At 33.6% G+C, this 72,089-nt stretch overlaps 5 protein-coding genes across 5 annotated transcripts; all 5 read right to left on the reverse strand.

The window, feature by feature from the left end:
* Positions 1-2,889: 2,889 nt before the first annotated feature.
* LOC124941073 lies at positions 2,890-8,911 on the reverse strand. The gene is made up of 3 exons (XM_047481336.1): positions 8,792-8,911; positions 8,597-8,702; positions 2,890-3,219 (listed from the first exon to the last, which is right to left on the reverse strand). The coding sequence occupies exons 1-3, from the start codon at positions 8,822-8,824 to the stop codon at positions 3,074-3,076; spliced, it is 285 nt and encodes a 94-aa protein (XP_047337292.1). The 5' UTR covers positions 8,825-8,911; the 3' UTR covers positions 2,890-3,073.
* Positions 8,912-29,996: 21,085 nt separating this feature from the next.
* Positions 29,997-32,338, reverse strand: LOC124941090. Its single transcript, XM_047481357.1, has 3 exons — positions 32,165-32,338; positions 31,978-32,083; positions 29,997-30,689 (listed from the first exon to the last, which is right to left on the reverse strand). The coding sequence occupies exons 1-3, from the start codon at positions 32,195-32,197 to the stop codon at positions 30,544-30,546; spliced, it is 285 nt and encodes a 94-aa protein (XP_047337313.1). The 5' UTR covers positions 32,198-32,338; the 3' UTR covers positions 29,997-30,543.
* A 26,708-nt stretch (positions 32,339-59,046) lies between these two features.
* Positions 59,047-65,687, reverse strand: LOC124919895 (probable sulfate transporter 4.2). Its single transcript, XM_047460262.1, has 17 exons — positions 65,215-65,687; positions 65,085-65,133; positions 64,790-64,991; positions 64,531-64,699; positions 63,269-63,334; positions 63,081-63,188; positions 62,678-62,785; positions 62,531-62,596; positions 62,139-62,199; positions 61,866-61,993; positions 61,640-61,681; positions 61,272-61,388; positions 60,392-60,443; positions 60,071-60,209; positions 59,834-59,928; positions 59,657-59,733; positions 59,047-59,579 (listed from the first exon to the last, which is right to left on the reverse strand). Exons 1-17 carry the CDS (start codon positions 65,536-65,538, stop codon positions 59,247-59,249), a joined length of 2,136 nt encoding a protein of 711 aa, XP_047316218.1. The 5' UTR covers positions 65,539-65,687; the 3' UTR covers positions 59,047-59,246.
* Positions 65,688-69,891: 4,204 nt separating this feature from the next.
* LOC124944932 (protein SOSEKI 5-like) lies at positions 69,892-70,479 on the reverse strand. Its single transcript, XM_047485283.1, has one exon. It carries the CDS (start codon positions 70,477-70,479, stop codon positions 69,892-69,894), a length of 588 nt encoding a protein of 195 aa, XP_047341239.1.
* Positions 70,434-71,090, reverse strand: LOC124941096 (protein SOSEKI 5-like). The gene is made up of 3 exons (XM_047481370.1): positions 70,861-71,090; positions 70,710-70,779; positions 70,434-70,634 (listed from the first exon to the last, which is right to left on the reverse strand). The coding sequence occupies exons 1-3, from the start codon at positions 71,063-71,065 to the stop codon at positions 70,511-70,513; spliced, it is 399 nt and encodes a 132-aa protein (XP_047337326.1). The 5' UTR covers positions 71,066-71,090; the 3' UTR covers positions 70,434-70,510.
* Positions 71,091-72,089: the final 999 nt, after the last annotated feature.

A 72,089-nucleotide genomic window follows, 5' to 3' on the forward strand; every position in this document is an offset into this window, starting at 1 on the left:
ATCTTTTTAATGTTCATACGTTCCGATACTCCATTCTACTGTGATGTTTTTTTACTAGTTAAGTGTCGAACTATGCCACACTTCTGGCATAACTTCTAGAATGGATCATTCTTATAATATTCACCATTCTCAGTTTAGAGCATTTTGATCTTTCTTCTTGTCTCATTTTCAACTTCAATTTTCCATTTAAGAAAAATCTCAAATACTTTATCTTTGTTCTTCAAAGTAAACACCCATACTCTTCTAGAAAAATCATCAATAAAAATAACAAAATAATGTCTACCTCCATGAGATGGGGTCTTGGCAGGTCCCTAGACATCTTAGTGCACATAGTCCAAAATATCTTTGGTGTTATGGATAGTAGTGCCAAATTTTACCCGCTTTGGTTTTCCCAGAAAACAATGTTTACAAAAATATAATGTACAAACTTTTGTACCATTTAGCAATCCTTGCTTAACAATAGTTTGCATAGATTTCTCACAAACATGTCCCAATCGCATATGCCATAGCGTTCTTGTATCTAATTCCTTACTATTGTCGTAAGTTGATACAACTACAAATGTCCCATTAACTGTACCACCTTGATAGTAATACAAATTATTACTTTTTCTAATTGTTCTCAACATCACTAGTGCTCTAGAGATTACTTTAAGATTTTCATTCTCCATTCTCACATGTAGGGCTTTTGACTCTCAGGCCCCCAAAGAAAATATTTTTTATATTCAGTATGTACTGAACATCTCTGATAATTATGGTGGATCCAACATAATTTTTTATCTTGATTGAACATATCCCTTTTATTTTACATATAATAACATCTCTCATGTAAACAACTTTGCCATCTAGTTCTTTAAAGCTAAATAACCACTCTCTAATTGGTGTCATATGACAAATGAATGATGAGCCCAATATCCACGCGTTATGAAGTTATGTTGTGTGTGACATTGACAAAGAGAATTATTAATATGCATCACCTTTGTTTTCTATAATATTTGCATCTTCAGAATCTCTCTTTCCTCTTCAACTTTGGGCAATTAATATTCTAATGTCCTTTCTCACGACAAAAAGCACATTAATCTTTGGCAAATCTGTTTTTGGATCTTCTTCCTCCCCCATTTGATTTTCTTTGTTGACAGCCCTTGACCACCAATGTTTCACCTGTTTTAGTTATTTTATTTTTTTTTTGTCCTACTTTCTCGATTCGTGACTATATAAAGCAAAACTTACATCATCAAGAGATACATTTCTCTTCCCATAAAGTAAGGTTGTTTATAAATGTTCAAATTCATCGGGAAGGGACGATAACAATATCAAGGCTAGATCTCCATCCTCAAATTTCACATCAAGATTTAAAAGATCTGCTACTAATTGATTAAACTTGGTGATGTTCATTCATAGTGGTACCTTAATAGTAATCAAACCGGAATAAAAGCTTTTTCATTAGGAGCTTATTCTGACCACTCTTCTTCAGAAAATTGTCATTCAATATTTGCCATAGTTTCTGTGTAGAAGTTTCGTTCTTCGTGGCATACTTCTACTCTCTGGAAAGACACAATCGAATTGTCCCGCACACCATACGATTCATGATACTCCATTATTTTTCTTCTATATCATCTAGCTTTTTGACCTCAATAACAACATCTAGATCCTATTATTGAAAAAGAAAATCTAGAACCTCACATTGTCACATGACAAAATGCTTAGTTCCATCAAATATTTCTACTGCAATCTTTAAATTCGACAGAGGGGTCCTCATCCAAGATGACGAAGGAGTTGATGCCCCATTTGAAGACTCAACTGTCATGCCAAGGACGACCATTTGGCTCTGATACCACTTGTATGGAAAAGTGAAATAATAAAAGAAGAAATGAAAGAAAATTATACACTAAGAATTTGATAACGAAGTTCGGTCAAATGTTGCCTACGTCTCTGAGCACTAAGGCTATCAATTAATAAGGAATAAGATATACAATTATTGAGTACAATATACCAAAGGGAGAATGATTTTTTTATAGACTAAGAAACTTTCTCCACTCCCATTATCTTTCAATGTGAAATTCTAATTGTGAGGAGAGTTTTTTTATATATTAAGAAACTTCTCCGACTCCCATCTTTATCCATGTGGGATTCTAATTGTGCCAAATAAAACAACAATTATCGGCTCATGAAGCAGTCGTCTTGTCATTGATCGCTAACCATGTCATTTATCCTTTCACATCAAATTCTTTGTTGAAAATTGACTTATATCACATTTTCTCTCTTATCTCTTGAACTCATATACAACTATTAACTATTTTATTATATTATTTTATTAATAACTATTTCAAATATTTAAAATAAATAACTAATTAGTTTTGTTATGGTTTATAAGAATAAAAAAAAAATACCCTTTCAAAAAAAAGTAAATCAAAAAAACACATAAAGATCATACCACTTATTTATACAAAAGTAGGTGGTGCCCATTCCCACAGCTTTATTTATTGCTAGCAAGAAAACAAACATGGCGCACATCCACAAAGAAGACACAAATTTTAACTCCAAATTACATTGGATCCCTTTGTCACTGCTCGATCGCCTTCCCATACCCATCGGCACAAATTAAGCTTTATGGGACCTTCTATGGCGACCGATTGAGAGCTGCAAGATCTTATTATATACATATAACATATACAACCACCCACACATGATTGCATTTTTTTTGTTTTAGCAGAAAACATAGAATCATTTGAGGAAGGACCACATGATGAGTACCTCGCCCGTCCTTGCACATGATAGACTATTAATATTGCATACATCAATTTATGTATCTATATAATATATTTGTGGGGACTAAAAACTCAGTAATACAGCAGATTGGGTAACTTATCTCATTAGGGTCATGAGTTCGAATTTACAAACCGAATCATTTATAAAAAAAAACAAAATATATATATATATGGCAAATTGTTTTGGAACAGTCATCAGTTTATTTCATGATCATTATGATAATCATTTTCTAGCTACCCCATTTTGAGACTTAAGAATCAATTTGGGACTTTTATGTTCTCTTAGGGAATCGATAGGGGTGCATGCATTACTTGTCTAGATCTTTGGATGATTCGGTTATCATCTTCATGATCAACTCGTTAGTCTCGGCCTCCGACATCTTGTCTTCTTTCCTTTGAGATTGGGAGTAGGCCTCGAAGAATTCCTTGTTCTCCTTTTCGAGCTCGTTCCACACTACACATGAGAGAAAAGATTCAACGATATAATTATGTCTTCAAAGTCGAAACCTATACATATATAGTGATGATTGATCGTTTTATAGACCAGAGTGTATTCGTTGGGATATGATAGAATAACATCCTATCATCGTGACATCTTACTTCTATAAAAAAAAATGTTTAATGATAATTGAAATTTAGACATCAACATTAAAGTTCACGCATTTAAAAGAAAAAGTGAAGGAGAATTATGACCAAAGAAAATCCACAAGTGGTCTGAACTCCAAACTCCAGTCATTGATATTTGCGTTAATCTAAATCTTATTTCTTCTAGGTTATAATTTGTTAGTCTATTTATTTTTATACTTTTAAGGATTTCTTTTTCTTTATTTGAAAGCAGATTGTTTGGCTGCTTTTTGGAATATGATTTATGACCACAAGTTATAACTTTTTATATATAGGTTTTTATTATTTTTTCTACCCTCACAAAAATTGGAATTGATAAAATGAGGTTTTATCATTTTAAAACAATGTTATCTTAACTATAATTAATTGATCTACTCTATTTTTTTCAAAATGATCGAAGAAACTCATAATTATATTTATAGGTTTTTATTATTTTTTCTACCCTCACAAAAATTGGAAGTGATAAAATGAGGTTTTATCATTTTAAAACAATGTTATCTTAACTATAATTAATTGATCTACTCTATTTTTTTCAAAATGATCGAAGAAACTTATATTTTTGAAAGTCTTGGCTTAACTTATAGTAATTAACTATTGTCAGAATTTAGTAGAGAATCGTTACTAAGTGGTAGAGAGAAAAAACTTATATCTTTACTGTTAGATATATTAGTTTTATTATCTTTATTAGCACTTAAGGGTATTTCAGTCTATCGTAATTACTAACTATATAAACTCTTTAATTACATTCAGTTTATTTCATGTTTCCTAATAAGAAACATTAGCTTTCTCTCTCTATTTTATCATGGTATCAGAGCCTCCATTTATGGATTTTCTTTATTCAACATAAATCATTCAATCTACATCTTTCGATTTGAATTTGGTGTTTGATTCTGCAATCGTCAATGGTATTTTTCGTTTTCGCTTTCTTTTGCTCTAGCTGATTTAGTTTGGAAATTTGTACTTGTGTCACGTCGTGCCGCATCATGCCGCATTGTGCCGCGTCGTGCCATATTCGTGTTATTGTATTTGTATTGTCGTTTTTGGTATTTTTATTCGTATTGCGTCGTGTCGTGTCGCATCGTGCCGTTTCGTTCCATATTTGTGCAGCTGGAGATTTTTATTCGTGCCGCATCGTTTTGTGTCGTGCAATATTTGTTGTTGCTGATTTTGGGTTGGTTAAACAAGGTCCTTACATAGTTTTGCCAATATTTGTGCTATTGTATTTGAGCTATCATTGGAGATTTGTACTTGTTTGATATTGGTAATACAATTACTGCTCCAATCATGGATCCATATATGTTTGAGAAGTTTGAGCAGTTTAAGCAGTTTCTCACCTCACAATCACATGTCATGTCCGCCTCCTTTCATAAAGGTTTGTCATCATCTGATAATTCAGATAAATCGTCTCCCTTATGGATATTAGATTCAGGTGTAACTAATCATATGCCTCCTAATATTAACTCATTTGTGTCAGTCAATTCTGTTCCACCATTTTCCATCATGATTGCTCCAATGTCATTGGAAGAAATTGGTTTTGTACATACATCTTATTTTTCTCTCCCAAATGTCTACAATATTCTATGTCTTCCTTTAAACCTTGTATTTGTTAGTCAATTGTGTGATTCTGGTCTCACAGTTTTGTTTACTTTTTCCAATTATTGTGTTAAGGACCCACAGTCACAAAAGGTGATTGGGACAGGCCGTAGGAAAGGAGGACTTTATGTTTTAGATGAACTCAAAGTATCACATGTTGTTGCCTTCAGTATTGACATGTTATCATTTCGTTTAAATAGTTCATCTTCGGAATTTTATCGTTGGCATTCTCGTTTGGGTCATGTTTCTAGATCTCGTTTAAAGTTTTTAGTGTCTACTGGAGCTTTGGGTAGTTTAGAAAGTCATGACATTTCTGATTGTAGTGGTTGCAAATTGGCTAAATTTTCAGCATTGCTTTTTTATAAAAGTGTTTCTTTTTCCACTACTCCATTTGATCTCGTGCATTCTGATGTGTGGGGACTTTCTTCTGTTTCTTCTAAAGGATGTTCTCGATATTATGTTTTGTTTGTTGATGACTTCACTCGTTATACTTGGATTTATCTAATGAAACGCATGTCTGAATTTCTTACTATAGTCACCAATTTTCGAGCTCTTGTGAGACCCAACATTCTTCAGTCATTAAATATTTTAGGTGTGATTTGGGAGGTGAATACACTTCTAATGATTTCTCTCAGTTACTTGTCTCTGATGGTACAATTCACCAAACCTCATGTACTAACACTCCTCAACAAAATGGTGTGGCTGAAAGAAAACATCATCATCTTGTTGAAACAACTCGTTCTTTTATGCTATCAGCTGAGGTTCCTAATATGTTTTGGGGAAGCAGTTCTTACCGATGCTCATGTAATCAATAGAATTTCACTATCTCATAATTCAGGTTTATCCCCTTTTGAAAAATTATATGGTCATTCACCTGATTATTCCTCGTTGCGTGTTTTCGGTTGTATTTGTTTTGTCCTTCGACCACATGTTGAACGTAATAAGTTGTCTTCCCGGTCTACCTTATGTATCTTTCTGGGTTATGGTGTTGGTCAAAAAGGGTATCGTTGTTTTGATCCAGTTAGTCAAAAATTATATGTTTCGCGTTATGTTATGTTTTTAGAGCACATTTCATTCTTCTTTGTTCCTGCTAGTTCAAATCATATGACCTAAGCAGATCTAGTTCGTATTAATCCCTTTGACACTGAGCCCGATGAATATATATCTGATACTTTAGTTCATGATACTTTGGTTCACGATACATCCACCTCCCATGTCCCTGCTCCTACGACCACCCAAATTTCGGATGAGATTGCGGATCCTCTTCCTAGTCTATCTGATACTTTGGTTCATGATACATCCACCTCCCATGTCCCTGCTCCTACGACCACCCAATTGCCGAATGAGATTGTCAATCCTCCTCCCCGTCACTCCACTCGCATTCGTAAGTCTACTAAACTTCCCGATTTTAAGTACTCCTCTTTTTCTACTTCATTTACTTCCTTTGTCACTTCTGTTCATCATTTTTCTGAGCATTCATCCTATAAGGAGACAGTTTGCGATCCCCTTTGGCAGACTGCTATGGCTGAGGAACTTACTACTTTACATCAGACTCATACATGAGATTTAGTTTCACTACCGTCTGGAAAATATGTCATTGGTTCTCGTTGGGTCTACAAGATTAAAACAAAATCATATGGTATCATTGAGCGATACAAGACTCGACTTACTGCTAAAGACTATTCTCAAAAATATGGCATGGATTATGAGGAAACATTTTCTCATGTTGCGAATATGACAACTGTTCGCACTTTGATTGATGTTGCTTCGGTTTTCCAATGGAAAATCGATCAAATAGATGTGAAGAATGCTTTCTTGAATGTTGACCTTCATGAAGAGGTTTATATGATGCCTCCCTCAGGTGTTCCTCATCAACTTGGTGAACTTTGCAAGCTTCGCAAAGCTCTTTATGGTCTCAAACAAGCACCACGTGCCTAGTTTGAAAAATTCTCTATGGTGATCACTTTGCTTGCCTTTCTTCCTAGTCACCATGATTCGACTTTATTTGTCAAGCGTACAACAGCAGGACGCATTCTTCTATCCCTGTATGTTGATGATATGATTATTACAGGTGATGATCATGATGGTATTAAATCATTGAAGTCTGAGTTAGCACACTCATTCCCTATGAAAGATTTGAGCAAGCTACGTTATTTATTGGGAATTAAGGTAGCTTATTCTCCAAAAGGTTATTTCTTATCTCAATCTAAGTACATTGCTGATTTGTTTGAGCGTGCTTCGACTAACTAACAACTAAATTGTTGATACACCCCCTTGAGACCAATGTTAAATACTCTTGGTCCGATGGAACTCCTTTGGAGGATTATGGTCTTTATCGTACCATTTTTGGAAGCTTAGTTTATCTTACTGTAACTCGCCCAGACATTGTGTATGTAGTTCATGTAGTTAGTCAGTTTGTCACTACCCCTACTACAGTTCATTGGGCTGCTGTTCTTCTTATTCTCAGGTATCTTCGTGGCACTTAATTTCATAGTCTCATATTTCCTTCCACATCTTCATTAGAATTGCGTGCCTACTCTGATGCGGATTGGGCTGGTGATCCTACGGACCGCAAGTCGACCACTGGATATTATATTTTCCTCGCTGATTCGCTTATTTCATCGAAGATCAAGAAACAAGATGTCATCTCTCGGTTTTTTACAGAATCTGAGTATCGTTCCATGGCCTCGACTACCTCTAAAATTGTTTGGTTACGCAGATTACTTACTTATATGGATATTTCTCTTTCTCACCCTACTCCGCTACATTGCGATAATCAAAGTGTTATCCAGATTGCACGGAATTATGTCTTTCATGAGAGAACCAAACATATCGAGATTGATTGTCATGTCACTAGTCATCATCTACAGACTCACACCATCACTTTTTCATTCGTTCCTTCCTCCTTGCAGATTGCTGATATATTTACAAAAGCACATTCGACTTCGCGTTTTCGTTTTCTGACTGTCAAACTCTCAATGCATATTGATGTTGCATCGTGAGTTTGAGAGGGGATGTTAGATATATTAGTTTTATTATCTTTATTAGCACTTAAGGATATTTTAGTCTATTAGCACTTAAGGGTATTTCAGTCTATTGTAATCACTATCTATATAAACTCTTTCATTACATTCAGTTTATTTCATGTTTACTAATAAGAAACCCTAGCATTTCTCTCTTTATTTTATCACTCACTATCGTAATTTCGTGTCTTCCTACTCGGGCAATTTACAAAAAAATAATAATAATAAATATATATACTGTTAGAATTTAAAGTAAAAACTGATTATTTCATTGAGAACCAATAAAATACTCATTATCAAACTACTTGAAATGAAAGAAACAAAAAGAAATTGAATAATTTGTTGAATTATTTTACTATACAAATGCCCTCTTCTAAAGGACTAAGGTTGATGAATCATCTCCAAGTTCTTTTCTTTTTATTATGTAAATGTTTCAGGTGTGAACACTCGAACTCGTAACCATAAAGACGTGAGTTATTACACTCTATAACTACGTTATGAGTCTTCAAGTTTTTTTATTCAACATAAGATAATGATCCATTATTAGATAACAAGAAAAAAAAAGAAAAGATTCTATTTGAGGAGGCTGACCAGTTGAAGTGATGACCGATTCAATCTTTGCATGTTTAGACAAGGCTTCAATGCATTCCTCTTTGCTCATGTTAAAGATCAAACACTTCTCTATGAGATGATGCACCTGAATCATAATGATCATGCATCTCTATATGATCAACTTCAAAGATTTATCAAGAACCCCAAACATGTTTTGTATAAAAAATAAGTTACCATATGAATATATGACGCGGAAGAGTCACCCATGGCGGCTGTCTCCAAAGATCTTTTAAACCGAAGGGTTGTCCTTTATTTGTTGTTTGTTGTAAATGAAGTAGAAAATCTTAAGATTAGAGATTATATATACATAAAGTTGATGATCATTTTGAAGGAGAAGTACTAGACGATGGAAAAACGGGTCAGGCAGTCCCACGTGAGGGATGAATAATAATTGGTGGAGAGAAGATTGAAATTTGTAGGAGATTTCTAAACATGACAATTTCTCTTGTCTTGTTATATTGCAATTGGAAAAGGACCCTTTTTCTCGTGACTCCATATAGGATCAATATTAACCATTCTTGTCTACGTGGCGAACATCCATTTATCTAAGATTATCCTCTCACTCTATCTCAACCAATTATTGCCCTCCACGTGGTTCCCTGTCAATTCCAAGTTATTCCCATAGAATCATCATAACATTTGCTTTCCCCTCATTGGGTATTATTGGCTTGGTTGGCATTTACAAAAAAAAAAAAAAAAAAAAAAAAAAAAAAAAAAAAAAAACTAGTTTTATAGCTTGTGTCCAATGTCTAGAAGTATCTACGTGCATCTTTCAATAACCAATAAGATTATTCATTTTACTGTTGCTATCATCTCTTTGTTTCTAGGTAGGTCCCAATAATTGTGCTGATCATATCAAGATCGATCATTTACAACTTTAGTCGATCGGTGCATGCATTATCAACATTTTTGCCTTTTGTTTGTACGGATGGCTAACATAAATTACATCAGCCACCCGCCTAGATCTTCTAGATAGCATTTTCTTGCCTGTAGGACTAATGCAACAATAAGATATTCACCTTTTCATACACAATTATAAGTTTTCCAGTCAAATTTTGTTATGTTTTAAAATAGAAATAATTTGATTAATCATGTTATCAATTTTGTAGTTTAGAGAAGAAAAAAAACATGCGTTAGAACACACTCATGCAATAAGTAAATGAGGGAAAAAATTCAAACATTCAAAACCATGCATCACAAGTCACATAACTCATGCAAGGTTCATCTTTATTTGTAATGATGTGTATAAAGTTTTATTGTAATTAATTAAATATTTAGCCTAATCATTTATAATCATCTTATACATCCTCTATTCTCGAATCTCATAAAGAGATGAGAGATTGAAATGATAGAATTGATAAAATCGACCAATGGTTTAGAACGAACAAACACTGGTAAAAATGGATCGAGAACTACACGAGGTCTGATGTCCACCCCTTGAAAAGAGGGAGTCAGGCTATGTATGCATCGGACCGTTCATAAGTAGCTAAAATTAATTTAATTTGAATTTTAAATGGTTAATCTTTTAATTAATTTTTATAGTCTAACTTGATTATTTTTTTTAAATCAAGAAAATATTTATGTATATAAACGTAACTTTAGTGATTTTGTTCGAATTCGATATTTGATGACACTCAGGAAAGGGTCTTGCACTATGTCCTCTATATGGGTTAAAAACGGTCTCTACTTTACAAAATTTTGAATTTATAAGAAAATTTGATTCATAAGTATTATTTATTTGATTATTTGTCCAAAATTTAGACATATTTTTAGATTTGATATTTTAAATTTTAAAATATTAAATAAATGACTATACCTATGATGCGGTTGAAAATTATGAAAAACTATCCCTGAAAATATTAATTCAGACATGTTAGATTTAAAAATAAATCTAAACAGGTCCTTAATAAAATATTTTTATAAAAATATTTTAAAGGTGTTTTCTACTTTTTTTTAATTTTTTAAAAATAATTTAAAACTTTTAAATGTTAAAATATTAAAATCAAAGGTTATAAACAAACGGGCCTTAGACCTGGGTTGGACTAGTCACTAGGTGGATCGAGGGTTCGCAAGTAGTGGTTCGGGAGAGCGCTGGGCTGGATTGGATGTGGTCTGAACCGGTGACAATGCGGGGCTTTTGCTTCACATTGTTGGTTAGGCGCCTAGGCATTGCGTTTAGGCCTATTTGATTTAGGCCAAACAGTTTTGGCCTTTTTTGACCTTCTTTTCTTTATTATTATTTTTTATTTACCTGCAAAAAAATATACAAAATTAATTAATAGATATAAGGTTTATATTTTCCCTATTTTTATTTTTGTGTATTTTAGGACTTTATTTTTAATTTTTCGAGATTTAAATGGTTACAACATTTTCTCTAATTAATTATTTAATTTATTTTGACTTTTAAATTCATCTATATGATCAACTTCAAAGATTTATCAAGAACCCCAAACATGCCTTTTTTGACCTTCTTTTCTTTATTATTATTTTTTCTTTATAAATTTTTTTTTACCTGCAAAAAATATAAAAAATTAATTAATAGATATAAGGTTTATATTTTCCCTATTTTGTGTATATTTTAGGACTTTATTTTTAATTATTCGAGATTTAAATGGTTACAACATTTTCTCTAATTAATTATTTAATTTATTTTGACTTTAAATTAATTATTTTGGTATAAATGAATACATTATTTTTCTTAAATAATTATTTAATTTATTTTTGTCTTCTAAATTAATTATTTTGAGATAAATGAAAATAAAATATTTTCCCTAAATAAATATTTAATTTAGTTTTGGCCTTTAAATTCATTCTTTTGGAATAAATGAATATAACATTTTCCCTAAATAATTATTTAATTTATATTAAACCATTTGTTGAGTTATAATTTTGAAAATTTATTTTATCGGCATTATTTGAATTTTTTATAAATTAGGTATGTCAATTTTTAATGCCCCTTAAATCGAGTTGGGAACATACTAGTTATTGGAACACATGAATTCGAGTTTGACATAAATACTATGTTTTCCCTGTGCAATTTATAATTTTATGAGTTCATTATGAAATCAGTTTAGAGATACAAAGATAAAGCCTGGAGATAGTTGTGGCAGGAATTAGTTTTTTTTATAGTTGATGTGTGTCAAAATCATCAAAGACATAAAACATTCATATGTGGTAGTCAACATCCTATGAGACTTATCCTTGTTGAATCTTGACCAATAGTGTCTGGTTTTTCTAGGTATGTTTATGAGAAGTACTTTTGAATAATCTTGTAGATGCTATTGATAGATATTATTTGATATATTAAATTATTTGCCCGAGTCATACATAGCAATTTTCGTGTGATAGTATACATATGATTGTGTGCTTATTACTAACAAACTGTGGGTGGGTTTGGTGAGATAGTGGTTATTAGGGAGATCATTTGTAAATGGTTGTGGGCTATAAACAACTATTGTCATGTATAAATGATTATGAGTACTATCGAAATATAGATTTTGATTTAACGTAAATATTAATAAATTATTAACGTGTTATTAACACATAACATTTTTTTGGAAAATCATATACAAATGATCATGAGTACTATCGAAAGATAGATTTTGATTTAATGTGAATATTAATAAATTATTATTTAATTCTATTAATAAATAGCGATTTTAGGATGATCATGTACAAATTATCATGGGTATTATCGAAAGATAGGCTTTGGTTTGATGTGAATATTAATAAATTATTCTCGTATGATATTGATAAATAGTATTTTTAGGGTGATCATATATAAATGATGGTATGTACTATTGAAAAATAATTTTGATTTGACGTGAATATTAACAAATTATTCATGTATGATATTAATAAATAGAGTTTTTATGAAGATAATGTACAAATGATCGTGTGTACTATCAAAAAATAAGTTTTAATTTGACGTTAATATTAACAAAGTATTCAAGTATGTTTTTCTTACAAGTATCCCCGTCTAACAAAATATTATGCGTTGACAAGATATGGATAGTTTTCATGTGGGCATTACTACAAGTTGATCGCAAAGATGATTTCACATTATTTTTATTGGAAAAAACTTTGGGATTCAAAGATTTTATCCAAGATATCCATTATGTATTATTCACGGTGGAAATATTACGGATGGTATATGCATAAAAAAATGTTTATTATGGCTAGTCGTATGTGTCACGAAGAGGTTGAATCAACAACTTATTTACTTTTGTATTATCGAGGAGTGACTAGTATTTGAAGTTTTATGTGAAGTTTTAATGAGATTCATTGGGTGATGATCGAGTCTTTGTGTAGTTACTGGGAAGTTTGGATTGATGCGACTGATATGACAACCATACATATTTGGGTTACCATCCCAATTATTTTTTGGTGAACTATCTAATTGGAGAGAAACTGTCAATGACCGTAGTCATCCGATTGTATAATTCATGATGTTATTATTATGATAATTTCTGAGATTCGTTTAGAAATTAATAGAGTCTGTCAGGGAATCATGTAAAAACGATCGTTGGTACTATCAAAAGATATGTTTTGATTTGACGTGAATATTAACAAATTATTCATGTATGCTATTAATAAATAATGTTTTTAAGAATGATCAGGGATACTATCGAAAAATAGGTTATGATTTAATGTGATATTAACAAATTGTTCACGTATGGTATTAATAAACAATGTTTTTAAGGAGATAATGTACAAGTTATTGTGGCTAGTATCGAAAGATGGATTTTGATTTAACGTGAATATTAATAAATTATTCATATATGCTATTAATAAATAACGTTTTTAGGGCGATCATGTACCAATGATCGTGGGTACAATTGAAAGATAGATTTTAATTTTACGTGAATATTAACAAATTGTTCACGTATACTATTAATAAATAACATTTTTGAGCATGTACAAATGATCGTTGGTATTATCAAAAGATAGGTTTTGATTTGATCTGAATATTAAAAAATTATTTACTTATGCTAATAATAAATAACGTTTCTAGGGAGATCATGTACAAAAGATTGCTGGTACTATCGAAAAATATGTTATAATTTGATGTCAATATTAACAAATTCTTCATGTATGATATTAAAAATAACGTTTTTAGGGTGATCATGTATAAACAATCGTGGGTACTATCAAAAGATAGGTTTGATTTTTTTAGAGTTTCTGAATAGTAGCAATCAAACAACAAAACAAACATAGATTACAATTAATGTTCACAATCTTTGTTGTTATTTCCATATTGGCCTTGTAGGCCATGTTGTTTTCTTCCATGTCCCCTTCCTCGCTCATACTTCACAAAAGGTGATTGAATTGTAGAAGATGATGATACTTGTCTTCTCCCATTGTTTAGTAAGATTGGTTTTGATTTGATGTGAATATTAAGAAACTATTCATGTATACTATTAATAAATAATGTTTTAGGATGGTCATTACAAATAATTGTGGATATTATCGAAATAAAGATTTTGATTTGACATGAATATTAACAAATTATTCATGCATGTTATTAATTCATAGTGCTTTTAGGGCAATCATGTTCTAATGATCGTAGGCACTATCAAAAATAGGTTTTGATTTGACATGAATATTAACAATTTATTCACATATTAAATAAATAATATTGGTAGGGCAATCATGTATAAATTGATTATTTTTAGAGATTTTTCCTTTAATTAATTTCAAGCAGTTCCTCATAACTATTTGAAAAGCAATAGTCGCAATTTTTATTAATAGACAATTAATTTTGACTTCTTGGGGTATGAATATATATTACTTGTTCAAATATGTCAAATTTGGTCAAGCATGCATGGTAGGGCTTTAGGTTCTCTCCTTTTATTTGATACATACTATTGGCTTGGGATATAACCAAATTTGTGTCACTAGTTATATCCAATTTTTTTACTCCTCTTTCGTATGCCAACTTTAGGCCTGAGAGACATGCCTCGTATTCATCTTTGTTGTTGGTAATAGGATACTCTAGTTTTATGGATATTGAGTTATAGGTACCTTTAGGGTTTACCAATAAAATCTTTATTGGAATGAAGCTCTGTCAAACATGAGTCTCCATAAGCTTGATGTAATAGTCATGCTACCATTGTTGGGAAATTTGAGTTCATCTTCTAATTCAACAACGATTGATTGTCGACTCTTAAATTCTGCGACAATGCTCTTTTTTTATAGATTTTGTATTGTGTAAGGTATGTCGTTTTCGGGTATTATCATTATACACTTAACTATATGGATTTGAGGCAATTTTAAGTAGTCTTTGATTCTTTCAAACGCTTATTAACAATCCTTATTCTATATGAACTTTTGGTCATTTTTAACAGTTTAAATAACGAGTGGCACGTCATAATGAGCTTCTTAATAAACTGAATGATATATTGGATTTGTCCAAAGAAGTCTCGGACTACTCTCTCGTTTTGAGGTGTTGGCATGGCTATTATCACCTATATTTTGGAGGGATCGAATTCAATTCCCCTTTGGGTAACTAGGATGCCTAGTATTATTCCAATAGTAACCCTGAATGTACATTTCTTTAGGTTAAGTTGTAACTTGTATTTTCTAATTCTTTGTAAGAATTTCTCGAGATTGTGGACATGCCCTTCTCGATATTTGGATTTAACAATTATGATGTTCAAATAGACCTCCATCCACTTCTTTGTGGAACATATCATGGAGAATCATCGTAACGGTTTTTTGGTATGTTGTCTCTACATTCTTTAGACCAAATGGGATGATATAGTAGCAAAAAGTGTCTACATATGTTATGAATGTTGTCTTTTCCTTACTCTTAGGGCCATCCAGATTTAATTGTATCTTGAGAATTCGTTCATGTATGATATGAGTTCATGATCGACCGTGTGATCAATTAGTATGTCGATGTGAGGTAGTGATAAATTATTTTTAAGGTTAGTCTTGTTTAAATCCCGATAGTCGACACATACGCGTATATTATCGTCTTCTTTGTAACGGGGACGACATTGGCTACCCATGTAGGGTATTAAACAATCTCAAGAAATTCAATTTCCAATTTCTTTTGGACTTCTTCTTTTATTATAGTCACAACATTATATTTCATCCATCTAAGCTTTTGCTTTATGGGTTTAGCATATGGATGAAGGAAAATATGATGTTGGACAATCTTAGGGTCGATCACTGACATATATGTGTACGACCAAGCAAAGACGTCTTGGTTGACTTTCAAGAGTTCAATCAAGTCGTGGCATTTTTCTTTATTTAGACTTTGCCCAATAAGAATGATTTGGGGGTCACCTATTGTGTTCAAGTCTATTTCGACCATTTTTTCGATGGAGAAAACGATTGCGCTTACATTTTCCAAGAAGCGTTTCATTTCGAACTTCATGTCTAAGTTAAATGATCGATCATTATTACTCGGTATATATTTGAAAACATATTCTTTGATTATATTATCGTCTTTATTATAAGGGGGATGTTCTATCAACATGTTATTCTAAGATCACGTTGTTGTTCTTAGTTTCCTTAGTATTAACGGTATTCAACAGATTTTTACGTATAAAAGGGTCTTCGTCTTCATCGTTATCTAAGTTAGTGCATATTAGATCGACGTGCAGAGTTTCAATTGCCAAATCTTGTGTTGGATGACCGAACTTGTGGGTTTCATTTCCTGACTTGTCTTTTCCATTAGTGTTTAGAGTCTAGAATAGTCCTTCGAGAGCATCTCACCAATATTCTGTTATTTTCCTAATCACACAAATAGATAAAACAATCGGTGAAGATTTCGAGACCTAGAAAATGTCTATGTAAATCATGGTATGTAAATGGTTCATGGAAGTCAAGGTAGAGAATGTTTTGTCCTTCATGGATGAACTACTTATTGGGGTTGGAGGGATTGATATGTATTCCATGGATATTTTTCCTTTTTGTATTTTCTCAAACCCAGTTGGTATGTACTTTATGCCGAAATGGTCTGAATCATAAAATGGTCGAGGGAAGAATGGTATGCCTATGGCATTTGGATTCAGGCCCATACAAGAGAAATATTCCATTATGCACATCAATTTTATGGAGGGGAACCTGAACATGATAAAGTTGGGATCATTGGGAAAACTTTGAATTTGCTCAATTAAACTTCTAGACTATCAACGTGATTTTCTCAAACTACGGTAGTAGTGTAGACTTTGCTTTCAATCGTGACGAAATGATCGTTGGCCATAAAAATTATCTTTTGGTGAAAGGTAAAGGTTAGATCCTTTGCTTAGTGCACCCAAGGCCTTCCCAAGATAAGGCTATATGATAGTTGCATATTTATGACGTAGAAGTCAACTTCAAATGGTATATTAATCACTTGGATGGTGCTTTTTAGGCTTCCAATTATTTCTCGTCGTGAGCGGTTAAAACCCCTTATGCATATGTCTAATGGCATAATCCGATCTTTGGTGATGCCAATTTTCTCGAAGGTTCTCCAAAGGCATATATTTAATGTTGAACCGTTTTTGATGAGATTCATTGAGATTGTCTTTACCTCCAATTGGATAGAAATATAGAGAATTCTGGCATGTGTCACTCAAGATGTCCTTTCTTTCCTTTTCGATTATGACGTTGAGGTTGTTACCGTTTTTTTAGAGTTTCTTCATGTTTTAGAATATTTTGATTGCAAATCATACAGAGTAACGGCCATTTATACTTTTCAAATTTATATCACTTTGTCATTATAACCTCTAGAAAAAATCATTTGCATCGTTTCCTGTGGAAGCTTGAGGTTCGAAAATTTCAACATCGATTTGCGTGTCAAAATTTTTCTATTAAAATAAAATATTATTTTAAAAGATTTCATTGACTCCTGGCAGTTTTTTGAAATTAATTAAAAATAATTAATTCCGGGATGCAATTTTAAATAATCTGGGGAATTGTGGTAATCAAATCACAATTTTATTTTTTAGAAATCCTTTGGTTTAAATTAATTAAACATAATTAATTTAAAAGATTATTCATTTTAAACAGAGTCGCCAATTGATTTTTAAAAATCAATAAAAGTTGGCATACGTATATAAATGTACTAATTAGACTTTTATTTTAGTTTGTAGTTTGGTGATACTCGGGAAAAGGCTTTTGCGCTTCATCCTACGTACTCGTTTTAAAAACGGGCTCTACTTATAAAGTTGGATTTTAAAAATCAGTTGTATAACGTTTGAATTTTTAATCAATTATTCTTTCGGTTCTAGTCATTATTTTAGGTTTTAGCGTTATTTAAAATATTGAAACAATAATATTTAAAATGCTGATACCTATTGTTGATGATAACTGAGGATTATATCTGAAAAATATTAGTCATTTTAAGGGTGTTATGGTTTAGAAATACACACCAAACATTCCTTAGTCAAAAAGTTTTATGGAAATATCGCAAAAATATTTTGAAATCATTTTCTAATTTTTTTGAGATTTTTAGAAAATGGTTTGGGGTCTTAAAATTACAAAAATAATTTTAGGTTTTGAAAAGTGGAACCAAACATGTCTTAAAATTGGAGTCCGAGGCCTTGGGTTCGTTTTTATCGGTCGAGGTTCAAAGACCCACAGTCTGGGAGCTAAGGACTCTCGGTCCTATGCTAAGATTACCGGTTTGGGTGTATAAATTCATCGGTCCTGGGCTAGCTCTAGGCTAAGTCCCTCGGTCAAGTTGTATAAACCTCATGGTCCTCGACTAGCTTTGGGCTAGGTTCCTCAATACTGGGCTCGGGAGCTCTTAGTCTTAGGTTTGGAGTTCTTGGTCCCAAAGTTAGACCTCTTGGTCCCGGGTTTGGGATTCTCGCTCACGAAGTCAGATCTCTTGGTCCTGTGGTATGGGAGTCTCGGTCGCAAGTTGAATATATTGGTCCTAGATGAGAATTCTCAGTCCTAGCTCAAGAACATCGGTCTGACCTCTCGGTCTTGTTAAAATTCTCAGTCCTAAGTCTTGGTCCTATGTTCGAACTTTTTAGTCATTGGTCTCGATCTGGACCGAGGATCATTAGTTGGATCTCTCGGTCCTAAGCTAAAATGCCTCGCTCCTCAAGAACACCAAAATGCAAATTTTTAAATTCCTTTTTTTAGATTAGATTTTTTTATCCAAGGGTTTGGGTAGCTACACAAAGTTCTTAGGAACATGTTGATCATCATCTCAAAGTATCAATGTACCAGATGATGATCAGTTGGTTCAAAATAGTTTGTGATAAAAAAATCGAGTTTTTGATTTTAAAGTTGTTTTGAAGTGTATGGAGTTGTCCAATAGCTTCCTTATACTACATATACTTGATTTGTACCAAAATAATAACACTGACTACTTATTTGAACAAATTCAAGAACTCAAAATTTTCAATTATTTAAAAAAAATTGATCTTGATCAAATATGATCAGGATGGATCAAACATGATCCAAATAGTTGTCCAATATCATTACAATCATGTTGGGAAGTTTTCTGGATTGTGATTCAACAGAATTAAACCAAGAATAGCAAATCCAAATTTTGGATTTACAAAATTCAAATTTGGCTTTTTGTTTATAAGATCGATTGATCAGTTGTATCTTATCCAGATAGTTTTTAAATGATCCTAGGATCAATATTCAATCATAAAACACCATAAACAGCAAGCATACAAGCTTGTGTAAATTGATATCATTAGGATATAGTGGCATTATTCCATTATTTATTATCATTAGTTTGTTCATTTCTAAAAACCGATAGTGGCATTTCTTAGGATGTCTTCTGATGTCGTTTTGGTATATCCAAATTCTTTTTGAAGTAACTTTCTTAATGATATTGATTCTAAATGGCTTGAGATGTTGAATATTATTGTTGTCGATCATAAAGATGGCCTTGAATTCTTTCATTGCGGGACATATTTGTTTGTTTCCCATGAAGAAAACTCTAACTATATAGGTTCATATGTTTTGCATTTGCATCATGAAATTCTTATTGATTTTTATATCAATGAATTTCATGATGTTAGTCATTCTATAGATTCTGAAGTTCCATTTGGATTCTTTAAAGTGGTCTATCTATGGGACTAAAGGGGAGTGATCGAGCATAGAAATGACATGTGATAATAGATGTGGTAACAAGTAAATAGTGGTATCTTTTATTTTAAAATAAAGATTTGTACTTCTAAATGTCTATTTATCTATAATGCATACATGAAATATATAGTAGTCACGAAACGGGTCCAATAACGTGTCCTGGATTTTGTTGATAAGGTGAATAATAAGGGAATAGCACTCAGTAATAGTGAAGGGAGGTTAACACCTTCATAAATTAGGAAGTATCTACTCAATTGAGAATATTTCTCATCTCCACAATGCATATGTCCCGAAATACAATCTTACCATCGGAGAGAAGGATCGATCACTTGTGTTCTAGTTAAACATCTCACATCATTGCTCAATTTATAGCAAGTTGTCGTTCCCCATCAATAATCTTTAATAGTAGATATTATAAGTATAGACAACATCTCGTGATGTGTCTTGTATATTTCTGAAGACAGTAGGTTTTTAGCATAAAGGGTATTATTTGGGCAGCATGCACTGCGATGTGTCTATTATCGAAATTTTAAAAACGTAAAAGCATATTTTCTATAATAATCAAGGTATTATTTGGGCAGCATGCACTACGATGTGTCTATTATTGGAATTTTAAAAACGTGAAAGCATATTTTCTATAATAGTCGAATTGTTTTATGTGTTAAATAGTTTTAGTTCTAGAAGAATCGCCAAGAGGGTTGTAAGTGCCTGAAGGTTCATTTTTGTTTGTAAGTGTGTGGATAAAATTATCGTAATTACTTACATTTTTAGCTAACAATTTATAATAATCTTATATTTATAGAGAATCTCATAATCTCATAATTAAATTTTAAATGATTAATATTTTAATTTTAGAATTGTCACTTAATTTTTAAAACAATTTAAGAATATATTTTACGTATATAAATGTAACATTAGAGATTCTTTTCAAATTCGATGTTTGTTGACACTCGATATCGACTTCACAAAATTTTGGTTTTTTAATAAAATTGGATTCATATATTTTTTATCCAAATGTGTTTACAAATTTTAGACATATATTTAGATTTTGCATTTCAATTTTGACACATTAAATAAATATCGACACCTTTGATTATTGTCGAAAATGGTGAAAACGGAACCCAAAAATATCAATTTAGACCTGTTAATTTTTAAAAATAAATCCAAAAATGGACCCTTAATAAAAATATATTTTATTAAAATGTTGTAATAATATTATAAAATTGTTTTCAATTTTCTTGGATTTTTTTAAAATAGTTTAGAGACTTTGAGATTAAAATAACTTAAAATCAAAGGCTAAAAACAAACAAACATACCTGGGTTAACAGCTGGAGTCTGGACTGGGTGAATGCGGTATTGGCTTTTGCTTGACTTGGCTTTGCTGGCTCGGCGCCTGAGCTCCGTGTGACCTAAGGCCTATTTGATTTGGGTCAAACGTGCCCAACACCGTTTGGCCTTCTGATCTTCATTTTTTTTATATAAATTTTATTTTCCTAAATAGACATAAGATTTATATTTTGCCTATTTTATTTGATTTATTTTGTAATTTAGGCCGTTATTTTTAATTTATTTGATATTTAAATAGCTACAATATTTTTCTAACTAATTATTTAATTTTTTTTCAATAATGAATACAATATTTTTTTTTAAATAATTATTTAATTTACTTTTAACCTTTAAACTAATTATTTTAGAATAAATTAATATAACATTTTCCCTAAATAATTTATTTATTTATTTTTGTCCTTTAAATTAATTATTTTAAGATACAACATTTCTCCTAAATAATTATTAGTTTATTTTAAATCCCTTTTTAGTCTTCTAATTTTGAAAAATTCTTTTAACAGACTTGAAAATATTTAAAAAAATTTATAAATTAGGTAAATCAAATTTTAGTGTCTACCCTCATCAAACGAAACATACATCAAAAGTGAGCCTCAAATTTAAGACAACTCATAACTTATAGGAAAAATATAAATAAATAAAAAAAATAAACGGTCATTTATTATTCTAAGAAAAAAATAGTTAAAGATAATTTTATAAAAAAATATATGTATGTACAGAGTATACCTTCCTTTGTATAATTTAAAATAATAATAATAGACAAATTTAGATTATTATTTTTTATCTAAAAAATAAGCTCCTCGATTAAGTCTATAATATTTCTTCTAGACGAATAATGTTCAACTTCCAACTTTTGTGTTAACGTCGTGAATATAGAGCTCATTAATGAACAAGTTGAAAGATTATTGGAATACAAAACCATTTCTAGTTAAGTTTTAAGTGTTTTTATAAGTCTCAATTCATTTTCAAAACACTATGCAATGAAGTAAAATGTGTTAGGAGGTATTTTCAACCCCAAACAAAATCTACATTTAAACCGCAAAGAAAAAGTCACCAAATAAGAAAATTTTGAAATTTGAAAAAGTAAACTTAAAAAATTTTCTTTTAAAACTAAGAATCACACTATTAAATTAAGGCACCATTAAGAAATGCATTAGTCAACTATTTATTACGATTTTAAAAACTAGGTGGTTATGCCATAAATACTTCTTTAAGTAAGGCACCATTAAGAAATGCATTATTAACGTAAGTTAACGAATAAGCCATGCTAGTAACAGCAAGCAAGAGAGAATAATTTGGAAAGGTGTTGAATTGACAACCGAACTGAAAGTCTCCTCATAATCAAGTTAAGAATATGGTTGATGAAAACATTTGGCAACAAGTCATGATTTGTTACGTTCAATAGTACCATTAGCCTTACGTTTGAGTTTAAAAACTCATTTACATCCAACAACATTTTGACTAGGAGAGCGGGAACAAGATCTCACGTTATGTAGTAAAACATTATATTCAGGTGTCATAGCCATCCTCCATCTTGACTCTTCATTGTAGAGGAAACACAAGTTGGCTCAAATACAATAGTTGTAGTGACATTTGAAGAAGGAGGGAGTGCTCAATCTTTGGAACGAATGGTCATTGGTTTTAAGAGTAGGCAGTGACTCAAATGGGAGAATGTTGGTGGGAGGAATTTGTGTGGTTTAGAAGTAATGTGTGACTCAAATACAATAGTTGTAGTGAGATTTGCAGAAGGAGGGAGTGATCAATCTTTGGCACGAATGGTCATTGGTTTTAAGAATAGGTAGTGACTCAAAAGGGAGAATGTTGGGTGGGAGGAATTTGTGTGGTTTAGAAGTAATGGGATGATAGGAGATGAACTATGTGTAGGAGAGACTGGTTCAGAACTATGTGAAAGGCCGACTAGTTTGAAACACATTCTCTACTCAATAAGGATAATACGATGATCAGAACAACTCCACGGTAAGACGTAATGAAATATATTAGATACACCACGGAAATCGAGTTACTCACTAGAAACCTAACAATGCGGGATTGAACACTCTCACTATTCTCGTTACATCTTCTAAATGTGAATTACCCTCATTCCAAAATAAAATCAACTAGGTCCATATTTTTTATTGTCTTAGAAAACTATTGTATATGCCTTGTGAGTTTACATCCCTTTTTCCTCGGTTGGAACTCTAACTTCATTTATATTTCCCGCAAAATAATAGGTTAGAAAGAACTGGTTCGTACACCATAGAAATCACTCAAAGAAAATTATCCTCACGGTTACTTAATTCCCCTTCAGAATTAAGAGACTCTCAACCACACAATTTCCAATTAAGAAGTTCATGAACAATCCATTAATTGATATGATCACGTTGAAAAAATAGATACCACAACTCAAAGTGCCAAACAAATTTTTTATCACTTTGCGCTTTGCACAATTGTTAATCCTGAAAAGCGTCAAGATTCAATACCCGCACATTATCCTCCACAATTGTTAACCATTCAATTTTTGCGAGCCCAACCAAACAAATTGTATTCATATAAAAATGAGTCACCACTTATTCCTTAGCACATGTTCTTAACGTCGTCGGACTCATAGGATGAGTTGTTGATAAGGGTTCAATAAGAATATCTTTGTTTGAACTAGAGGAGGAACTGATATCTGGCACAATTAAAACCTTAGTAGAGCATTTTGGTCAAACTATAACCTTCTAATCATGGATTACGTTATGCACAAGAAGGGCTTATGGATATCCGATGTTCGACTCAAGAGGAACCACACAAATTCTAACTCATTCTTCATCGTTCCCTCCTTGGGTAATCTCGTTCCATTCAGTGAACCCACTCAAATCATCCCTCTCTACGGAGAATATTAGAATTCCATAACAATGTAGACATTCCAAACAAATAAATTCATATACCATTCTGATTTGAACATGGTTCAGACATGTGACATGTTTAGTTTCACAGGTTTTCTCAACCACATTCACAACATTAGAAATGCCACTCTCAAACTACGGTTTCACAATGATTCTCGACCGACCATTAACGATTCAACGGAGTCTAACCTCAACAAATTGAATTAAATAATTTGCATTAGGAATTATAAATAATGTTTTGAAATCATAACATATAGCAATAATGTACCTTCCACGGGAATTATAGCCTAACCAAAACTTTTTGTTATTATGACTCGGAGAAAGTCGTTCATTCTTCCATGATAATGAACGAATAGATTTTCGGATTAATTTCATGTGATTCTCATTAACTTTGATCCTTCCTAAGTAAGTCTACAATGTATAGGATGGTACATTGATGGTGCAACACTATGAGTATGACTTTTTTTTTGGGGGGGGGGGAACGGCTTAGCGTTATTTCATTAAAAATTCCCAAAATGGGAAAAAATACGAGTTTAAGAAGTATGACTTAGACTAGTGGGAACCGGGATCTTCTCCACCCAATAATTACAAATTCGACGGCCCGCGAAGTATTGATCATTTCCTGAATCCTTCCGGTCTCGCTAATAATATTTTTAGTTCTAGCTTGTCGCGTATTCACTCTAAAACTGTTAGGATTTGTATCTCTCAAATCCGACCAGCTTGAAACAATCTGTAAAAATTCAAGAAAGAAGAACACAAGAAGACACAGATTTATAGTGGTTCACTCAAATTGAGCTACGTCCACTTCAGCCGCCACCAGATTTCACTATGAAGAAGAAGAAGGAATACAAAGTTTTTTGCCTCACACTTTATCTCTCTAGAATTCTGTCTTTACAATGTAAACCCTTAATAATCACATATTTATAGGGTAAATATTCAGGTAATAAACCTAAATAACTTTGGTCAGGCCCAAGCCCAAAACCAAAAAAAAATCCAATAAATTTTAGTTAACAATGTAGAGTTTATTATAAGTGTAGGCTCCATAACTCAACAATCTCCCACTTGGAGACTAACTTCATCATCTCTCGATCGGTAGTGGCTTTCCATCCAGTGTCTTAACGAAGAAGACCAACTGAAGTTGCACACAACTTCAGTTTCTCATTTGTCACAGCTTTCGTCAACAAATCAACTGGATTCTCACTCCCGGGAATCTTCTCAAGAGCTAATACTCCATCTTCTAAAGTTGACCGAATGAAATGATAACGAACTTATATATGCTTCGTCCTTCCATGATAAATAGGATTCTTTTTCAAATGAATGGCACTCTAACTGTCGCATCGCAACACACTTCCCTCGTAGTCTTGACCTAATTCTCGCAAAAAAGGTTGTAACCACATCATCTCCTTAGCAGCCTCTATCACAGCAACATACTCTACCTCACAACTAAAAACAGCAACAATCTTCTGCAATTTTGACACCCAACTGATTACAGTACCTCCCAGAATATAAATGTACCATATTGTGCTCTTCCTATTATCAACATCACCACCATTGTTAGCATCAACATATCCTTCCAAACTCATATTAGACTTTCGAAAACACAAAGCGAGACCCATACTTCCTCTTAAGTATCGTAGTATCCACTTCACTGCTTCCCAATGTTGTCTACTCGGGTTGCTCATGAACCTACTAACAACTCCCACTGCATGTGCTATGTCTGGTCTTGTACAAATCATTGCATACATAATACAACCAATGGCAGAGTAATATGGAACAGTGGCCATGTAATTTTTCTCCTCCTCTATTGAAGGCGACTGATTTTTATATAGTCTAAAGTGACTAGCTAAGGGGGTAGTAACTGGTTTTGCATCATACAAGTTGAACTTGCTAAGAACTTTCTTTACATATTTTTCTTGTGAAACCTTGAGAACTTCTTCATCCCTGAAAATTCTCATCCCAAGGATTTGTTTAGCAGCACACAAATCCTTCATTGCAAACTTTTCAGACAATTCTTTTTTGAGCTTGTTAATCTCATACAAGCTTGCTCCAGCAATCAACATGTCATCAACGTAGAGGAGTAGAATAATGTACGATTTATCAAACCTCTTAATATAGCAGCAATGATCAGCTTCACACCTCAGAAAATTGTTATTTTTCATGAAGCTATCAAACTTCTTGTACCATTGCCTTGGAACCTGTTTCAAACTATACAGACTTTTCTGAAGCTTACACACAAGCTCATCTTTTCCTTTGATTTCAAATCCTTCTGGTTGTCGCATATAAATCTCTTCATCTAAATCACCATGAAGAAAAGCAATTTTGACATCCATTTGTTGAAGATGAAGGTCTTCTTTCACAACCAAACTCAAAATAGTTCTAATTGTCATCAATTTAACTACTGGAGAAAAGATCTCATTATAGTCAATAAATTCTAATGGTTGAACTTTTTTCACAACCAACATTGTCTTGTACCTCATGGTTTTATCATGTTCTTCATTAATCCTGAACATTCATTTATTGTGAAGTGCTTTCTTTCCCCTTGGTAGCTCAGTGAGCTCCCAAATTTGATTCAACGTCAAAGAGTCCATCTCATCTTTCATTGCAGACTCCCACTTAACTGATTCATCAGATTGTATTGCTTCCTCATAGAATTCAGGTTCACCTCTATCTATCAACAAGATATAGTTCAGAGATGGAGACCACATCTCAACTGGTTTTCAATTCCTTGTCGATCTTCTCAATTGTATAACCGATATTTGCTAATTTACCTTTAGGGCCACGTTCTCAACAATTTCATCTTTAAGAACACATTGTTCTTCTGTGGCAGTTGGTATATATATTCTGCTGAAAGTTCTCTCAAATCGATTGTACTAGTCTCTTCCAACTTGGAATCAACATCTGATGTCTTTCCAACACAATCTTTGTAGAGAACCTATTCATTGAAGATAACATTTCTGCTACGAATAATCTTCCGGTTTTGATTATCCCAGAAATGATAACCAAACTCGATATCACCATAATCAATGAAAAAACATTTAATAGACTTTGGATCAAGCTTGTTCCTATCGCATTCATTAATATGGACATATGATAAACAACCAAACACTTTCAAATAAGAAAGGTTTACCTTTTTATTGCTCCAAACTTCTTCAGAAATTCTGAATTCAAGAAGAACAGAGGGTCCCCTGTTTATCAAATAGGCAGCAGTATGGATAGCTTCTACCTAGAAGGTTTTAGGCAGCCATGCATGCAATCTCATGCTTCTAGCACGCTCGTTCAATGTTCGATTCATTCTTCAGCTACTCCATTCTCTTGAGGCGTTCGGGGAAAAGTCTTCACCATACTGATCACATTCACAGCACAATACTCTTTGAAATCTGAATTGATATATTCACCTCCGTTGTCGGATCTCAAGCACTTAACTTTCTGATTTGTTTTATTTTCAACCAAAGTCTTCCATTTCTTGAAAATAGCAAATACTTCAGACTTGTGCTTCATAAAATATACACATACCTTTCTTGATGAATCATCTATAAACGTCACGTAGTATTGTGATCCGCCAATAGAAGAAACAAGTGCATGTCCACACACATTAGTGTGTACCAACTCTAGCCTTTCTTTCTTGAGCTCCTTCCCAATCTTTAAGAAACTCACTCGTTTCTATTTTCCTAAAAATGCAGTTTTCACATAACTGATGTTCAGACTTCAGTTCTGGAATCTGTTCATTCTTCAAAAGAATTTTCATCCCTTTTTCGCTCATATGGCCCAACCTGCAATGTCACAGCTCACTGTTCTTCAAGTCATCAACTACAACAGCAACTGTTTCTCTACAAGTTGAAGTCGTGTACAACGTTCCAGTTTTGTGACCTCGAGCAAAAACAATTGCTCTTTTAGTCACCTTCCACGCACCATTTTCACAACTGAAATTGTGACCTTCTTCATCATGTTGTGTAACAGAAATCAGATTGCGCATTAAACTTGGAATGTGTCTCACCTTGTTAATTTTTCAAACAGAACCATTTGCCATCTTCAATTTGATGTCTCCCATGCCAATAATATTCAGTGGCTCACCATCTGCGAGATAAACTTTTCCACAGTTTCCAGCCACATAATTCTCCATTAATTCTTTGTGGACATTGGTGTGGAAAGACACTCTCGAGTCTAAAACCCATGAATCTATCGGGCTATCAATAGAAAGAAGTAACGCATTAATGATAGTTTCTATAACAACGTTGGCTGCATTATTTTTATCATCATTATTTCTCTTCGGTGCTTTGCAGTTCCTCTTCAAATGACCCTATTACCATAATTCCAGCACTCAAATGTTCGCCCAGACTTGGATTGACTCCTCTTGCTCCTCGACATAAATTTTCTCTTACGTCGGTTGAAATTTATATCATTACCTCTGCCCCTGTTTTCCACATTCAGGGCAGAACCTTTGAACGTTTCACCAGAATCAATTTTACGAACCTCTTCAGCAAGAATACAATCTCAAACTTAAACAAATTTCAGTTTAGCATTTCTAACTGAATTACTAATTGCTGCCCTCGTAGATTTCCATCTATTTGGTAGAGATTCTAATAAAATCAGGGCACTAACTTCATCTTCAAAATCAATCTCAACAGATAACAATTGATTCACAATTCTATTGAAATCATTGAAATGAGTAGTGACAGAAGTACCATCAACCATTCTTAAGTAAAAGAGTCTTTTCATTAAGTGTACTTTGTTGTTAGCAAATGGTTTCTCATACATATCAGAAAGAGCTTTCATCAGACCCATGGTGGTCTTCTCCTTTGCTACATTGTGAGCAACCGTCTTGGCTAGCGTCAATCGGACAACTCCCAAAACCTGTCTATCAAGAAATTTTCATTCAGCTTCATCAATTTACTCTGTTTTTTCACTCAAAGAAAAATGAAGCTTCTTTCCATAGAGATAATCTTCCATTTGCATTCTCCAAAAGGCATAATTTGTCTCATCAAATCTTCCAATCTCATATCCTATACTGTTCTCACTTGCCATCATTTCCAATGCTCAGATCTAGCCTAGCTGCTCTGATACCAGTTGTTAGAATTTGTATCTCCCAATCTATAAAAATGCAAGAAAGAAGAACACAAAATGACACAGATTTATAGTGGTTCACTCAAATTGAGCTACGTCCACTTCAGCCACCACCAGATTTCACTATAAAGAAGAAGAATGAATACAGAGTTTTTGCCTCACACTTTATCTCTTTAGAATTCTGTCTTCACAATGTAAACTCTTAATAATCATATATTTATAGGGTAAACATTCAAGTAATAAACCTAAATAACTTTGGTTAGGCCCAAGGCCAAAACCAAAAAGAAAAACCCAATAAACTTTAATTAACAATGTAGAGTTTATTATAAGTGTAGACTGCATAACTTAACAAAAACTAGACGCGAGAGGTGCCCTTAGAGGTAGCAGAGAATATCAGATCGAAGGTTTACGAGACCCTTCGACTCATCCTAACCCTTTTACGACTTCATTATGCCACCTAAATGAACCTTAGATCGTTCGTCAATTAGAAGTACATCGCGCATCCCCTACCAACCAAAAACTAGTCATCCATCTGAGAAGAATTGTCGATGTGGAGTTCACCGAAGAATGATGATTCAACAACGTCCCCACTCTTTCTCATATCCAAGTAAGATTTTTAAGACAAAACTGAAATTTGAATTTGATATTTTAAAAGTATGACAAATGTAGATAATGAACCGAAACTTAAATTGTAACAGAAACAATGCTCACAATATCATGATTCAAAAAGAAGAACGTAAAGAAAGGAGAAATCAACAATAATGACATTGTCTTTTCAGCTCCGAAGAACATGCTTACTTGTTTTACTTTGTTCTTAATCCTTCTCTTCTTTGATTTTGTTTTTATTTTTATTTTTTAAGTAAAAATTTTGGACGGAAAGAAGAATGTGATTTTTAACTTTGCTAGTGGAAAGAATCATTTCAACATCAATTTAATTTTAATTTTTATTTTATTTAATTCTTTGCTGAAAATCGACTTGAAATGGTGTAAAAGAATAATAAAAGAAAATTTCCCTTAAAAGAAAGTTAATCATAAAAACACATAAAGATGATACCAATTATTTATACAAATTAGGTGGTGCCCACTCCCACAACTTCATTTATTGTTAGCAAGAAAACAAACATGGCGCGCATCCACAAGAAGAAGAAGACACAAATTTTAACTCCAAATTACATTGGATCCCTTTGTCACTGCTCGATCTCCCTCCCATACCCATCGGCACAAATTATGCTTTATGGGGCCTTCTATGGTGACCGATTGATAGCTGCAACAGCTTATTATATACATATATTCACCCACCCACACATGATTGTATTTTTTTTAGTTTTAGCAGAAAACATAGAATCATTTGAGGAAGGACCACAACATGAGTACCTCGTCCGTCCTTGCATATATATTAATATTGCATGCATTAATAATCTATCTATATTATATATATATGACAATTAGTTCTGAAAACAATGATCAATTTCTTTCATGATTATTATGATAATCATTTTCTAGCTACCCCATATTGAGACTTGAGCTAGGATCAATTTGGGACTTTTATGTTCTCTTAGGGCATCAATAGGGGTGCATGCATTACTTGTCTAGATCTTTGGATGATTCGGTTATCATCTTCATGATCAACTCGTTAGTCTCAGCCTCCGACATCTTGTCTTCTTTCCCTTGATGTTGGGAGTAGGCCTCGAAGAATCTCTTGTTCTCCTTTTCCAGCTCGTTCCACACTACACATGAGAGAAGAGACTCAACGAAATAATTAGGTGTTCAAATTGAAAACCTATAAATTAATATGTGATTATTATTGATCGTTTTATAGACTATAGTATATTTGTTGGGATATCATAGAATAATATCTTCCCATACTTCCTCTGACATCTCACTTCAATAAAAAAAAATGTTTGTAATAATAATCGAAATTGAGATATCAACATTTAAGTTTACACATTGTTATTTACAGAAAAGTGGAGGAGAGAGTATAAATTAAGTTATAGACTCAACAAGAAGCTTATAAATTCAAAATTACGACCAAAGAAAATCCACAAATGTTCTGAAAGCCAAAATCCAGTCATTATATTTGTGATAATCTAAATCTTGTTTCATTTGGGTTATAATTTGTTAGTCTATTTCTTTTTATATTTTGATGTTTTGTTTTTCTTTGCTTGAAAAGCAGATTGTTTGGCTGTTTTTTGGACTGTAATTTTTTACCATAAGTTATAACTTGTTATATACAGTTTTTTATAGGTTCTTATTATCTTTGTCTACACTCCACAAAAAATGGAATTGATAAAATAAGGTTTTATCATTTTAAAAGTGATTGTTGATCTCAAATATAATTAATTGATCTTCTTTTCTTTTTTCCAAAATGATCGAAATAGATTTTAAAGAGGTTTGACTTAACTTATCATAACTATTGTCTGAATTTAAAAAAAAATATGTGACAACGGATTAAGTAAGTGCCCCGTAAACACACTTATTCATTTAATTAGGCGCAGAACTTGCGCCTGATGGGTTCAAACCTAGAATTTTATGGTGAATATTCATCTCTGGTTACCGCTAGACTAGAATGAGGGATTTATTGTCAGAATTTAATAGAGACTCAAATGAGTAGTATAGCAAAAAAAAAAAAACATATGCCCTCAATGACATGATTTCGAATTTTAGGCATGGATCATTTAAAAAAACTATTGTTAGAATTTAACTTGATAGCTCATTATTTCATAGAGGAATCAATAAAACATATTATCAGATTATTTGAAAAGAAAGAAAATGAATAATTGGTTGGAGATTTTTAATATACAAAGACCATCTTTTAAGGTTGATGAATCATCTTCAAAAAAAATCTTTTTATTTAATGTATAAATGCAGCTGGCGTGAAAATTCGAACTCATAACCATAAATACGTAAATACTCCACTCTATCACTGCCTTATGAGTCTTCAAGTTTTTATCCAACATAAGGTAACAAGAAAAAGAAAAGAAAAAAAAAGCAAAGATTCTATTTGAGGAGGCTGACCAGTTGAAGTGATGACCGGTTCAATCTTTGCATGTTTAGACAAGGCTTCAATGCATTCCTCTTTACTCATGTTAAAGATCAAACACTTCTCTATGAGATGATGCACCTGAATCATGCATCTCTATATGATCAACTTCAAAGATTTATCAAGAATGCTAAACATGTTTTGTATAAATAAATAAGTTACCATATGAATATACGATGCGGAAGAGTCACCCATGGCGGCTTGCACCCAAGATCTTTCAAACCGAGGTTGTCCTTGGTTTGTTTGTTGTAAGGGAAGTAAAAGATCATAACATTAGAGGTTATATATACATGAAGTTGATGATCATATTGAAATAGAATTACTAGATCGAAGGGAAAACGGGTCAGGCAGTCCCACGTGAGAGATGAATAATAATTGGTGGAGAGAAGATTGAAATTTGTAGGAGATTATAAAAATGACAATTTCTTTTGTCTTGTAATATTGCAATTGGAAAAGGGACCCTTTTTCACGTGACTCCATATAGGATCAATATTAACCCTTATTGTACACGTGGCGAACACCCATTTCTCAGATTATCCTTTCACCCTATCTCAACCAATTATTGCCCGCCACGTGGTTGCCCTGTCAAGTCCAAGTTATTCCCATGGAATCATCATATCATTTGCTTTCACCTCATTGGGTATTATTGGCTTGGCTGGCATTAAAAAAAGAAGAAGCTAATTTTATAGCTTGTGTCCAATGTCTAGAAGTATCTAATCTACATGCATCTTTCAATAACCAATAAGATTATTCATGTTATGTTGCTATCGTCTATTTCTTTCTAAGTAGGTCCCAATATAATAATAGTGCTGATCAAGATCATTTACAACTTTAGTCGATCGGTGCATGCATTATCAACATTTTTGCCTTTTGTTTGTAGTTTGTACGGATGGCTAACTTCACTTACAGCCACCCGCCTAGATCATCTAGATAACATTTGTTTTGGCTCAGGGAAAATCTTCATCTACCTTATGTGCCGGGTTCAAAATATTTTGTATACATATAACTAAGTGACTGTAAGAAGATTTTGCTGGCTTGCTTGATATTATTATCATAGTGGTCCAGATATATTTTGTGAAAAATTTTAACCCGCACATATATATATCTTAACTCCATCGCCCTTGTACGCTGGACTAGTGCAACAAATATATATTATACTTTTCATACTCAATTAGATCCTCACACTTTCTTTTTAAATCGAAATAATTTCATTAATCACATTATCAATTTCGTAGTTTAGAAGAAAAACATGGGTTATAGAATACACTCACACTCATGCAATAACTAAATGAGTAAAATATCAAACATTTAAAGTCATGCATCACAAGTCACACAACCCATCAAACCAACAAGACATCAAAAGTTAGCCTAAAAATTAAGACAACTAATAACTTGAGAGAAAAAAATGTCTTTTATTATTTTGAGAAAACATTTGTTGGTCTTGTGGGTCTAACCCAATTAAGCACTTAATTCAACAAGCAAACTCTAAGAATGTGTTAAGCTTGAAACAATAACTTAGATTTCCGAGTTCTTGAAACCAAGAATTGGGTTCTTGATAGTTGGGACCGATGGTGGAATTCAATACTCAAGCGCAGCGGATATAAAGTGAGAAGAGAATTCGAGGTTAAGGAGAGAAGAACCGGAGGTGAGAAGAGAAATACTACTTGAATACACCTAGTAGTCCAAGATAGAGGTCCAAGACCGAAAGAATAACTTAGAGTAACAACTTTCACAAGCTTCAATTCATAGCCCAAAAAGTGGGGTGGGCATCAGCATTTATAGCGGTTGAGTTACCCAAGAGTATTCGGTTACAACTTGTTACAACAACTTTCGAAATAACAAAATTCGGTTTGAGAGAAATATAAGAGAAGGGAAACAAAACAGAATTAATTAACAAAAAACATAAACTGTCCCATGTGCACCATAGGACCGAGAAAAGGGTGCCGGAAATATTCTAGGACCGAGGCCTTGATGCGTAGACCATAACATTATCTCCCCTTCAAAGTTCGTCGCCCTCGACGAAAAGAATGTGGACTGGTCAGCCTCTAATGTGCATCCTCAAAACTTCAAAAAAAGACTATTGCTTCGGTCGTGCTTCAGCAAATTCAGCAAGGGTCGCAGCATAGGACCGGACTTCTTAAAAAACTTTCGGCAGGATCGTTTCAATAGTGGAGCTGGTCGGGTCCTTGTAGTCTTGTGCACTGCCAGGTCACTTGCCACTCCGCCCATGTAAGAAATTTTTGTGCACCCAAGGTCGAGTTTTTCATTATTTAGAGATGACCTTTGTTGCTGCAATGTCTCCAGCGCCTGGTGCAAAAATAATTTCTTCCAGCTTCGATTATACTCTATAGTGTTATCAAAAATCCAGGCCAAGTCTTTTTCCCGAACCAGCATAACAAGGGCAGCGAAAGAGCCATAGCTTCTAATTATTCTCCTAACTTGTGGTCGGTCTTCGGGTTGCTGGAATAGAGCATTGAACACCTCAAATAGTTGTTGGAGAACTTCAGGAATATCTTCTAAAGTCATTGCCGCGAGGGACACGGTTTGACCTTCATGCTGACTATTTATTTGCACTTTGGCAGCAACACTACGTTCTTCCAAATTTTTTTCCAGTTAGTTACCATGCATCAAAGTGGTCCGCGACCGAGGAATACCCTTTAGGACCGTGGTTCTGCCTTGTTTCTCATAAGATAGGGTCATCTTTTCGAAGTTCCAAGATGAGGGACCTAAAGTAATCATCCATTCAATGCCCAGCACAATATCATATCCGTCCATAAAATTACCTTCATTTCTGTTTGATAGTCATTGTCTTCCATCGACCATTTCAAGTCTTTGCAAACGCTAGAGCATAAAACATTGGACTCATCGACCACTCTAACCGATTGCACCCGGGTTATTATGCTTTTGTGGTCTATTTTCTCCAAAATCCTGTTATTGATAAAATTGTGGGTGCTACCTGTATCGATCAAGATCACTGCCGGCAAGTTCCCAACTTTGCCAAGAATTTGGAGCGTTTGAAAAGCTTTAGAACCGGTCAATGCATGTAAGGATATGGTTGGTTCTTCCATTGGCCCGAGCAACGAAGGTAGATCATCAAAAACAGGTTCTTGAACGGGTTCTTGGTCTTCTTGTTGATTGGCCGAGACCATAAATAACTTTGATTTACACCTATGGTTTGGTTGTCATTTTTCATTGCAAGAGTAGCATAGGCCCTTCTTTCTCTTTTCATCCATTGAGACCGGATCTAGTTGCTTAATATGGCCTTGGTTTGCACTTGAAGAGGACTCATATGATGAATTCTTGATGTCGGTATTGGTGCTCGGCCAGGCTGTATTAATATTGGATGGCGTGGGTGCAACGGTGCTTCAGCGCTGTACAAGTTCTCACTGCTCATTAAGGACCGATACGTTGCTTCTTGGACTTTAGCCATGGCCATGGCTTCATTTAGAGAATCCAGGAATCGCAACCTGATGCAGTTTGCAATCTCCTCCCTTAGACCGGACAAGTAGCAATCTATGACGTATTCCCTTGGCATGTTGTAGAGTTTTTGAGAGATCGACATGTATCGCAGATTATATTCTTGAACCGACTCAACCTGTTTCAAATTCATCAGTTGTCTCATTAGTGTGTGGTGTATAGACGGCCCGAATTGAGTCATAAGGTCTCTCTTAAACACGTCCGAAGATAAGGCCTTCATATGGTTGCGATTTTGGAGATAAGATCCATACCACATTCTTGCTTCGCTAGAAAAGTGAATGGGTACAATTTCTAGTTTCGTGGCATCCCTAGTTTTGGCCACCCTAAATAATTGCTCGGCGGATATTAGTCAGCCCTCCACATCCGACCCATCAAACCAAGGAAAATCGACCTTGGTTAGCCGAGTGGGAGGAACATAGTGTTGGTCGCGGTTTTGGCTAGGGTGCTAGGGCCTAAACGGGGAAGGAATGTGGCAAAAATTATCACCGTAGGGTCTGTGGAGGGTTCTTGCACATTTCAATATGCCCCGCTCTCAAAGGCTGCCATTCGTTCTTCAGCCGCATCCAATCTTCGGTCTATAGCAGCTTGCATCGTAGCTGTTTGTTGGGACAGACTTTCAATAAGGGCCTTAAGCGCATCCATTTCTGACTGCTTGCGAGTTTCTACCATTCCGAGAATCGACCAGCTCTGATACCAATATCTTAAGTTTGAAACAATAACTTAGCTTTCCAGGTTCTTGATACCAATAATCGAGTTCTTGATAGTTGGGACCGAGGGTGGAATTCAATACTCAAGCGCAGCAGATATAAAGTGAGAAGAGAATTTAAGGTTAAGGAGAGAAGAATCGAAGGTGAGAAGAGAAATACTACTAGAATACACCTAGTAGTCCAAGACAGAGAGAATAACTTATAGTAACAACTTTCACAAGCTTCAATTCATAGCCCAAAAAGTGGGGTGGGCATCAGCATTTAGAGCGACTGAGTTACCCAAGAGTATTCGGTTACAACTTGTTACAACAACTTTCGAAATAACAGAATTCGGTTTGAGAGAAATATAAGAGAAGGGAAACAAAACATAATTATTCAACAAAAAACATAAACTGGCCCATGCGCACCATAGGACCGAGAAAAGAGTACCGGAAATATTCTAGGACCGAGGCCTTGATGCGTAGATCATAACAGAATATTATTCACTTTATCACTCCTAGAAAGAGAGATCATTCTGCTAAGAGACTTTAAATTAAACAAAGAAAAGAGAAAATTAATTAAGGAAGAAATAATTAATTAACATAAAAAAATATGTACAACATTATTTTGATGATATGGTTTGAACAAAACTAAGTTAGGCTATTTGTCGTTGTGCAGGTACAAATCTAAAGAAGACTGTCTATTCGAATGTCTTGCTACTTCAGACGGAGTCTGAAGTACGCAGTTAGACTCTGTCTAACTCCTTTAGACGTAGTCTAAAGGAAAGCGTAGTTAGATGTCGTCTAACTCCTTTAAACGTGGTCTAAAGAAAAGTGCAGTTAGACGTCTAACTCCTTTAGACGTGGTCTAAAGGGAAACGCAATTAGACGCCGTCTAACTCCTTTAGACGTGGTCTAAAGGGAAGCGTAGTTAGACATCATCTAACTTCTTTAGACGTGGTCTAAAGGAAATCGTTGTTAGACACCGTCTAAATCCTTTAGACGTGGTCTAAAGGGAAGCGCAGTTAGACGTCGTCTAACTCCTTTAGACGTGGTCTAAAGGGAAGCGCAGTTAGACGTCGTCTAACTCCTTTAGACGTGGTCTAAGGGGAGCGCAGTTAGACGTCGTCTAACTCCTTTAGACGTGGTCTAAAGGGGAGTGTGGTTAAACGCCATCTAACTCCTTTAGACGTGGTCTAAAGGGGAGCGCAGTTAGACGTCGTCTAACTCCTTTAGACGTGGTCTAAAGGGAGTGCAGTTAGACGTCGTCTAACTCCTTTAGACGTGGATTAAAGGGGAGCGCAGTTAGACGCTGTCTAACTCCTTTCGTTGTGGTATAAAGGAAAGAACAGTTAGACGTCGTCTAACTCCCTTAGACGTGGTCTAAAGGGAATCTTAATTGGACGTTGTCTAACTCCTTTAGACGTCCGAAGAAGCATTTAACTACGTTCTCACTTAGCTCATCTACAGTTACCGTTTTCAACAGTCTTACAAGCCAGCTAATCTGAACGAATTAACAACTGTCACGTATGCCAATATTCAAATTAACAACGATGCAGTACAACAGTATATCAGAGGATATTCGGCGCACTACTTGTCCGGTACGGCCACGATCCCAAAGCTTAGTATGTTGTACCTTCGTACTATCAACCATCCATCGGACACATGCCACGTGTCATCCAAGAAAGTTCAACTGTTAGTGCACTTTAACTATAAATAGATGCTCAAGGATAATGGGCAAACAGCCAAAAAAAGACTACTTAACGAATCACTTGATCTACACAAGTCATCAACTTACCATCTCTCAGTCATTCTTGCTAGCTTGCTGAATTTGCTCACATCAAGCCTTAGTCAAAATATTTTTTGTGAAAATATCCCAAACATATTTTGAAATCATTTTTTAATCACTTGGGATTTTTAGAAAATGGTTTGAGTTTTGAGTTTTTAAAAGTGGAACCAAATAGGCCTTAGGACTGGAGTCCTAGGCCTTGGGTCCATTTTTATCGGCCGGGGTCTGAACCCTTGGCCTGGGTCGAGGGGTCGAGGCTCGGGATCTTTGGTCGGAGTGCCGAAGTCCCTCAGTCTAGGTGTTATGAACTCTCGGTCATTGGCTGAGATCACCGGTTTGGGTGTATAAACCAATCGGTCATGGGTTAGCCCTAGGATAACCTTATCGGTCCTAGGTTTGGGAATTCTTGGTTAGGGTCAAGATTCATCGATCCAAGCACTAGTAAAAAATCGACCTTTACCGACGGTTTTTACCGAATGTTTTATAAAACTCTCCTAAATACTCCCGAGAGGAACAAATCTTTCGGTATTAAAAATAGATTCCGAGAGTGTTGTAAAACCTTCGGTTTTACTAATTAGTACCGAAAGTTCTTTGTAGAACTTTCGGTTTTTACCTTCCCAAAAACCAAAAATAATTATAAGTGTTGGATGTGGGTTAATTGCGAAGGTATTTAAAAAAAACTTCGGTTTTGCAATTCCAGGGATTTTGAATTGCGAAGGTTATTCAAAGAACCTTCGGTTTTACCTTTTTTGAAATTCTCTTTTGCGAAGGTTTTCCAAAAAACCTTCGGTTTTGACTCAATTAAAAATAATTCTAAGTTTGGTAATGGTTATTTCCGAAGGGGTTTTAATAAACCTTTGGTTTTGACTAATATCAAAACCAAAAGTAATATGAAAACCTTCGGTATCCACCTCTATAAATACAAACCCTAACCCTTCTCTTTTTCATTCCACTCTCTCATTTCTCTCTCTTCCGCGCCGAAGCCGCCTCCTCCACCGCCGCTTCTCTTCTTCTCTTCTCGCGTTCAGGTTTGTTTCATTTGTTTTTTTTTGTTTATTATTAGATTTAAATTTCTTATAATGTTGTTTATATATATATTATCTAGATTTAAGCTAGTTTAAATTATTTGTTTGTTTCATTGATTTAAATTTGTCTATACGTTATTGTTTAGATTAGATTTAGGTTAGTTTGTTAAATATATATGATTTTGTTAGATTTGTTATTTTGTTTGATTGAAGTTATATTAGATTTAGGTTACGGTTATTTTGTTTGATTAATATATATATACATATATCTGAAATGCATTTAGGATGGGTGAGTCATGGAATAGTCTTCGGCGTACACCGGAGAAACTGTCTCGGTCTTACCAGAATTTGCTAGCACAAACAGAAATTTCGGCACGTGAGGAAGAGGTGAGAAAGATGATGCTGGAAATGGAGCAAATCTGATTGAGGGATGCGGAAAGAGGCCGATTGCTGAGTGAAATTAAAGCGGACAGGGCTGAAATGGCCCAGAAATTAGAGAATCTCGAACAGCAACTTGTATTGTTGAGGAGTCGACTGAATCAACCACCCCCTCCTCCCCCATCTAATAATTTCTAGATTATATTGTTTGATTAATTATGTGTTTTGTTTTCCGTACGAACGATGACATTTTTATGTGTTTTGTTTTAATAATTATGAATTATTATTATTATCTTTGGTTTGGTTTTAATATGTTTTTCGAGAATAATTTTATTTTTGTTTGCTTTTCACTTTTTTTTAAAAAAACAGCATGGACAAAACCGAAGGTTTATTTGAAAACCTTCGGTTTTGACCGATGGTAAAAAAATTTGAAAATTTTCTATGTATGGGGAAGGGTAAAAACCGAAAGTTTATTTGAAAACCTTCGGTTCTGACCCTTGGTAAAAAAATCCAAAAAATTTCTATGTATGGGTAAGGGTAAAAACCGAAGGTTTATTTGAAAACCTTTGTTTTTGACCCTTGATAAAAAAAAATCCGAAAAATTTCTAAGTATGGGTAACGGTTAAAACCGAAGGTTTATTTGAAAACCTTCGGTTTTGACCCATGGTAAAAAAAATCTGAAAATTTTCTAAGTATCGGTAAGGGTTAAAACTGAAGGTTTATTTGAAAACCTTCGGTTTTGACCCATGGTAAAAAAATCTGAAAATTTTCTAAGTATCGGTAAGGTTTAAAACCAAAGGTTTATTTGAAAACATTCGGTTTTGACCCATGGTAAAAAAATCTGAAAATTTTCTATGTATGGGGAAGGGTAAAAACTGAAGGTTTATTTGAAAACATTCGGTTTTAACCCATGGTAAAAAATCTGAAAATCTCTATGTATGGGGAAGGGTAAAACCGAAGGTTTATTTGAAAACCTTCGGTTTTGACCCTTGGTAAAAAAATCCAAAAAATTTCTAAGTATGGGTAAGGGTAAAAACCGAAGGTTTATTTGAAAACCTTCGGTTTTGACCCTTGGTAAAAAAATCCAAAAAATTTCTAAGTATGGGTGAGGGTAAAAACCGTAGGTTTATTTGAAAACTTTCGGTTTTGGCCTTTGGTAAAAAAAAATCCGAAAAATTTCTAAGTATCGGTAAGGGTTAAAACCGAAGGTTTATTTGAAAACATTCGATTTTGACCCATGGTAAAAAAATCTGAAAATTTTCTAAGTATCGGTAAGGGTTAAAACTGAAGGTTTATTTGAAAACCTTCGGTTTTGACCCATGGTAAAAAAATATGAAAATTTTCTATGTATGGGGAAGGGTAAAAACCGAAGGTTTATTTGAAAACCTTCGGTTTTGACCCTTGGTAAAAAAATCCAAAAATTTTCTATTTATGGGGAAGGGTAAAAACTGAAGGTTTATTTGAAAACCTTCGGTTTTGACCCTTGTTAAAAAAATCCAAAACATTTCTAAGTATGGGTAAGGGTAAAAACCGAAGATTTATTTGAAAACCTTCGGTTTTGACCCTTGGTAAAAAAATCCGAAAATTTTCTAAGTATGGGTAACGGTTAAAACCGAAGGTTTATTTGAAAACCTTCGGTTTTGACCCTTGGTAAAAAAAAATCCGAAAAATTTCTAAGTATGGGTAAAGGTTAAAACCGAAGGTTTATTTGAAAACCTTCGGTTTTGACCCTTGGTAAAATAATCCGAAAAATTTCTAAGTATCGGTAAGGGTTAAAACCGAAGGTTTATTTGAAAACCTTTCGCAAATACACATCAAAACCGAAAGTTAATGGTATAACTTTCGGTTTTACCACTTCCTAAATTGTTAAAAAATTTTGTTTTTAACCAACTAATCTTAACTCCTAACTAATATAATCAATTGTGTGTTGTATTTTAAAAATTAATATTGTGTTTAATGTTAAAATGTTTATGATTGTGTTTGATTATTATAGAGAAGTGTATTTGAATGTTTATGTTCGTTTATCTCATGAATGTGTGTAATGTTTGATAATATGGATTGTGCAATATTTTAAGGATATCAAATGTGTTAAATTAATGTTGTTCAAGGTCATTAGAAGGTGAGAAACCAAAGAATTTAACAATTTGTCAAGTGATAATTCCGAGAGTTATATCATTAACTTTCGGAAATAGCTATCAAAACTGAAAGTTAATGATATAACTTTCGGTGTTATCCTTCCCCATAAACATACTAATTAAGGTCAAGACCGAGAGTTTTATCTAAAAGTTTCGGTTTTGATAGCTATTTCCGAAAGTTAATGATATAACTCTCAGAATTACCACTTCTCAATTGTTTAAATTAAAGTGTTTTTTACCTTCCAATATAGACTCTTAACTAATATAATAAAGTGTGGGTTGTATTTTAAAAATTAATATTGTGTTTAATGTTAAAATGTTTATGATTGTGTTTGATTATATAGAGAAGTGTATATGAATGTTTATGTTTGATTATCCTATGTATTTGTGTAATGTTTGATTATATGGATTGGGAAATGTTTTAAGGATATCCAATGTGTTAAATTAATGTTGTTTAAGGTTATTAGAAAGTGATAAACCAATTAATTTAAAAATTTGTCAAGTTGTAAAACTGAAAGTTAATTATATAACTTTCGGAAATAATTATCAAAACCGAGAGTTTATGTCACATCTCTCGGAAATATGAAAATCAAAACCGAGAGTTTTAATAAAACTTTCGGTCTTCACATTGATAAAACCGAGAGTTTTAATAAAACTTTCGATCTTCACATTGATAAAAACCGAGAGTTTTAATAAAACTTTCGGTTTTGATCAATGTAAAAACCGAAAGTTTTACTAAAACTTTCGGTAATTAACTTATTAAAAAAAATACAACCTTTTTTTCCCTTTTCTTCTTCCCCGTTTTCTTCTTCCCCGATTCTTCATTCTTCCGCTCTCTTCTGCGCCGCCTTCAATCCCAGATCGACACCGCCCGAAGACGACGCCCAATAGAAGACGCCGCCGATATATCGACGCCGCTAGTCTTCTCCACCTACTGCCCTGCCGCCAGACGCCGATTGAAGAAAGGCGCGACGCCTCCCTGCTGCCCTGCCGCCAGTCGTCGTCGCCTTCCGCTTGAAGATAAGGTTAGTTCATTGTTTTTCCATATTATTGTTAGATTCTTGTTTGATTAAATGTTAGATTAGGTTAGATTAGGTTTTGAATTTAGTTTTGGATTAGATTTTGGATTAGGTTTTAGGATTAGGTTTTTGTGTTAGGTTTTTGGAATTGGTTGTTAGATTTTTTGTTTTTGGATTAATTATGTTGGATTATTGTTAGATTAGGTTTATATTATTGTTAGATTTGTTTAGATTATGTATTGGATTGGTTTTGGATTGGTTTTGGATTTTGTTTTTGGAATTGGTTTTGGATTTTGTTTTTGGATTAATTATGTTGGATTATTGTTAGATTAGGTTTATATTATTGTTAAAAAAGTTTAGAAATTGTATTGGATTGTGTTATTGGATTTGATTTTGGAATTGATTTTGATTTGATTTAGGTTAGATTTTTTTAATTAAGGGTTTAGTTTTGGTTTGATTGGTTTGATTTAGGTTAGATTTTGTTTAATTAAGGGTTTGGTTTTGGTTTGATTGTTGTTGGTTTGATTGTGATTTGATTGGTTTGATTTAGGTTAGATTTTGTTTAATTAAGGGTTTGGTTTTGGTTTGATTGTTGTTGGTTTGATTGTGGTTTGATTGGGTTTATTTATGTTAGATTTATGTTAGATTTTTTTTAATTTAGGATTTGGTTTGATTTTGGTTTGATTGTGGTTGGTTTGATTTATTGTTATTAGGTTTGGATTAGGAATTTCAGCCGCCCGTTGTCGGCCCGTCGATCTACATTCGCTGCTCTTCTTCATCGCTCTTTTTGTGCAAGGTTAGTTCTTGTTGGTTTATTATATGGTTAGGTTAGTTTAATGTTAGATTTATGTTAGATTTTCATGTTAGATTTAAGTTTAATTTATGTTAGATTAGGTATTAGGTTTGATTTATGTTAGATTATGTTAGATTAGGTTTGAAATGGGTATGAATGAAATAATGTTGAATTAGATTGGGTTTGAATTAGATTTGATGGTTAGAATTGTTATATGGAATGAATTGTGTATGAAAAAAATTATGTTGAATTAGAATTGATTGCTTTGAAATGTGTATGAATGAAATAATGTTAGATTATATGTATGTTAGATTTAAGTTAGGTTTTATTATTGTTTGTTTATGTGGAATATTGGTTGGACAATGTTAGATTAAATTGAATTTTGGTTGGATAATGTTAGATTAAATTGAACTTTGGTTAGATAATGATAGAATAGGTAGAAATTATGTTAGAATTATGTAAGCCTAATTAATTTAGACAAATTTAAGTAAATAATAATGCGGGTTGTTTTCCATTTTATTAGAAATATGGAAGTACCCGATAAAAGATGGATGACCTTACGTCGAGATCATCCAGATTACGAGGAAGGTGTTGACAAATTCCTCGAGTATGCTGTTAGGAGTACATCCCGACAAACCGTGAAATGTCCCTGCGTGAAATGCTTGAACACGCCATTTATGGAAATAGACGAAGTGAAGACTCACCTCATCATTTATGGAATAAATGTTCATTATGAGTATTGGTATTTTCATGGAGAAAAGAGACGTACTACTCAAGTGGTTAATGACGATGTCGATAAAGATGCCGATGACTTCGATGATGATGATGACAATGAAAAGTCGGAGGATGCCGTGCCGGAATTCAACGATGCGAGACCGGAGATGAATAATACAGTTAATGAAGAGGTCAATGAAGAACGTTATATGCACGAATTTATAAACGATATGTTCCCCAACGTTAATGATGTCCCGAACAACGATGAACCAGTTGAAGATGCGCATAGATTTTATAAATTGCTTGATGATTACAAACGGCCATTAGATGAAGGTGCTCGAATAACGAAATCATCGGCACTACTGAAACTATTTCACATAAAAAATGTATGTCAATGGACAAATTCTTCGTTCGATATGTTGCTGCGTCTGCTTAAAGACTACATATTACCGATTGACGCTCAATTGCCAAACTCATACTACGAAAGTAAAAAATTCATTACTGATATCGGGCTTAAATATGACAAGATAGACGCATGTAAGAACAACTGTATGCTATTTTGGAAGGACGACAAAAATGAAGACTCTTGCAAAGTTTGCGGTCTTTCAAGATGGAAAGTCGACCAAACAAGTGGTACAGTTCGAGAGAAGCAAAATGGGAAATTCATTCCAAAAAAGGTGTTGAGATATTTCCCTTTAATACCAAGACTACAAAGACTATACATGTCCTCAAAAACGGCTCCAATGATGAGATGGCATAAAGAATGAAGAGTTGATAGTGATACGTTGAGACATCCCGCTGATTCCTTAACTTGGAAAATGTTTGATGAAAATTATAAAGATTTTGCGTCGGAATCTCGAAACGTAAGACTGGGTTTATCAAGCGATGGGTTTCAACCATTTGCAAATGGGAAAAAATCATACAGTGTTTGGCCGGTTATTCTCGTTCCTTATAATGTGTCACCCACTACTTGCATGGATTCTAGCAATTTCATTTTATCTATGTTAATTCCGGGTCCAAAGAGTCCGGGAGATGCAATTGACATATTTCTCCAGCCATTGATCGAAGAGTTGCATGAACTGTGGCAAACTGGTGTGAAAACGTTTGATGCACACACCTCGCAATACTTTAACATGTGAGCGGCGTTGTTGTAGACCATTAACGACTTTACCACCTACACGAATTTATCAGGTTGGAGTACGAAAGGTAAATTCGCCTATCCTTGTTGTAACAACGACATAGTATCTCTTCGATTGGTTCATGGTTCCAAACAATGTTACTTGGGTCATAGACGCTTCCTTCCACCGAAGCACAAATACAGAAGGAATAAAGAGTCGTTTGATGGTCGAACTGGTTATAGAGATCCCCTAGATTGTTAACGGAGCAAGAAAGTTACGAGCAAGCACGAGACCTAGAAGACATAATTCTTAGTACGGATCTGAGCAAAAAAAACCAAGATATATCATGAAACGCGGGAAGACAATTGGAACAAACTTAGCATTTTCTTCCGTTTGCCTTATTGGAAATCACTATTATTGAGACATAATTTGGATGTGATGCATATTGAGGAAAATATTTGTGATAGCGTGTTGGGAACAATAATGAATGTGAAAGAGAAGACTAAGGATGGTCCTAAAGCTCGTAAAGACTTACAACTCTTAGGCATAAAATCATGGTTACATCCTATAAATGATGAAGGAGTTGTTCATTATCCAGAAGTGCCTTTCACTTTGACATCCGAAAATAAAAAACGTCTTTGTAACTTCTTGAAAGATCTCAAGTTGCCTGATAGTTTTTGCTCAAATATAGGCGGTTGTGTAAATTTGGAAGAGAAAAAGATTTCGGGATTAAAGAGTCATGATTGTCACATTTTATTGGAATATCTTATTCCTTTAGCAACTCGTGGATTACTTCCAGATAATGTGTATGATGCGTTAGTAAATTTGTGTCGTTTCTTTCGGTTGTTGTGCTTCAAAGAGTTGATTCAAGAGGACCTCGAACAATTGTACATGGATATTACATTGACACTTTGCAAATTTGAAATGATTTTTCCGCCGTCAATCTTCGACATCATGATGCATCTATCGGTTCACTTATCATTTGAGGCTTTGCTTGGAGGACCTGTTCAGTATCGATGGATGTATCCGTTTGAACATTACATGGGTACAATGAAAAGATATTTGCGGAATAATAACCACCCCGAAGCCTCTATAAGAGAGAGCTATCTTGTTAATGAGAGTATTAGTTTATGTGTCAGGTATATGGAGGAAGAAGAGCAAGAAAATGCACAACCTGAAATCTCGGGCATTTCAATATTTGCATCGTTGGAAGACCTATCTAACGGAAAAATATACAACTTGGATTATATCGATCAAGTGACAGCTCATTCTTACATTTTGAAAAATTGTCCCGAAGCAGAACCTTTTTACATGTAAGATTCTATGTTGCTGTTACTAATTAGCATTAAAGAGTGTGTTATTTAATATTCGATCTATTTGTAGAGATTATATGCAGTATTGCAATAACAACGAGTCCAATGGAGAAACGTTTGCCGCCTATTTCAATCATCGAGTGAGTAAATTATAAACCATATATCCTAACTCTTTTTATTCATTTTAACAACTTCATTTTGGATACATATATCGGTCGCCCATTTAGCAGAATTTAACGACATATCATGAGACCTCAAGATCTTAGGAGAAGGTCCAAGTATGTACTCGTCTATGTATGTTTGGTGTAAAGTAAACGGATACAAATTCTGTACAGAAAAACACGACGAAGGTTTGACCACTCAAAATAGTGGGGTGGTTGTTGAGGGGTACAACGGGTCTAAAACTATGTCATACTACGGAATTTTAACGGATATAATCGAAGTACAATACTTTTCTCACAAACGAGTTGTTTTATTCAAGTGTAAGTGGTTTGATACACACTCGGGGGAACTAGGAGTGAAAGTGGATAAATATGGCTTCGTAAGTGTAAATGTAAACCGAATTTTGAAAACCCAAAGTCAAGACCCGTATATATTGGCGAGTCAAGCGAAACAAGTATTTTACGCCCCTGATATGTTAGCCCGACCCGGTTGGAAGATTGTGACAAAAATAAAACTGCGGTTTACAAACATATAATTCAGATTAATTAATTAGGTAGATTTATGTTTTTTACTTTATATTCATTCTTATTACTACTTTATTTCAATTATTCACTCATTTTTATTAATGGTGTGCATTAAGAATGTCTGAAGGTCCTAAAACAACTTGGAAGAGTATGAGGAAAATACCAAAGAAATTGGATAAAAGCTACCAAAACCTACTTGCCCAATCAAAGACATTAAGGCTCCGAGGATCGTCTTCTAGAGACCAACCACCTATTGTTGTGGTCCCGATAGCTACTTCTCCCACAATAGACGAGGATGTTGAGGCTACGGAGCTCGAAGAGTTTATAGAGAGTACGTTTCCTGATATGGTGGATGACAATGAGGCTGAAGACAAGGGTCTCGAGGAGCCTATCGAGGAGGATGACGAGGAGGAGCACGGTTCCACTCCCGACCCATCATCGATAGGTAACTCGTTTACAAATTAGTTATTGTTTCAATTGATTCACATATCTAATTATGATTTTGATAATTTTGAAGAATCTTCTGCCCGCAAGAGACGGGGGAAGAACAAGAATATTGCGCTATCTAAGAGGGTAGCGGGGACAATGATTCCTCTTACGTTTAGAGAGAATGATGGGAGGCCAGGCGGTGCAGACGTGGGAAGAACACGATGGTCTAGACATATGGGGTCGATTATCCGGGACCCCGCAGCTGTCTCACACCGTCTTCTAAAGTGGAAGGCATTAAGTGCAGACCAATTGGATTCACTTTGGACTGCTATCAAGGTAATACTTATTACTTGATTATACATTACTCATTAAATAATTATTTTTAACATTTGGATGTTATTTTTTTAAGGATCCGTTCGAAGCTACTAATGGTGATATTGAGTCATTTCGAAAGACCGGATTGGGACACGCCAATCAGATATGGGATAGATGGCGGTCAGATTTGAACAAGGCATATATCCGCTTCTACAAAGGAGACGAGGCAGCGGTACTGGCTAATCCTCCACTAGACTACGATCGAGATGATTGGGAGTTTGTGTGTCGCAACCATTTCTTCACGGAAAAATTTAAGGTACGGTTTCATAATTCAAATAAAAGTTGATATTAATTAATCTAACTTCATTTTTTATTTCAAATACAGAAAAACAGTCGTACAAATATGATTAACGGGAAGAAGCTGAAATTCCCACATCGTACGGGAAGTAGACCGTTTGCACAAATTGAAGAAGAGTTGGTAAGTACATTATTTGTAATAACTTAATCTAAAGATTGTTATTAATTATATAAATCATTTATTTCAACAGGCGATTGAAATGGGACGGGCACCGTCTGTCATTGAAGTATTCAAAAGGACCCGTACCCCAAAACCGACAAAAGAAAACCCAACACCCGTCCCAGATGAACACGTGCAAGAGAAAATTGTAAGTGAATTGAATATGCCTAGTTTGTTATTATAGAAATGATACTTTATTTCAATTGTGCAGGTTGAGATGGAGGATGTTGTTAGTAACGAACCTGGAATATCTGATTTTAAATTGACAGAGAGGGTGTTCGGACAACAAAAACACGGGATAGTGTTCGGAATGGGATCAAGCGTCCGGCCCACACACTTTCATGAGGATCGTCGAATTGGAAAAGTTCACAACGAAACAATGAGCAATTGTTAGAAGAGAATCAAATAATGAAGCTCAAGCTGGAGGAACTGGAGAAGAGGGACGAAGAAAGAATGCGCACAATTCAACAAATGCAAGCGGAAAAAGAAGAAACAAATGCAATAATGGAGAGAGAGAAGTTAGAGATGAATGCAAGAATGGAGAGAATCGAATTGTTTATGAGGCAACAACCACCTCTTCCCCCCACAAGCTAAGGTTGTTTCGATTCAAGACATGTTTTCATTAGTAGTTGTGTCAATTTGAATTTATAACAGATTGTTTGGATTATTAGTTTGGTTGCGAATTTTGTAATGATAATGATCATTTAATGTGATCGTTTAATGTATGTGTCATTTCTTTTATTATTGATATATTGGTTTGGCTGGACAGGTTTTGGTTGCGAGGTTTTGGTTGCGAGCAAAATAATCAGCACATTTTTAAAATTTTACGGGAAAAAACCAAAAGTAATATTGAAATCTCTCGGTTTTTCTTCAAATGGAAAAACCGAGAGTTATGTAAAACTTTAGGTTTTCCATTTGAAGAAAACCGAGAGTTATTAGAAAACTTTCGGTTTTTCCACAAAGAGAAAAACCGAAAGTTTTCATATAACTCTCGGTTTTCCATTTGAAGAAAAACCGAAAGGTAATTGAAAAACTTTCGGTTTTTCTTCAAATGGAAAACCCGAGAGTTATATGAAAACTTTCGGTTTTCTTCTAATGGAAAAACCGAGAGTTATATGAAAACTTTCGGTTTTCCTCTTTGTGGCAAAACCGAAAGTTTTCTAATAACTCTCGGTTTTCTTCAAATGGAAAAACCGAAAGTTAATAGAAGACTTTCGGTTCTTCCCTAAGGTGTAAAACCGAGAGTTATTTGTAAAACTCTCGGTTTTTCTCTTTGTGAAAAAACTGGAAGTTTTTCAATTACCTTTCGGTTTTACTCTAGGGTATCTAAACCGAAAACTCTACGATATCTCTCGGTAAATGCCCAATTGTTTTTAACGAAAGGGTCAATACCGAGGGATGGCGAGAGTTACCAAAACTTTCGGTAATGTGTCTATACCGAAAGTTATGGGGTCAAAACCGAGAGTAAAAACTCTCGGTTTTGACCCCTTTTTCACTAGTGAAGTTTAGACATGTTGGTCCTATGTTAGACCTCTCGGTCCTGGATATAAAAATCATTGGTCGGACCTCTCGGTCCTAGCTCAAGAACATTAATCGGACCTATCGGTCCTATCAAATTTCTCGATAGGACCTCTCGGTCCTGAGTTCGAATTTTCTCGGTCTTAGGTCTTAGTCTGGACCGATGGTTGTTGGTCGGACCTCTCTATCCTCAAGAACACAAAAGTGCAGGCTTTATAATTTTCTTTTTTTAGTTTGGATTCTTTGATCCAAGGGTTTGAGTATCTTCACAAAGTTTCCAAAAATATGTTGATCATCATCTCAATGTATCAATCGACTAGATGATGATTAAATCGTTCAAAATAGTTTGTGATCAAAAATTGAATTTTTTGTTTTAAAACTGTTTTGAGGAGAAATTAGTTATCTAATAGTTTCATTATATCTCATATACTTTATTGGTACCAAAACAAGAACACTGGTTGTTTGTTTTGATCAAATTAAGAACTCAAATTTTCAATTATTTTTGAAATTTTTTATTTTGATCAAACATGATTGGGAAGGATCAAACATGATCCAAACAATTTTCAGACATGATTACAATTATGTTGGAAAGCTTTATGGGTTGTGATTCAAGAGAATTAGCACAAGAACAGTAAACCTATTTTTTTAATTCAAATTTGAGTTTTTCTTTTTAAGACTGATTGATAGGTTATGGCTTTCACAGAAAGCTCATTAATTATAAGATCAATTTTCAACCATAAAATTTAAGAACCAGACAAGATACAAGCTTATGAAAATTGAAATATAAAAATTTCAATTTCAAACTAGAAGTATGAATTGATGGATGATTGTAAGCTTACCAAGGATTGGAGAGCACTTATTAGATCTTAGGGAAGCTTTTGGGATGCCTGGATCCAAGCTTTAGAGTCTTACACAAAATTTTCGAAAAATCAGAAACTTTGAGCTTCGATGGCAGATTTTAGAAAACTTTTGATTCAGGACTTGAGATGTTATACATTCCTTTCAAAATGATTTAAGAGGATATTTTTAGCATATCTAAGTCGGTGGAAGCTTCAAGTGGATCGAATCAGTAAAAAGCCATTAATGGCATTTTGGTTGTTCTTTCGGCCATTTGCTGAAATAGGGATGAATCATCCTTATTGATGTATGAGAAATGATCATCATGGTAGGGTGATCATTCAGCCTTTAAATTAGCCGAAATGGTTTATTGTAGGTTGTATTCTATCTTTGAGAAATCAAAGATGGGACTGCATCCTTATCCCTCCGGTGATCACGAAGAAGAAAATGGTGGAGATCAAAACGGCGTTGTTTCATGCACTTTAACGCGTTCCGTCAACGGTTCATCCATTACTGTTGGTGTTTGGGTATTTCGTTAGCGATTCGGCTAACAGGCGTTAGCCGATCGTCTGGTTCTCGAGCACGCGCGTCTTTGCTACAGCGGACTACGCAGATGCTTCTTAGGCATTGGATGGAAATCCAGTGTCCATCCAAAGGACGATGTTCCGGAATTATTGATTTTTATATATTCGGTTACACCCAATTACAGATTATTTATTTTTGAAAACCTTAAGGGTTTGTTTGAAATTGATTTTCTTTCACTCTTTTGGTTTTAATTTTGATCTTTTTATATACACAAAATATTAAAATAAATATAGAAAATATTTTACCAATTTTTTTTTGCATATTTTTGGGTTAAATAAATAATTTTTGGGGATGGAATGGGTAACTCACTTCATCCTTAATTATTTATTTTAATCACTTGATTTTTTCTTAAAATTATTTTAAGATAAAATGAGTACAACAATTATTCCAAAAAAAATATTTTTTTTTTGTCATTTTCCTTAATTAATTAGGCTTGAATTATCACAATAATTAATCTAATTAATTTGTTTTAATTAGGTTTTGGCCTTAGGGTTAATTATTTTGATTTTATTTATTCAAAAATAAATTAAAATAATTATTTTAATTTTATAAATTGATGTGTAGATTTTTAGTTCTTATAGTAGTAAGAACGTTATCTTCAATAAATATATTCTCTACAAAGATTGTGTTGGGAAGACATTAGATGGTGATTCTAAATTGGAAGAGACTAATATAGTCGATTTGAGAGATTTTCTTCTGAATATATACCGACTATCGAAAAAGACCGATGTGTTGTTGAAGATGAAATCATTGAGAACGTGACCCTATAGGCAAATCAACAAACACCAGTTATACAGTTTAGAAAATCGTCAAGAATCGAAACCAGTCGAGAGTTGGTTCCCATATCTAAACTACATCTTGTTGACATATAGAGACGAACCTAAATGCTATGAATAAGCAATACAATCTGATGAATTATTTAATGGGAGTATGATATGAAAGATGAGATGGACTCTTAGACGTCGAATCAGACTTGGGAGCTCACTAAGCTACCAAATGGAAAGAAAGCACTTCACAACAAATGAATCTTTAGGATTAAAGAGAACATGATAAAATCATGAAGTACAAGGCAAGGTTGGTTGTGAAAGAACTTCAATAGAAGGAATGTATTTACTACAATGAGATTTTCTCTCTAGTGGTCAAATTGATGACAATCAGAACTATTTTGAGTTTGGTTGTGAAATAGGACATTCATCTTCAATAAATGGATGACAAAATTATTTTTCTTCACGGTGATTTGGATGAAGAGATTTACATGCGATAACCACAAGGCTTTAAAATCAAAGTAAAAGATGAGATTGTATGTAAGCTTCAAAAGAGTTTGTATAGTTTGAAACAGGCTCAATGCAATGGTACAAGAAGTTTGATAGTTTCATGAAAAGTAACAATTTTTTGAGGTGTGAAGCTGATCATTGTTGTTATATCAAGAAGTTTGATAAATCATATAGTATTCTACTTCTCTATGTTGATGACATGTTGATTGTTGGAGCAAGATTGTATGAGATTAACAAGCTAAAAAAAGAGTTGTCTGAGAAGTTTGCAATTAAGGATTTGGGTGTTGCAAAACAAATGCTTGGGATGAGAATTTTCAAGGATAAATAAGTTCTCAAACTTTCACAAGAAGAATATGTGAATAAAGTTCTTAACATATTCAACTTGTATGATGCAAAACCAATTACTACCCCCTTAACTAGTCACTTCAGACTATCTAAAGATTAGTCACCTTCAACAGAGGATGAGAAAAATTACATGGTCATTGTTTCGTATGCCTCTGTCATTGGTTGTATTATGTATGCGATGGTTTGTACACGACCAAACATAGCACATGTAGTGGGAGTTGTTAGCAGATTCGTGAGCAACCTGAATAGACAACATTGTGAAGCAGTAAAGTGGATATTACGATACTTAAGAGGAAGTATGGGGTCTTGCTTTGTGTTTTTTAAAGTCTAATATGGGTTTTGAATGATATGTTGATGCTAGCAATGGTGGTGATGTTGATAGTAGGAAAGAACAACATGGTACATTTATATTGTAGAAGGTACTACAATCAGTTGGGTTTCAAAATTACAAAAAATTGTTTTTCTTTCTAGTTGCGATGCAGAGTATGTTATTGTGACATAGGCTGCTAAGGAGATGATGTGGTTGTAACCCTTTTTGCGAGATTTTAGTCAAGACTACGAGAGAAGTGTGTTACGATGTGATAGTTAGAGTGTCGTTCATTTATCAAATAATCAAGTTTATTATGGCATGACGAAACATTTACAGGTTCGTTATTATTTCATCTGATCAACTTTAGAGGATGTAGTGTTAGCTCTTGAGAAGATTTCCGGGAGTGAGAATCCAGTTGATATGTTGACGAAAGTTGTGACAAGCGAGAAACTGATGTTGTGTTCAACTTTAGTTGATTTTCTTCATTAAGACACTAGATGGAAAGCCACTACCGATTGAGAGAAGATGAAATTAGTCTCTAAGTGGGAGATTATTGAGTTATGGAGCCTACACTTATAATAAACTCTAAAAGTTAATTAGAGTTTACTGGGTTTGTGTTTGAGTTTGGGCTTGGGCTTGGGCGACAAAGAGTTATTCAGGTTTTATTACTTGAATGTTTACCCTATAAATATGTTATTGTTAAGGATTTATATTGAAAAGACAGAATTCTAGAGAGATAAAGTGTGAAGCAAAAACCTTATATTCAGTTTCCTTCTCTATGGTGAAATCTGGTGGCGGATGAAGAGAACGTAGCTCATTTGAGTGTTTTTGTGTTTTTGTGTTTTTGTGTTTTTGTGTTTTTGTGTTTTTGTGTTTTCATGTGTTCTTCTTCTTTCATTTTTACATATCGTTACAAACAGATCAAATTTGGAGGATCCAAATCCTAACATTATTTACATTATTTTTTTCACATTTATAACCTAACTATTTACTACGATTTTAGAAACCGAATTATGAGACTATTGATTGTGATAATTTTATCGTTGTAATTACGCAACGAGAAATTATTCATTACCGGAGGTCAAAAACTAGTTTTTTAAATGTTATTTTGATAAGAACATTTTGTTGTTTTTTTAAAAAATATATTTAAAAGTATGAAATTTGGGTTTTAAAATAGTTTAGTTATTAAAATTTAAAAATTTTATTTAAAATTTAATAAATTAAAAGAAAAGTAATTTTGTATTTTAGTTAACTAAATGAATAATTAAAAGTAAAATTACAGTCCAATGAAATAAAAGAAAAATTATATTAAAAAACGGTAAAATCTTGTTATAAAAAAACTCAAAAACCCAATCTTAGCTCTTTTTGTAAGCACAAAGTTTTATTTATTTATTTTTAGTGATTAATAATTTTATCACAACAAGCTCTTTGAAAACTGATAAGTCTCTTTATAAAGTTTTAGGTCTGATGAAATGATTAAGTGTTGGTAGGTTATGTGTTTAATTTTGTTTTGATCATATTTTAATTTTAAAAAAATAAGTGTTAAACCTCATCTTCGATCTATTAATAAAAAAAACTGATTTGGTTGGTTAATGAATGAGACTAGGTTGGTTTGAACAATTAATTTTAGTTGTTCATAAAGTAATTGTTAAATAATACATAAAAATTTGTTTTTTTTATAACAAATAACAATCATAATAATAAATAATAAATAAAATGCATATAAATTGGTTTGGTAAAATCTTACCTTTTTTTTCATGCATATTGTCACAGCCCAATCTTCCTGGCCCAGGAAGAGGAGGCTTAAGGAGAATGTCACGGCTCAATCCTCCTGGCCCAAGAAGAGGAGGAGGCTTGAGCCCTCTTAAGCCCAACCCAAGGAAGATTCTAGATTGGAAGGAAGCTGGAAGGAAGGTCCTTGATTAGCGCACCTAATGGAGAGTTAAAAGGAATTCCTTGATTAGTGGATCACTAATTGATATATAAAAGGAATGTCCTTAATTAGGAATGTCCTTGATTGATAATTATAAGGAATCCCTAAATTAGTGCACAATCAATGTAACAGCTAGAATTAGTCCTATAAATACCTGTGAGGTATTACATTGTAAATCACCAAGTATTCGAGTAATATACTACTATTTTTTTGTAAGAGTTACTCTCTCTCTAGAATTCTTGTGTCAATTCTATTAAACGCCGAGTGTTGCGTCGAGAAAGGCTGACTAGTTACTCGTTCTTGCGAAGATCGTAACTAGTGCCGCACGGATCGTCAGTGAAAAGACTGAGCCCGTGACAATTGGTATCAGAGCTGAAATGACGAAGAGATCAGAAGAAAATTCAAAGGTCGTGGACGAAGTAGAGAATCTTCCCCACGGGACCGGAGAAGATGGTAGGAACTCTCGCAAAGTTCAGGCGGGAGGAACCAAAGCTACCAAAGAAAGAGAAAGATCAAGAGACGCTATCGTTGACATCATCGCCAGGTTGGAGAAGGTAGAACTCACCGTGGCGTACGGACAAGATAATGACGGGGACCTAGAGGAACGCATTGCCGAGCTTGAGAAGGAGAGAGACGAGCTCCGAGGAGGAATGCAAGGTGCCCTGAACGAAGGCTTGTCCAAATGTCAAGAGCAAGCTCAGATCGTGGAGAAGACCCTCCTTGGTGAAATCAGGACCTTGACCGAGAAACTCGAGGTAATGTCATCTAAATTACAAGCCACTGAAGAGGATGTGGCGTTACTCAAGAAGGCGGTTGCGCAAGAGTGCGGACGTGCGCCTGTAGGAGTCCACAATCCGATAAGGATAGATGTTCCAAGGCCTAAAGCGTATTTAGGCGAGAGGAATGCAAAAGAGATCGACAACTTCTTATGGAGTCTGGACCAGTATTTCAAAGCACTCGGCCTAGTAGAAGAGGCGAGGAAGATAGATACTGCCACGACATACCTGGAAGACACCGCAATGCTGTGGTGGAGACGAAGGAGTAGCGACATTGAAAGAGGTACGTGTTCTATCAACACCTGGGGTGAATTCAAGGAGGAACTTAAGAGACAGTTCTATCCTGAAAACGCCATTCGAGAAGCAAGGGCCAAGTTGCGGCGACTCTCACATAGAGGGAGTATTAAGGAGTATGTCAAGGAGTTCATCGCTACTCTCCTTGAAATCCCTAACTACTCAGACGACGAAGCCTTGTTTGCCTTCACTGATGGTCTACAAATGTGGGCGAAGCTGGAGTTGGAACGACGTGGGGTCCAAGATCTAAGCACCGCTATTGCCGTGGCTGAATCCCTTTTCGAAATGAGAAGGCAAGAGAAACCAAAGTCGATCTATGAGAGGATTGACAATGGGGAAAATGGTGGAAACCATATCTACAACAATGAAGACCCAATTAAGTCTACCAAACCCAATGGTAGAGAAGATCGGGAGGAGAAACATGTAGAGAGACCCCGGATAAAGTGTTTCTTTTGTGAAGGACCGCACAAAGCAAGAGAGTGCCCTATGAAGAATAAACTATCAGCATTGATGGAGGATCAAGAACGCGTTCACGATGAAGCTCGATTGGGGTCGTTAAACCTACTTAGTGCCGTTACAGCAAAGTTTGATAAGTCAAAGTCCGCGAAGAAAGGACGACTATTTGTGGAAACTAGAGTAAGAAACCACATGGTTAAAGCTTTGTTGGATACGGGAGCCAACCACAATTTTCTAGAGGTAAAGGAGGCGAGAAGACTGGGGATTAAGTACACTAAAGAGAAAGGGTGGCTTAAAGCAGTCAACTCGGCACCAAGTGCGACTTATGGAGTTGCTCGTAATGTAAAGATCAACTTGGGGGAGTGGACCGGCCTTCTGGATTTCTCCATTATCGACATGGATGACTACAAAATGGTTCTCGGCATAGAGTTCCTAGACAAGGTAAATGCCATCCTACTCCCTTCTGCCAATATGATGTACATTCTAGAGCAAGGTAATACTCGCACAATACCTTTAACAAGAGAGGGCAAGAGAGAAACTAGGCACCTATCTGCCATGCAACTCTCAAAAGGTGCGGAGGGCACCTACCCATCATCTTTTGTCACTGTGAAAGAAGATGAAAAAACTGTGTCTAAAGAGAAGATACATCCAGAAGTTACAATTGTCCTAGAGAAAGGTCACGATGTAATGTCCGCTGGAGTATCAGAGAAACTCCACCATAAGAGAGAGGTGGAGAATAGAGAAGAGTTAGTCAAATGTACTAAACCATCGGCGACGGTTCTTTATCGCATTAAACCTTCCAAATTGGAGGAATTGAAGAGGCAACCAGAGGAGTTTCCATTCAAGAAAGAGAAGTGCGAAATAGCCAAGATCGCCAAAAGAATGAAGAAATGGGAGGAAAAGAAGAGAAGACACTTGGAGTTCGGAGGAAACCGAGTGATAATAAAACTTCTCCTCCATCAAGAGAGACAATTTTCCAAAATTCATAAGGGGCTTGTGAGGCAATACGAAGGCCCTTTCTTAGAGAAGAAACGGGTTAGAAAGCCAGCACGTCGCTCAAAACTTTTATCTCATGTGGAGACATCATCCAAGCCTACAAGGAGAAAGCGACGAGGACGTCGCCAGATTGAGTGGGGGAGAATGTCACAGCCCAATCTTCCTGGCCCAGGAAGAGGAGGCTTAAGGAGAATGTCACGGCTCAATCCTCCTGGCCCAAGAAGAGGAGGAGGCTTGAGCCCTCTTAAGCCCAACCCAAGGAAGATTCTAGATTGGAAGGAAGCTGGAAGGAAGGTCCTTGATTAGCGCACCTAATGGAGAGTTAAAAGGAATTCCTTGATTAGTGGATCACTAATTGATATATAAAAGGAATGTCCTTAATTAGGAATGTCCTTGATTGATAATTATAAGGAATCCCTAAATTAGTGCACAATCAATGTAACAGCTAGAATTAGTCCTATAAATACCTGTGAGGTATTACATTGTAAATCACCAAGTATTCGAGTAATATACTACTATTTTTTTGTAAGAGTTACTCTCTCTCTAGAATTCTTGTGTCAATTCTATTAAACGCCGAGTGTTGCGTCGAGAAAGGCTGACTAGTTACTCGTTCTTGCGAAGATCGTAACTAGTGCCGCACGGATCGTCAGTGAAAAGACTGAGCCCGTGACAATATAAATTGGTTTAGTATAATAATACCTTTTTTTTTTTTCATGTGTAATTCAATTTCTTGTTAGTGAAACTGAACTATAGTTTGGGAACATTTTATTATATTTTGTTTTATTTTTAAATATTCAATGGTTGAAAAACCTAATCTTTTATTCATTTATCATAACTCTTATCATAACTCTTGTTCCTAATTAGCGAAAATTTCGTAACTTTCTAATTACGAGTTATAATGATTATTTTTACTTTAACCGAACCCAAAATTGTCGGTTTCTGAAACTGTCGATTATTCCGATATATTGAACGTTTTTACCAATGTAGGGCTTGAATACTAAATGGCCGATTGATCCATTAATTTTTTATTGACATGCTATTTTGTCTTTTCAGATTATATCACAGCCGTCATTTTACAGTGATTGGACTATTAAAGTTCGAGTCCCAAATGACTCAAATCAAAGTTCGAGCCTATATAAAAACGTTCAAATTTGGAGTCCCAAACAGTAACAAGGCCGTTAATTTTTCACATATTATAGTCTATAAAATAACAGTTCCCAAAAGAAATGTCAGCCCAAACACAAATCGAGTTAGGACCTTCCCTAAATTAAAATAGAAAATATACCCAAGCAAAATAAGATAAACTGTCTATTAATGTTTTTCGTGATAGAGGATAAATAATTTTATTTAGCAAAAAACAGAACTAACCAAACCTGGTAACCCTATCTATAATACAAAATATAACCACGAATTGACAAATAAGATGCTTCCAAAGAATCAGATATTAACTAGGGGTGGATGAAATAAACAATATATATATATATATACTTAAATTGACTGTCAAAATATGAAACCGTTTTCAGATTTTTATGGCTTCTTGAATATCAATGGCTCCATCTGTGATTCCACATCTTTTGGTCCATCTGAATAACTTCTTCTGTCACCCGACAGAAACTTAGAGCTGCTGCTAGAAACATCCTCAACTGTCTTCTTCTCCTTTACCATTATTCCGGTTTCTTGGCACGACATTAATGGCGGCTGCTGGTTCCTATGCGTTCCTAGTAAATTCTCAACATGCTGAAGGCAGACTTGAACTGCATCGTGTACCCTCACGAAACACCATTCTTTTCCAATCTTATCAACCAATCCAGATTTCGATAGTGTCATCAGGACTTCTTTGTTTGGATTCGCTATGGCCATCTGTAGTAAGCAGTAGTACCATAGATTTATACTTCAGAAATGAAAAGATTTGAATAGATTGAAGATGAGATGGAAACCTTTATATCACGTGATTCATATTCCTGTTGCAAGTCTTTCAATGCCTGAACAGCACTTGAATCTATATATGTTACAGCTGAAAAGGGTAGCAAAAAAGTTTTCATTTTGACAATTTTCAAAAGTGATTGGGACAATGATTGTAAGTTTTCAAAAAGGCCCCATTTTATTTTACTTACGTGCCATCTCGATAACAACAAAATGGATTTGTTCAACTTCTGGTCCACGTTTTGTGAATCCATCATCCTTGCAATGAAATTCATATTCTCTTAGCCTGGCACATAATAATGTGGAAAATTCATCATTATCAAGACTTCATTCATGATTAGGAAATCTGATATTTTCAACAAGATGATGAAGAGAATCGAATAGAAATGTTTAGCAACACGATTAATGAAAGGAAGCAAAATCTCTACCTGTCTTTTATGTAACTTGTATTGGCAAAATAGATGGGTGCGTCAATTCGAACAATGACAATTCCATTGTATGTATATGCTTCTGGATATTGTTGAATATTCCTATAGATAGTTGTGCCAGGAAGGCGCCCCAAGACAGCTGCAACATAAAAATTAAATAAATTGACTTTGACGGGATAAAATAGCATGAATTATAATGAATTGGAACAGTTACGAATGTAACTGTATTTTGAATCTAGGGAGAGATTAACCTGAGCAGTGACCAATAACCATATACTAATTAGAAAATAAATAAATAAAAAACAATTAATTAAGGCTCACCAACATGTGGATTTGCTGATTCATGGATGACAAAGGCGAGTGAAACGCCAACCTGCAATTTCAAATCCTCAAAATTAGATAATAATGGTTTTCCAAGCTCTCAATCATCTCGGTAGCCGTTATATGTGCTGAAATCAGACACCAAAAGGCACAATTCTCTATGGATATCTATCTTTTAATGAAACCATTCTTAGTCATGCCATTGAGTCCATCCAGTCCACATGAAAAACAAGATTTAACTAATGTTGAAAATCTGAAGAAGGCAGAGAAAGCCGAGATCATTTACTAGTCAACAATGGGAATATTTTGATAACACGGATTATCACATTATCTGAAAACTTAAGTGCTTATTTAAAATAATCAATATGAGAAGTGTTACTTATAACCACTTTCTTTAGATTCAGCTCAAAGTAAGCTAGAATACATAGCATATTATAATCTATACATGACTTAACTCAGGACATATAGTTGAGCATACAAAAGACAACTTTAACCCTTGAAAATTAAATTATGTCACTATAAAGGTAAAATGGTCTTTTAAATATTTTAGTTTCATATTTTATCAAATCAACTTACATGCTAAGTACTTAAAATTCAGTTATTTTCATTTGGTTTATTCAGCATTTAATTTTTTAGACACTTATCAGTAGTCATCATTCAGCCCTTAATTTTCACACACCTAATTATGAATTATGCTAAGCTGTTCCATATCAACGTGATGATAATTAAAGTATGTTTGATACAGATGGATGATTTGTTGTAACCTTTTCAATAAATAATAGCTGTGTTTTACCATAACAATATAGATTATGCTATATATTTGCATGTTCCTGCAGAAAAAATGGCATCACAAACTTTTATCATGAAAGTTCATACTCACCCCAACAAGAACTCCAATCTCGATACCGATGAACAAGGTAATTGCAGCCGTTATGCTCCAAAGGACAAAATCTTTCTTGTCTACACGCCATAGAAATATAGCCTCGTCATAATCCACCTAAATAGGAAGAAAAAGTTGTTGCAATTGAACTCTAGATATTAAGGATGAACTGGCATATTTCCAAAATGTGCAAATATACTAAAATGGTGCAAAAATACTCATCCATCTTTTATTTGTTAATAAAAATAACTTAGAACTGCAATTAAGGAACTAATAGAATCCTTTGATAATGGAGTCAAATTCCAAGACAATACACTCTTTCAAAAATGTCATCCATATATATAATTATTGTAGTTAGTACAACTCACCAGACCAATGACAGCAGAAATCACAATAGCAGCCAATGCACACTGCACAAATGGTTTAAGCAGAAAGGTTATGACAAGTGTCTAAATAAAGAATTTTTTCTTACACAAGTAAATAAATGACAGGAAAAAAAACACTTGGCAAAAGGAAAACACATTTTTGCTTGTGCAACTGAACTCTGTGACAACCAAATAATAGAGAACCAGAAATAGCAAATAAGGGATGAACCTGCGGTATGTTTTCAAATAAATCAGTCAAGAACATTAATGCAGAGCCCATTATGATTCCAGTAACAACTCCAGACAAGCCTGTTCTTGCACCACTTTCATGGTTGACAGCAGACCTGGAAAAGGAGCCTATGCGGCAACATAGAAAAAGTTGTCAGTAAAATCTTATTTAAGTGATATAACTACGGGGATTTAAGGTAAAAAGAATGGAAACTATACTTCAATTTCTATCATCTTGCTATCATTAAGTCTTCATAGTGTTGAAAGATCTCACCTGTGGTTGGGTATGATGAAAAAAATGATCCAACCACATTTGCCACTCCAAGACCAAATAACTGCACATAAAAAATGCACAACTTAAAAACAAAGGGCTTGTCATCAATCGCTTCTACAATCATATCATCATTCAAAATACCCTTACTTTATACTTTAAAATATTAAAAAATGACCATTCTAAAAGTATTAAATAATACTAAGGATATTTTGGTCATTTGACCCAAATAATCAAGTTTTTCATCAAACAATATTTTTCTAAAAAAATCAGATTAATTTGAAATAACCTTGGATCAAACAAATCCAAAGTATGTTTCTCTTGCAATCAAATTAGAGCAAATATTTCACTCTTCAAATGTAAAACCTATTATTCCTAGTGCAAGAATAACATGCCTCTTGATTTGAATCCAATTCATATCCATTCTTTGCTGCCAACGCTTTAGCTATCCCCACAGACTCCTGGAGTGAACAGAAATGATAGAGTGAGCTGATAGCAGTGATATGTCTAAAGAAATTCTACAATGACTTTGTTGCACTTACCAATATTGCTACACTAGTGATGAGAAGTGCAGTTGGTATCAGTGATGTTATGTGGTCGAACGCCTTAGGCACAGAAAACTTGGGGAGTCCCTGGGGGATATCTCCTACCTATAAAGATTGATCCAATACTATTAAGGTGTTGAAAAACATTTTTTTTTCTTTATTTATTTGGAAGAGTGTAGTAGTTATGCCCGATACATGGAATCCAATATACGTTAGATTGATTTGGAAATGGCATTTTTTAGTAAATCTGTAGCTGTGGCTCGATGGCTCGATCCCAATGAGAACCCGCCAATTCATTTTGAGAAACAAATATATTTTAGTTTGGTAAAATATTGTCACTCTATTTTCATGAGAAATGTTTCCACTAATCTGGCTAAAGCTAAAGCAATGCTATCCTCACCACAGAAATAGAAGATGGATGAAATATCTTCACGAATGCTGTACCCAGAACAACTGCTGTGAGGGGACCAGCCGCTCGTAAAAATCGCAGATACTTCCTTGTTTTCCCCTACATAAATCTTGAATTTGTTACCATGTCATATAAAGCTAGAGCAAAAGAACCAACTTGAAACCAATCAAGAAGCTTACCAAGTGCTTCATGGTCAGAAGAATAGCAAGAATGATAGATCCCATGACAAAAGGTTGCCACGTGAACTGCAAACGAAAAGACTTGTTCATTTTGCCTCCACTGATAAAATGAATAATTGCAGTGCTCACAAGATAACATAGCCAATAGGTCAACCTAGCATGCTAAGCTTGCACAATATTAATTCTTAATAAGATTTATTGTGCAAAATTTTAGCTAAATTATATTAAAAACGTTATTTGCGTGTAAAATATTGGCAGAAACAGTTCCTCGACACTTTTTGTTCATAATGTTCTGAAACCACCAAAATTTATTTTATACCATGTTGGGTTTATTCTGTTTTTCAATGTCAAAGTAAACTTTGTGAAACTTAAGGATTACAGCTATCTTAGACTGACATATACCAAGACACGGGCAAATAATGGTGGAATCATAAAACAATCAGAGTAAAGTTTCTGATACAAACTGTAAGCCTGTAAGGGTATGGAAGTGTGGAAATATTAAATATTGTATTACATTATTAGATTAGAATAAAATAATATAACATAATATGATATGGCTTGATTGAGGACAGCATAAGATTTGATTCGAATATTACTACTTATGTTAGAAGTACTGTATCCTATAATAGATTATCTCTATTATGTAAGTGAAAAAATTCTCAATGTAACTTTTCTTTAACTTTTTTTACATGGTATGAGAGCTTCTTATTACAACTTAAGGGCTTCAATAGCATGATTCAACGCTAGCAACTCCTCATACGCCAATAGAACTTGTGATATAAATGTACTCGTGTCCTTTTTTTCATTGGTCATAACTCATAACTATGTCACATAAATTGTGCTTCTCAAGAAACACCCAGATGATTGTTTAATGAGGGCATTTGCTTTGTGTTGAATCTGGATCATCCATTGAGGGTATTTCAATCTTAAATTTTATGGCGTACATAACAGTTTCCTAATGTTAGTCAGCATATACTCACAAAAGGAAGACGAAAGGTAGAGATTCAAGTAACCTTTAAAAACCAATTCCATTAATAGATCAAGATGTGATTGTATATTTAACTTATGTTGAAATGTGGAAACTTATCTATTGCAATGCAGAAATCAAAACAAAGCTCCAAAAAAGAATCTTATGTTTCTAGATCTAGATCCAGATGAGAAACAATCAATGAAAATTTCAAACTCTGTGTTTGACTAAGTACCATTTCCAAGCGTAATCTCACACAAGAAAGCTAACAAAAAAAGTGTTTCTAAAGGCATACCTGGTCTATTCCAGATACTATACTCTTGATCACTGGAATGATTTCACTACTTCTCGTAATATCATATCCAAGAAAATATTTTGCTTGAGATAAGGCAATCACAATGGCTGAAGCAGTTGTAAAGCCAGAAATCACAGAGTGACTAATAAATCGTATAATCCATCCAAGCCTGCAGGTTGAAAATAAAATAAATTGAATTCAAAGCTAGGAAGGAAGAAAACAAGAGAAGTTATTAAGATATAAGAAAATGATTAAGTACCTTAGTAACCCCATTATGCATTCTAGAATCCCAACCATAAGTGCCAAAAGGATAGCAAGTTCAGTGTACAATTCATCAGAAGAATCTACTATGTTACCTAAGACATTAGATACCAAAAGAGAGACCAAAGCAACTGGACCAACTGCAAGCTGTCGAGATGACCCAAAAACAGCATAGACAAATACTGGCATGAACCCAGAATCTGATTTGCAAAGCAATCAAAAATTTATAAATTTTCTGAATATGTATCTTACTAAATTCATTACATATGAGAAGAAAGTGATGAAAAACTTACAAAGTCCATATATTGGTTCCAACCCAGCTAACTTTGCGTAGGACATTGACTGGTGATATGAACAAAACAAAATCTCAGCTTATATCAAATTAACCATTTGTCATGATCGAAATAAAAACAATTAATTCACCTGAGGAACAATCATGACACCAACAGTGAGTCCAGCCATGAGATCAACCTGTAAATAGTCATGCCATTTATAGGTTCGAATCCATCGTGAACAAGGAAAGAATAAATCCATCCATTCCACAAATGTCATCAGCTTAATCTTCGACCGCCATCTCTCGGCTATAGAATAGGCCGACGAAGAAGATGCCCGTGCGGTAGAATAGTCAAGAGGAATGACCTTAACAGAGCGGCCGCCAATCGTTGACGTCGGCATGGAAAAGGAACTTTGGTTATTGGCTACGGAGACAAGATCAGTGGAGCTAGGAGAGACGTGGGTTATCTCCATGTACCTCTCGGTGAAGGGTACCCATTTGATGAAGTATTGCTCAGGGCCATGAAATTTCCACGCAGAGTGAAGATTTATGGCTACCTCTAATGGTGGCCCGCATCAGAACCCAGAAGTAAGGGAAATTGTGTGTGTTTGTGTGTGAGAGAGAGTGTGATAATTCTGTATCTGGACGCAAATTGTTCATTAGTTTCATTCTTCACGACCATCAAGAGAGAGAGATTGATCTGGTAAACACTGTTTTGGTAAACAAATGAGTTTGATTCATCTAATCTCCTTATATCATAATTATCTATTCAAATTGTCTAATTTTATTTATTTTTTTTGATAAGAATATTATTATTATTTCATAAAATAAAGAAATTGTATTACTTCTGAAAGATATTATCCTATTTTTTCCTAATTCAAATATATAATTTTTGGGTTTGTACAAAGAGAAATGAATTTGTAAAATAATTATTATTCTTCTTCAAGAATTTAACATAATTGGGTAAGGAAATTTATAAGGAAATTTATAAGGAAAGTAGGCCATAATCGGTTAGTTCGATGCTACATGTACGGGTAATGTACTGGTAGTGCAGGTATCCATTAAGAAAGTGTCACATGTACAAAAAGAAAAAAAATTAACAAATGAGAGAGGTGATGTTTTACTTTTTGTATATATGTGTCACTTCATGAGATACAGGTAATGCTTGTACATTTAACATCAAATTAACCGCCATAATCGCCGTTGTATGTCACATTAGCATAAGAGAAAAAATGATTAACTAAATTTGTTTTTTTTTAGAAAATGACATTGTTTAAGAGAAAGAATGATTTGCCTTAAATAGGGTTATTTGGTTTATTTTGGCTAAAGTGACAGAAAAACATGTATGAAATATGGATAAGTTTATTTGGATAGAATGAGTTTTAAGACATTTAAGTTCCTACTGTTGTTAAAAATTACAGAACGTGCCACTGGGTAATAGAGTTTAATAATTTAAAATTCAGAAAAATTGGTAAGGGTAAATAGTATTTTAAATAGAGGAAGGAAGTGATTGAAAAGATTGAAGTGATGGATGGAAGGAGAGATAAAAAACCAATTTAATCCAAAAAAAACCATTTAGGACAAGCCCGGTCATGTTCGTGAGATTTTTGTCCCGAACATGGCTATGTACATGAGTGATGAAAAAAAAAATATTATTTTTTTCGGAAAAATAGTAATGACGTCAGATTCGTAACCCTACTTCCGCTCTCAACTTTGTTGTTCTTATTACAGCTTTTATACAAAATGGCTATGGCGAAAATCCACCGGAGTAGAAGGTGTCAGTCATTCCTTCAATAAATAACAATACATCGTGATTTTCTAAATCAAGCATCTTAAAAAGTGTTTTTAAAAAAAAAAATCATTTTAAGGAGCCATCAATATTATGAATGGTATTAAATTTCTATAGAAAATAAAATTTTATTTAAAAATAATAATAATAAAAAATAAAAAATAGTTCTGATTAGTAGTCATCGATCTATTCGGATAATTGAAACATTCATTTTCGATTGTTTCATTCTCTATATATAAAAAATCTGCACATTAGTTCAAATTTCAACATCAATTATTCATGGTTACACTTAAGATTTCATTGTTATTTGATTTTAAAACTTATTATAATTGTTTCTATTTACTTATTTAAGTAAATAACGATACTTTCTACCAAAAATAAAATAATTTTCTTTTATGGGCATGTAATCATAACTTTTATAATTCTAGTTTTGGTAAAATAATTTTTTATTATCTTAATGTAGGAAAATGTCGCGTTGATTTTTTGTTATGTGTTTACATATCTAATATTTTTTATTCTAATAATTCACTTTTGATATCCAAAAAATGAATTGAATCAGTCTATTAATCCATAGTTTGTTCGTTCTATATCAAAAAATCTGCACAATGAATTTCAACAACAAATATTCAGTTATTAAAATTTTGGTTGGTTGAGTGTTTTATATTTTTTCTCTTATAGTATTTAGTTTTAAAACTTATTATAATTGTTTCTATAAGTAAATAATGTTGCTTTCAAACAAAAATAAAATAAAATATTTTTTATTATTTATGGGCCTTTAGTACATTAGTCATAACTTTCTATGGTTCATATCAGATCATGATAAGATTCTAATTTTGGTAAAAATAATATAAGGATCTTTGAGTTTTTTTTTAGATAAACTCAAAACTCAAAACCCAACAATCTCATCATAAATCAAATCAATCCATTTATTAATTAAATTCCCAAATTACTCTTACTTAAATATTTTATTTTATATTAATAAAAATAATATATATATATCTTATAATATTTTATTATATTATAAAATTTATTTTCATTAATTTATAAAAATATATCATTTAAATTAAATTTTTATAAAGAAATTTATTCAATTTTTTTTATATAAATTAACTTTAAATCATTATTCATTTAAATTTTTATTTATATAGTAATGAAGTCTTTTATCTATATAAATACTTAAATTACATTCTAATTAATATTTTATTTTATATTAATAAAAATTTATTTTAATATATATATATAATATTTATTTACATTTTAATTTATTTTAATATAAATTAAATTCTAAAATTATTTCATTTTAATTTTTTTTATTAATTATCTTAAATAAAATTTAAAACACAATCTAAATCTAATTATAATCTACTATATTATAAATTTTTAAATAAATAATTTATATTAAAAATAAAGTTAATATATCTAAATATCAAAATAATTAATTTATAAATATACCTTGTTTTAAATAAAAATTTATAATAATTTAAAAAAAAAAATTGAGAGAGGTGAAGAAAAATAAAATAAAATTGGGAAACAGAATCAATTAATTGTATTATTAATTATAACTATTAAATACATATATAAGTTCAGTTAGAGGAGAGAAGGAGTGAAAACCAAAAAAAGGGTAAAAAGGGAAAAATAAAATAAAAACTGGTTTTTTACCTCATAGGTTATTTGGACAAAACCTAGATAAAATCCTAATAACCCCTAGATCAAACGAGCTCATAGCATGACCCACAACAATTATTATAAAATATTATTATGTATTTACATATTTAATACATTTTATCCTAATAATTCACTTTTCAATAACAAAAAATGAACAAGTTTATTTGAAAACAAACTATTCCTTGTACAAATAACCAAGTTAACAACACTGCCTATTATTAGTGGTGGTAAATGTTATCAACTTCCAATTGAGTTACATTTTTTTTTGTTAAAGAACTATTGACAAGTAAATAGTAGTTAACAAAACAACATAGGACACAAGGATCTAAAGTAAAATGAAAAGAAAGACAATGAATAAGATGTAAACTATAGTTAATTACTATAAAATTTTCAAAGAGATTAAAAATGTCTCAAATTGAAGCCTACTTGGAGCTTGACCACACCCAATAAACTAAGGAATGAACTCATAATAAGCTCAAGCTAAATGAACCATAAAGACTAATACAAATTGTGATCCATTTTTTTTCTCTAAATTGAGTTACTATTTTGAACTCTACTTAAATAGTAAAGCTTGTCATATCTTATATATCTTATATGTGACAACTCAAAGCATATATAAAGCCCACCAAATAGTTTAAATCAAAATTGAATAGTAAAAACATATAAAATGGTTTTTAATAAAACAAAGTATTAAAAAAAATGTAACATTTAGGTTGAATTTACTCAATTTCATATGGATCACCTCTACTTAACAAGAATGCTACAAATACAATATATGTTAAATATATTCAATCTCAAATCAAGACTATACCTTAGTCAATCGCTGCTTGTTGGGATGTTTACATAAAAAAATATGAACTCCATAGAATTGAGTAGATGAGTCTTTATTACGATTATTTCATAGTGGACTATTTAACTCAAAAGAAATTATAAAACATTTAGTGATTGCAGTCGACTCATACATTTACATCCCAACTTACTCCATAACGTTATTATTACGACGATATGGGAGATCTCTATTAAAAATCGAAAAAAAAAAAAAAAAAAGGCTTTTTTTGATTTTGAAATCTTATCCTTATTTCTTTTTAATTGACCAAGTTAGTTGACAAGTCTTTTGTCTTCTAGTTAAAAAATTATCAATTATATTATTATGAAAACCTCTTGACCATGGATTGGCCCACCAACATATAATTTTTCCACATTTCACTTGAAAAAAAAGTACTCATTACTAAGGAAGTAAACCACCCATAGATTTTGCTTTACATAGAAAATCCAAAACAAACAGAATATGCAACATGTCCCACTTTCTTGTCCTTTTTTCAGTATCAAACCAGTCTTCAAATTTTCATAAACACCCATCAAAAAAGAAAACTTAATTTCCAGAATCTTTTGTTCTTCTGCATACACTTTCTTCTCCAAGTCCACTCTTTCCAGACACCATTGATGCACCTTTACTCTTCAACAAAGCAGATTCCATTACTGAAACCGACCCACAACTTACAAGCTGCTTCAACACAACAGAAGCCTTCATCCTCCCACTAAGTTGCCCATTCCCATTCCCCCGATCCCTAATATCCCTCCCTGATCTCATCTCCATCTCCATCTTTCTTCCTTCACTTACACTATCCCAACTCTCTAAGCTAGTTCTAGAAGACGACAATGGCGGCGAAATCTCATCTCTGTTCATTTCCATCTCCATCTCCATACCCATATCATTGTTCAACACTTTCTTACCATCACCATCACCATCACTGGTCTGTGTTGCAGCATCCAAACCTTTACTTCCTTCTGTATTCATCGAATCTGTTTTGTATACTCTGTATTCACAACCACTGTCGTCAATGGACCTCCATGACTGATTTCTGCAATCTTCGTCTTCATCGAACGACCGCATGGGTTTAGCCTTAGGGTACCTTTTTTGATTAAGAACAAACAATTCATCAAATTGAGTTAAACCCATCTGTAATAGTCTAATAAAATCGAATAATTCATCACCTTAAGCTGGTGGAATTGAGAAGAATCTCAGATCCTTTGAGAATATATTCACAAGCTTTTGTAGGTAAAATAAGATCATTTTCTGATAAATCTTGCCAAACGAATCCGTTTTTGTAGACCCTGTAATTGCAATCGATTAAACCCTTTTCATTTTCATGATTAAATCATCGATTGATTCAGTTTATTATTTATTACCTTCTAGATGACCATGAGTACATGTTGGTCATTCCTTTTCCTCTTAGAAAATCCAATCTGTTAAACACATCTGTTTGTTTCCATAGACAAAAGAGAGATAATAACTTTAGCAAATGAATATGTGAAATTGAAAGTAAAAGTAAAAACCTACCTTTAAGATATAGTCCTCCTCCATGGGAGGAGGAGGAAGAGAGAGGAACTTCCATGAAATGTGGATGTTCAAGCTGTCCATTTCTAGAGAGATAGTAAATAACAGCTACTTTCTTCTCCGATGATTTGGATTTGTTATCCGTCGTCCATACCTTAGTTCTCTCTGGACTGATGATATCCTTCTCAACCCACTTGTATTGTCTCATTTTTGAGAGATCTGTGCTTGATCTAGAAATCACTGCCATTGTTGAGAAATGTAGATCGGTAATGAGAAGTGGAAGAAGACGAAGATACTTACTTGTAGAGGATAGAGAATAGGTAATACTCGAAAGCAGTGCAGTTGCAGAAGAGAACAGTGAACAGTTGAATTAGAGAGAGAGAATTGATGGTGGCGGGTAGATTCAGTTACTTGGCGCCATGGATGGAAACATTCCCCCTTCCATGCAAAAATTTCTGCATTTCTCTGTTAACTTGAAGAAGACTATCATAATAATAACCATTGACCTTTCTCTCTCTCTCTTGAAAACCCAAACTATGAGAATTTAATTCATCCTAGTTGGACTCTATATAAGCTCAAAATATTATAAATAAATTAAGTAAAAGTACACTTGTTCAAACTAAAACCAGTATATTTATGTGTTTTATTTAATGATTAGTGTACAGTTAATTATTATTTTTTTAAATGTTTAATTTTTTTTACTAACTACAAAATAAATTAGAGATCAATTATACCTATTTAATTATATAGGTGATTTGGGTAACTAAGTTATAAGGAAAACAAAGTCATAAATATTATGTGCTATCACATTTGTAGAGGGAGAGAAAAAGAAATAATTTTTTTTTCGGGAAAATTATCTGAGATTTGTGTCTTACTTTTATTTTAACTTAATTTTCGGTCTAGATTCCAATAAAATACTAGAACATTGTCATTTTTATTTTAATATGATTTTTTTCGTTTGTTTTATTTTCGTTTTCAATTTCTTTGTCTTCTTTAGTTATTAATTTATATTTCATCACACAAAATAATGTAAAAAAATATTTATAATTAATTTATAATTTTTTTTATTTAATGTGATAATGATATTTATATGATTAATCTAGTTCAAAATTCGATATAATTTTTGTTTTTTTTTAATTTAATTACTTGAAATTTTATGGCCAAGTTAACCCGCATATTAACAACCCGTCGTGTTTATTCTAACAAAAACGGTTCATGAGATGACTCTGTGA

The sequence above is a fragment of the Impatiens glandulifera genome, chromosome 1 (assembly GCF_907164915.1).
Source record: "Impatiens glandulifera chromosome 1, dImpGla2.1, whole genome shotgun sequence".
Taxonomy (NCBI): domain Eukaryota; kingdom Viridiplantae; phylum Streptophyta; class Magnoliopsida; order Ericales; family Balsaminaceae; genus Impatiens; species Impatiens glandulifera.

What these genes read in the sequence shown, in the direction of transcription:
- LOC124944932 (XM_047485283.1), bottom strand. Translation starts at nt 70,479, where the DNA reads ATGGGTTTAACTCAATTTGATGAATTGTTTGTTCTTAATCAAAAAAGG.
- LOC124941096 (XM_047481370.1), bottom strand. Translation starts at nt 71,065, where the DNA reads ATGAGACAATACAAGTGGGTTGAGAAGGATATCATCAGTCCAGAGAGA. An exon ending in AGGAGGACTATATCTTAAAG is followed by an intron (nt 70,780 to 70,860) that starts GTAGGTTTTTAC and finishes GGAAACAAACAG; the next exon opens with ATGTGTTTAACAGATTGGAT. An exon ending in TACTCATGGTCATCTAGAAG is followed by an intron (nt 70,635 to 70,709) that starts GTAATAAATAAT and finishes TTGCAATTACAG; the next exon opens with GGTCTACAAAAACGGATTCG.
- LOC124941073 (XM_047481336.1), bottom strand. Translation starts at nt 8,824, where the DNA reads ATGGGTGACTCTTCCGCGTCATATATTCATATG. An exon ending in CCGCGTCATATATTCATATG is followed by an intron (nt 8,703 to 8,791) that starts GTAACTTATTTT and finishes ATTATGATTCAG; the next exon opens with GTGCATCATCTCATAGAGAA. An exon ending in ATCGGTCATCACTTCAACTG is followed by an intron (nt 3,220 to 8,596) that starts GTCAGCCTCCTC and finishes TCTCATGTGTAG; the next exon opens with TGTGGAACGAGCTCGAAAAG.
- LOC124941090 (XM_047481357.1), bottom strand. Translation starts at nt 32,197, where the DNA reads ATGGGTGACTCTTCCGCATCGTATATTCATATG. An exon ending in CCGCATCGTATATTCATATG is followed by an intron (nt 32,084 to 32,164) that starts GTAACTTATTTA and finishes TGCATGATTCAG; the next exon opens with GTGCATCATCTCATAGAGAA. An exon ending in ACCGGTCATCACTTCAACTG is followed by an intron (nt 30,690 to 31,977) that starts GTCAGCCTCCTC and finishes TCTCATGTGTAG; the next exon opens with TGTGGAACGAGCTGGAAAAG.
- LOC124919895 (XM_047460262.1), bottom strand. Translation starts at nt 65,538, where the DNA reads ATGGAGATAACCCACGTCTCTCCTAGCTCCACTGATCTTGTCTCCGTA. An exon ending in TTTCTGCTGTCATTGGTCTG is followed by an intron (nt 61,389 to 61,639) that starts GTGAGTTGTACT and finishes CTTCCTATTTAG; the next exon opens with GTGGATTATGACGAGGCTAT. An exon ending in ATCAGCAAATCCACATGTTG is followed by an intron (nt 60,210 to 60,391) that starts GTGAGCCTTAAT and finishes TTTATGTTGCAG; the next exon opens with CTGTCTTGGGGCGCCTTCCT.